Here is a 72,089-nt window from a genome sequence, read left to right on the forward strand (position 1 = left end):
GGAAATTTGAACCAATGAGGGCAAATTGAAGCTCAGTTATGAGTCTCAAGGACTCTAACCTCAACGATGTGTATGACCCTCCAAAAACCCCGACTCCCTTTTACATGAAGGTATATATAACATTGGGAACAGAACAAAGAGAAGTGAAGGAAGAGATCCAATGGGATCTGAGGGAGCTTAGACCCAGCTACTGCCCTGTGCCAATAAAAGGAGTCAGAATCTTGTGCTCCACACCAACCTTCAGACCATTATGGTTAAGGCTTCACTTTACCTTCCAAATATAACACATTTTTTGGTAGCAAATCATAATCTTGGTGCATAGAGTGAAATATACTTTCAGTTTACTTAAATTGATACAGTTGAAAAAAAAAACAATATTTACATGGATGTGCACACACAGACAAACATGTTGTGCAGCATAAATTTTGTTGACTACTATAATTTGTAAAAATCCAAAGCATATGTTAATTATCACAAACATTTACAATATAACTAGCTAATAATCTTACAAGTTGACAGTCTTTTTTCTGATCAGCTGTAGATGATTCACTTTCATTGACTGAAGTATAATATGTATAGGAAACACTAGAAACAATATATAGACATAATTTAATGAGACTGTTGACAGCTTTTTAAAATTAATTATACTTTGTTTTACTTCAAAATAAAAGCTGATTAAAAAACATAAATGTGGATCAATGTATTCTAAAATAGGTAATGCCTATCATAGAATATATGTGGGACTTGTAGAGTAAAATGTATTCTTTGTAATATGTCAATTCATCCGCAATTAATCTGCTAGAGAGATATAATTATTCCTATTACTTACAGATTTATATATTAAATTTTAAAGAGATTAAATAGTTCACAAAGTAAGTGGAAGAGACAGGATCTAAGCCCCAGTTATCCTTACTTCAAAAGCATGTTTTTTCTATTATGCTAACCTGATTCAGTACAAAACAGATGAAGGCAGAGGAGAGTTAGTTCATAGTCACCATTTGGGTTTGAAGATTGAAAGAATACATTTTGAGAAATAAATTTATCAATAAATTATAAAAGAACAGATAAATAAAGTAATATTTGAGACAGTTAAAAATGATAAAATTATAACCAACTTTTATAGAAGTTTTGAGATTCTTATTTCAGGTACTGAGAATGTATTTTTATATTTTGGAGCCATTCAGTTTTGTCTCAGATGATGAGATTTTATTCATAAGAAATTTAAAACTCCACAGCCACAGAATATTAGTGAGTCAATAAGATATGTGGAAAATTCTAGCATAACTTTTAGAAAGATATGAAATATAAAGAAAATAAGAAAAAAACACATTATAGAGCAATGTATTAAACTAAAATTTTCAATAAAGAAAGTAATTCTTATTATTGAAACAAAAAATTGCTCACTCATCTAATATGTGGAAATTGTGTATTTTTACAATTTATATCATTAAGAGCTTGAACTTATAAGTGAACATAAAATTATTTCTAAATCATTATTTGATCACTCCCTCTTTGATTAGAAACCCAAAATTCATAATTCTTCTACATGAACTTTATGGACAAAATCTGTGTCCTTTGAAATCTTATAAACCAAGTTGTTGATACATTATGGTTGAAGAAGAAGAACATTGGTTTATTGGAAACTTAGTGTCAAATGTACTTTAGTCTTTCAATCATTCCTATGGAGATATGTCAAATCTGCTTTCAAATACAAAATGTAATTGGGAGAATGGTGTCAAGATACATGATGCCAGAATAATATCCTCTATCTATTCCTGGAAATAAGAACTTGTCTCAGAAGAAGAGGAACAGTGTTGGCAAGAGTTTGGAACCAGACACAATTTTCTGAGTGGTAGTTCGACTCTTCACAATTACATGACCATGGGGAAGTTAGAAGATCAAACTAAAATTCTGTCTTTATCTGTGAATAAGAATGGTATCAAGTATCTGACAATGATTAATTGTTCCAAGATAGATTAACAAACTTAAATATCCTGTGTCATGTCCCAACTAAGTAAAAAGATTTGTGTGTCTGTAGCCAGCTTGAATCAGAGAAGCCTAACCTGATCACCTTAGGTAAAGTGGTCCCAGACATATTTTTCTGTTTTACTTTTATCACTAGAACTAACTCTACCTGAAAGTATCTTATTGAGTGGTTAATATGTTTATATGCTCATAGTGACCACTTCTGTATCCTGAACACCTTGAACTCTTTCCAGAATATACTAAGCCCTTGATTTTCTTGTCAAAGGAATACATGAGATAAATGTGGGAAAATGTTCTGAAAGGTACAAAGCATCAAGCAATTACTTTGACATGCTTTAAAATAGTATTAGTATGTTAAATATCATAATACATATAATTATTTCCTGAGAATATAGGTTTAATAGTGTATTAAACCCAACACTATAGGAAGGAAATATTAAAAGGATGGTTAATATTTTTTCTGATTATTGTTCTTAATCCAGTACTTTATCAGACAGTGTTTCCCTCCACCACTATTTTCCAGTTGAGTTTTAGAACCTTTTGGATTATAAGTGGGTACACAGATGTTAACTAAAAACTACATTTCTCAGCATATTGTGGAGTTACTTGTTACTATATGACCAAATGTTTGTCAGTGTAATATGAGTAGAAGTTACTGTGTTACTTTTATTTCTCAACTTTAAAAGAAGTGGAGATAGCCTTATTTTCTTTTGCCTTTAAATCTGGATTTCAATGCAGGTATGTTAATAAGAAATGGAGAAGCCATTAGCCATCTTGTATCTAGATAAATGATGAAGCCCTGTGCTAGGTCAGAGAAATGACATAAAAAGATATTAAGCTTCTAACATTGTGAAGGTGTTTTTTTTTTTAAATATTTTATTTATTTGACAGAGAGAAATCACAACTAGGTAGAGAGGCAGGCAGAGAGAGAGGGGGAAGCAGGCTCCCTGTGGAGCAGAGAGCCCGATGCGGGGCTCGATCCCAGGACCCTGAGATCATGACCCGAGCTGAAGTCAGAAGCCTTAACCCACTGGAGCCACCCAGGTGCCCCTTGTGAAGGTGTTTTATCAGAATTGTTTTATTGGAGTAGTAAGTTGAAAATTAAAAAAAAAAAAATTGTTACCTTTTTTTTAAATCATCTCATTACAGACTACAGCTTATGTCTTAACTAAATACACATGTGGGACACCTGGGTGGCTCAGTCACAAAGCATCTGTCTTGGGTTCAGATCATGGTCTCAGGGTCCTGAGGTCGAGACCCACATTAGGCTCCCTGCTCAGCGGAAAGCCTGCTTCTCCCTCTCCCACTCCACCTGTTTATATTCCCTCTCTCGCTGTGTCTCTCTCTGTCAAATAAATAAATAAAATATTAAAAAAAATACATGTGTACTTTTCAGGTCAGCTTCCCGTGTTATAGTCAATACCAGAGCTCTTTTGAAGAAATTTCTGTAGTAAAAGAAGTATTCAGTGTCAGCGTTGTCCAATACAGCATCTACTAGCTTCTATGGCTAATTGAGCATTTCAAATGTGGCTAGTGCAACCGAGGAGCTGAATTTTTATTTTATTTCAATTTGCATTTAAATTTAATAAGCCAATTGTGGCTAGTAGCCACCATATTAGATAGCTTAGTTCTAGACCTTGCAATTTCTGAAAAATGTACTTCTTTGATAACCTCAATTCCAGGCATGCTATCTTTAATCATGCTATTTTTCACTTCCTCAAGGACTTTTCTAAAACATTAATGTCATGAGAGTCAAAATATAAACAGAGGAATGATTCTAGAATTATAAGCTAACACTGATTGGATCCTTGATTGAATCCTCAATTGAAAACAAACATGTTATAAAGGTTATTATAACATGCATTATCTAGATAATTGTAGATACTTAAATATAGGCTCTATATTACATAACATTTTATCATTATTAAATGTCTTCAGTGTGATAATTTAATTGTGATTATGTAGAAGTATATACTAGTTCCTAGTATATAAAAAATTTAAAGCCAATATACAAAGGGGTAGCATCTTTAAGGTGCTAAAAGAAGAAAAGATCCTGATCCTAGAGTTCTATGTATAAAAAATTATCCTTCAAAAGTGAAGGCAGTTTTTACTTTTCACCCTGGGATGTAAAGAAATGGAAGGAGTGTCTCTTCCACCTTTCAACAAAATAATCCACAGTTCATTTGAAATTTCTGATTTTTTGCCCTCTAACTCATTATAGAGTTGAGGTAGGAGAGAACAAACAACAGACCCAAAAATCTAAGAAGAAACAGCATCTTCAGAAAGAGAGGAGATTCGAACACATGTCCATCTGAGATAGTAGCTACAACAGGATACCATAAGAATAGTTCAGCTAGAAAAACAGACAAACTAGAAAAGCCTGTGCTAGGGATACTGAGATAGTGTGAAATCCCTGGAGATGCAAAATTGGGGAGTTTATACCCCTTTGTAGGCTCTTCGCCATGAATCCACCAACTAGACAGAAAAAAGATCACAAAGAGCCCCCATAAGTGTCCATTTTGGTGCAGACTTGGGCCTGGTAATAGTCGTAGACAAGAAACTCTATATTCCTGCTCTTTAACAGGAATTTTTGCAGTAGAAGGAAATACAGGACTAAGTAGGGAGAACAATACTCAAGGCAGGGAAGGAACAGGAGAAGAAGAAAGCCTACCTTGTCTAAACTGTGGGTTCAGTGCTAGCCCAAGGCTGAGACGTCATCAGAACCCCAGCAGCCTGAATCCCAGTCCCACCCCTGGTTCCAACCAAACCCTTCACCCAAGCTAATACTCTTCAAATACCAAAAGTGTTGGGAGAGGGACAGGAGGAGATCTAGAGCTTGCAAAGAAGCATTCTGTGAGGAACACACAAAGAAAAATTACATATCTTTAAAAAGAAGCATGCTCGGGCGCCTGGGTGGCTCAGTGGGTTAAGCCTCTGCCTTCGGCTCAGGTCATGATCTCAGGGTCCTGGGATCGAGTCCCGCATCGGGCTCTCTGCTCCGCAGGGAGCCTGCTTCCTCCTCTCTCTCTCTCTGCCTGCCTCTCTGCCTACTTGTGATCTCTGTCTGTCGAATAAATAAATAAAATCTTTAAAAAAAAAAAAAAAGAAGCATGCTCTGGTAAATTATGTTCCACTCTAGACACAGGCTATCTCTATAGGAATGTGAAAGCTGAGGTGCCCTAAGAATAAACATAGATCCAACAATAAATCAAAAACTCAGTGCAACTGCTCACCTGACTAATAAAAATCACTGCATGAAAATCCTAGCAGAAGGAAAGGTGTGCCTATTTTCAGGCATTAAAAAAAATTGCCTAAATCTCTGTTGTCCTACATAAAACTTAGACATTTCAGTAAGTGATTTCCTGATGATCAGTGGGGTAAAGGGACTATTGATAGTAAAGAAAAAAAAATAGAACATGTATAATAAATATCACAAATTAAGAGTATTTACAAGAGTTTATTTTGTGCAAGGTTTTCATTTTTGTTATCTAGAAAATATTAACACATCTGGGGAAAAATTGATCTGGTCAATGATACAGATTTGGAGGAGGGAATTATTTTATTTTATATATGTTGAAATTGAAGACATCCACATGAGTGACTTTTAAAGAGATGAGAATGAAAGACAAGTGGAGATGACAAGCTTTTGATATATGAAATCATGAATTCCGATGGTCTAGGTATTTGATTTGGTTTCAACCTAATTTCCACCCCCACGAAAACTGCAGACATTTTATTTTACACAAGCACATCCCCCCAAAATTGCCTTGAGATTGGAAAAAAAATCTGACATTCCTTGTATGTTTTTTACTTTGAATTGTTTTTCCTTCTGCAAGTGGATAATAGAGTACACCATCCAAATTTCTGCCCAGCGAGAGGCGTTTTCCTTTATAGTTCTCTGCCTGGGCTAGCTCCAAATGGGTGCAATCCATTTTTCGTTCTCCCTCCCTTCCTTTCCTTTCATTTTCCTCCCTCCCTCCCTCCTTCCTTCCTTCCTTCCTTTCTTCCTTCCTTCCTTCCCTCCTTCTTCCTTCCTTCCTTCCTTCTTTCCTTCCTTCCACCCCTTCTCTCTTTCTTTTTCACATTCTTAGTGAAACTATCTGTTAAAAAAGCTTACATTTTTCTTCTCTATATGCTGGTCATGGAGACAAAATATATATCCTTAACTGGGGAACATGCTGCCTCCAGAACCCCCCAAAAGACTGACAGGGTTTGTAATTACACCTAAGTGGTGAAAAGAATCAGATGCAATAATTCATCTTTTACATTTTTAGTAATGTCTCTGTAGCCCTCAGAGCACTGGACCCCTAAAACCACTGATGTGGCAGGACCCCAAAACTTTATAGTACTTTTTTTTCCTCTTTCTCAAAGACATTTGCATTACCAAGGCCTTCACTGTGTTGTAGCTTTTTGATAGTCTGATTAATCTGACAACACTGATATAATGCAACAAGGTGATATTGCACAGATCGGCCCAGATGCCAATTCCCTTTGAACTATACTATAGCAGAAGCCAGTGGCCAGTTAACACACCACAGATTACTAAATGTATCTTACATATCTGAGGCTATAGTAATGTGAGTTAACAAAGACAGGACAATTGGACTGCAGCTGCAATAGGAAACAATATGATTGTTTTGTGATAGTTTGCTGATGCCCTTCAGAATCTATCAGGTTTTTTCCAGTAACAGGTTGGTGAATTAAATAGAGGATATAGGTCCCACCATCCTGCATCTTTTAGATTTATTCTCTTATGATTCAATCCTTTATCTTCTCCTAATCTTTTTCTGCCTTCTGATATGGGACGTTGGAGTCTTTCTATATTTTACCAAGGACATGTTATGGCTTTGAAACTTAAATTTTAATAGATGATAAGTTATTCTTAGTCTTTTTTCTTTTCCCAAAAACATTGGTTTCCTAAATATCTAGTGCCATAATTGTCATATCTTACTTATTTCTCAAATGCTTGATATCATTTACCCTCAGGGGAATTCCTTTCCACTGGTACATTTTCCCGATCATCACTAGTGAAAATCTAACAAACACACCACAATTTCATGTTCTACCTATCATCCCTGATGAGGACCTTATTGCCAGCTAGACACTGGATAAATAGTTACAAAATCTCATTCTAGAGTCTGTTTTCTAACTGCTTTCTTCTAACCTGGAACTAATAGTCACAAATCTGGTTTCTCTTGAAACAGCCTTTGAAGACATTTGAGGTCAAAACCATTAAAAGAGTAAAATAATGGGCAGAGTAAGGTGAACTACAATGCAGTTGAAAAAAGATCTTAGCTTCTTGGATGGGGAGTTCTGGAGGTGGGATAGGCCTTCAGCCTCGTCTCTAATTTGGGTGAGGGGCCATGCCATATATACCCACGACCACAAATCACTGGAAGTTTCTAGAAGGGGACATGAACTTAGGGAAGGTGGCCTCTTCATCCTCAATACTGGAAGAGGGGACCCGGGTGCCTCACCTATTAGACATTAGACAACGTGTAGTCCTTCTCACTTTGTAATGTTGCAGGACTTCTAGGTAATTATCATGATCCAAAAAATACATCATTCATATATTTGAGAAAAAATGATGAAGTTTGATGGTGAATACACAAGCAGTGGAAGGATGATTGGTCTTAAAAGGTTTAGATTAAAATGTAAGATAGAACATAGAGGTCTGTGTTTTATTATATTATTTCCCTATAGTGTTTTTATATTTTTATGTTAGTTTTTCCATAACATGGTTTCAGTGAAGAGAATACATATAAATAATGTATATTATATATGTATATATAATGTTTTAATAATTTACCTAATCATTAGCATCAGTCACATTTTACAGTTCACTGCTTACCCTTCTTAAATTACAATATCCACGATTCTGTTGAATATATTTACAATTCTCTATTTTAATTTTCATCCATGTTTTCTCCTATTCATCTGCATAAATTCAACTATTTACCTTTACTTTTTGTGCACTTGAGCAATTGAACATTATCAATGAAAAATAAATAACAGAAAGGACTTTCTGCATTTAAATTTTGTGATCTTCAAAGTAAATAGCCACTATTATTACTGTGAAATTCTCTATTTAGGTATTATCCCCCTAGGAAGAAATATTCTCTCCCTTATCTACTAAGAAACTAGAAGCCAGGAGATGTGAAATCTCTCCTATTTCTACTACTAACTCTATAACTTCCTGCGTATATCTGCTTCTTCACTTTTCTTTAAAGTATCGAGTGTGTTCCTATATATATTAGGCCCGCTCTCAGGTATTTGCTTTCAATTTCACCACCTCTCACCGGCTCAAAGACATTTTCTCTTGTATTATGGTCTTTCTGCTTTATATCTTTAACTTCACCTTTTCTACTAGATCTTTACTCTCTGAATAAAAATGTTTTATAAAATTTTATGGTTTTTAATGAGGAATGAAGAGAACAAGAATAAAAAGAAAGGAAGCAAAGAAGAAGTGGAATGTCATTTTAATTTCACGAAACTATATTAAAAAAAAAAAAAAAGCTCCACACTTGTTTTCATTTCTTCACCTATGCTTTATAGTCCAACCAGTCTGATCTGGTTTCTGCCTCTATGCCTTTATTGAAATTGATCCTGCTAAATCAACAACCACTTCAGCATTAGCAAGAATGACACTTTTTTCTTCTTCGAAGTCTTAGCAGCATTTGTCAGAGTTGACTACACATTATTTCTTGAAACAATCTCCTGCCTTACCTAATAACTAATAAAAATTTCATGTTTTACACTATTTTTGTTGAAACATAGTTGGAAACCTTATGTGCCTGTTCGTACTAGTATAGAGAATATTTTTTATCATTTAGAAGAAATCTGAGGAACCATGAGATAAAGCAATGCAAACCCATTTTTAGATTTAATTCAATCAAGCATTTACAGAGAAAATGCTTTGTGTTGGTCACTGTCTTTTGTTGCTAGATACAGAGAGATGACCTGCCTCCTGTCCCGGTACTTACAGGGTTTGCAGACTAAAAGTATCATTTATGGTTCAGTCAGGAGATAGACACCACACAGTAATTTGGACAGAGGATATTTGTTATGAGGACTTTTTAACCAGAACTGGAGAGTGATAATAAATATGGAAAGAAAACAAACAAAAAAATGTGCCTAGGGCTATGGAAGAGTACTTTAGGAAGGATGAACATAAAAAGTGCACCCCCTTCCCAAGTTTCCAGTTCACTGTAGAAGGTGGAGTTAAAGTCCTTTAGATGTCACATAAGTTTCCTAGGCTACATGGCTGGAACTGATCCACAGTTGCCTACCAAGCACAATCATCTGGGGTACACAGATGCCAGTGCTATTGGACAGGAATGCACAGAAAGCCAGGACGTTGAGCATCTGCTCACCAGGTCTGTAGGGCAAGAGGAGACAACCTTCCAGGTTGTGGTTGGGCTGAGTCTAGAGGACAGATACTCATTGGGATTTGGAGCTTTAGGAGTTTACTGTGCAATAGGGCTGTGAAAGGTCTAGGACATGTGGCAGATGCCTTGGGAAGATCATTACTAAATGATCACTGGGCCAGGACAAGGAAGAGAATACAAAGGGGTTCACTATATTGGATCCAACAGATGTATCATTCATACATTTTAAATGACTGCACAATTATGCCTGGTACAGTGAATCACTGAAATACATTTACGCATATGTTACTGAAAGCTGTGTAGCAGAAGCAAGAACAAATAAAACAGCAGCACACAGGAGCCAAAAGCAATTCCCCTTCCTGCTTTGAACCAGTAAAATGTAATATATTCTTTACAGCAATGCAGAAATGTCCATCATTGCAGAGCAGGAAATGAGGAAAAGATTTGTAACATTCTGGCAAAGTTGATAACTGACACAAGAAATACTTAATTATGTTGAATAGAAGATATTATGAGTAGTTAATAAGACAGTCTTTGCAGCTATATTTATCTCAAATTTTATTCCATTCTCACTTTCTTCATTTTTCCATTTCAAGTTATGGTTGAACCATCAACCATAACTTTTTTTAAAAATTAATTTATTTATTAGAGAGAGAGAGAGAAAGCATGAGTGGCAAAAAAGCAGAGGGAGAGAATCTTCAAGACTCCCTGCCGAGCATGGAGTCTGATGCAGGCTTGACCTCATGGCCCATGAGATCATGACCTGAGCCAAAATCCACAGTTGGAGGCTTAATCGACTGAGCCACCCAGGTGCTCTAACTTAGTAGTTTTATAAATTTTAATATTTTTACACTCAATGGATTTCTATTACTTGATTGTAAGATCAACTGCTAATTTAAAATAATACAATTTACCATCATATCTTACATTTTTTTTTAAAGATTTTATTTATTTATTTGACAGAGAGAGATCACAAGTAGAGAGGCAGGCAGAGAGAGAGGGGGAAACAGGTTCCCTGCTGAGCAGAGAGAACCCGATGCGGGGCTCGATCCCAGGACCCTGAGACCATGACCTGAGCCAAAGGCAGAGGCTTTAACCCACTGAGCCACCCAGGTGCCCCCATATCTTACATTTTTAAGTGCTTTGTGGAGAGACTATAAATTATATCATCTGATGTATTTCCATAATTGCATGTTTATAATGCTTTCTGTCATGGAATTTTGAATTTTGATCTGTATGCATTTTTGTTGATATTCTTCCTCTACATGATTATTCATTTTATTATTATAAAAGATGCTATATTACCTACTTTTTGGAATTCTTAAAGAGACGTGACAGTTACCTTAGGGCATGAAAAACAAATTGGCTTGTAAAATATTGCATTATAAGATTTTTTTAAAAAATATTTTATTTATTTATTTGAGAGAGAGACAGTGAGAAAGAGCATGAGCAAGGAGAAGGTCAGAGGGAGAAGCAGACTCCCGGTGGAGCTGGGAGCCCAATGCGGGGCTCGATCCCAGAACTCCGGGATCATGACCTGAGCCGAAGGCAGTCGTCCAACCAAATGAGCCACCCAGGCATCCCTAAGATTTTTTTCTTCTCTCAGAACTTTGAAGATGTTTTCTATTGCTATCTGATAGTAACTATTGTTGTAGATAACAAGTCCTAATTTGTAAACTATGTTTCTCTCTTAGGATTCTTTTTTTTTTTTAAGTTTAGAACTGTATATTCATATTTAATTAGGCAATTCATTTATTGACTATTTCAGTACTAGGGTATGGTTGGCTTTATGCTTTGTCGATTAAGATTTGTGAGCAGCTAATCATGGAAAAAAATGGATAAAGAGTAGTGGAAACAAAATGAGGCATTCCTAATACCACAATATTCTAGAGAAAAGAAGGTGTGTTTGAAAAATTAATGGAAATGCTATGGCCCATGGTTTATCTTTGTGCTTTTTGAGACCCCTTAAAGAAAATGACCATATAGAAGGCTGCCACAATAACTTAGAGGAGAATTATGGCTCAAATGGAACATTATAAGATGTGTGGAGCTTTTCTAAGTAGCCCTTGAATCTCACATGGTAAGGACAAAATCAAGGATTTCCTTCATGGTCCAAAAATACTGCCAGAAAACACTTGACTTGAAAAACAATAGATATTACATGGGGGTTGGACTTGATGAACGTTAAGATGCGTATTCTAGATTAGGAGACAGATAAAGGACAATAGACAATAATCATTGCCTTAACGAAAGTAATAGTCAAGGTGAGGGCTTGATCCAGAAATTATTACAATGACCTGAATACTTCTAAACTTCCAGGGAAGTTAAGATATCCAGCAAATATTAGTGATTTTTATTTATTTTTAATTTTAATTTAAACTTAATTTTATTTAATTTTTATTTTTACTGACCTTGACAAGTTTTGGTATGAAGGTCACACTAGTCTTAGAAAGTAAGTTAATTAGATAATTCACCATCACTTCTTTGTCATTTTACTATAACTTTTGTTTTTAAAAAAAATTATCTGTTCTTTCTTTGAAAATTTAATGCTTTTTTGAAAGTTTTTATTCTAAATTTTGACTTCTCAGTTTTGTTGGCAGTAATATTTTAACACTGTTTATGGTGGTTTTTTTTTTTTGGTAAGGCTATTTTTTAAGATTTTAATATTTTCAAATGAAACCATCCATTAACTTTACATTTTATTGGCCTTTTAATTTTTTTTATTAAGACCTTTGCCCGCAGGTAATAAGCACATAGTTCTATATCTTTATCTTACAATATTAGAATTTCTATATGTTTTAAACAATGTAAATGTATTTATTGCATGTGTATGGGGGTTCTGGATTAATAAGAGTAAACCATCAGAATCTTTTGAAGAGTTCACCATTTGTGATCCATAAATCACTCTGCAATTACAATGTTTTTACCAGATAAGACTATATATACAGTATTCATTAGCCAATTATAGCCACTTTTACTACTGTAAATTTAATTAATAATTAAATTATATTGACTCTTCTTATGGTCTACCTTGGAAGAACACTTCTATTCTGAACTTTAGTTGACAAATTAATACAAAAATATAATTACAATAACATTTTATAAATTGCATCTACATTCAATAGTGTTCCATTGACAAGACCCAAGTAAGATGATTGTTAAATTTTTTGTAATGTTGCTTCTATGTATTTGTATCTTATGTAAAGAGAAATAAAAATATATTGACTGAAGACTTATGTCATATACCATATCAGTTAGTGTTTGATCAAAGAAAAGTAAAAAGCCTGAATGATAGAAAAAGTAACTTATTGATATAGATATTGACATGACATAAGTGATTTATTGTAAGGATTAGAACTTAGAGCAATTTTAGGAACCGATAGAAAGGTCTATGTAAGACTGTCATCTGCAACTAGTATGAGACCAATGTCTCCATAGATCAGAGTAGCTGGCAATTAGGAAGAAAAGCTAGACATTGGTCTAGCAAACTAGGCCTACAAACATAGGTCTAGCAAAAGCTAGGGCAAACTAATCCACATAATTGAAATTAAAATAACTAAACTGTCTAAACTAAACTAAACTAAATAAACTAAACTGTCTAACTGACTAGGAGATGAGATAGTCAATTATTTGCTTGTATGTTTTACCATTGACCTAGCATTCTTTCTACTCTGCATTATTTTTAAATTATGTAATCTTAAATTCTTGTTATCCAATAATGGGCATAAAGCATAATATATTCAACTACTGGTAAATCATATCTAGATTTGGTTTTTAGATGCCATTGAGTGATAGTAAATATAAAAATAACACAAATTAAAATTGATATGCCTATCATCTTAAATTATGTAATATTGGTTAATTTTTAAATGGAATATACCAAAGTGAAATAGATTGATAAATCACTCAAAATAAGCAATAATGAAGATTATATTTTAATTTGCCTAATTTGATAGTACTTTTAGAACAAAGGGAAGTATGATTGTGATTATTTTACAAATAGCTAAAGGGGAATATATGTCCCATTTCAGAAAACAAATTAGTGAAAGCAAAGCAAAAACACAGCATGAGACTTCCTTCTTAGCTCCAATAATTTTTTTCATCTGTAATGAAATCTTTTACCTCACTTTCCAATGGCTTGTGTTTTCCTCTTTGGTGAGGAAGTAAAATAAGAACTTTATTTATACAACTTTATTTATACTTTATACAACACACTTGCAAACTTGAAAATAATAATGTATACTGTCTAGATTATAATTAAGATAAATTGTGTTACAGAGTATCATACGCATTTGATTTTTATTGATTTTTTTGAATCAAGACACAGAGAATTAGATACTATATTTGAGCTAATTTTTCTTGTTTCCTTTTTACCTACAAATGAAATACTTGGGATTTGAAGAGGTTGCAGAATTTTGCTACCATTATATTATTTGAGAGGCATGAGATATCAGAACATATTCTGTGATATGGTATTACTACTGGAAGATAATAACTGATATGAAGTTTTTTGCGATGACGTGGATGGAACTAGAGGGTATCATGCTTAGCGAAATAAGTCAATCGGAGAAAGACAACTATCATATGATCTCCCTGAGATGAGGGAGAGGAGATGCAACATGGGGGGTTAAGGGGTTAGGAGAAGAGTAAATGAAACAAGATGGGATTGGGAGGGAGACAAACCATAAGTGACTCTTAATCTCACAAAACAAACTGAGGGTTAATGGGGGGAGGGGAGTTGGGGGGGTGGGATTATGGACATTAGGGAGGGTGTGTGCTATGGTGAGTGCTGTGAAGTGTGTAAACCTGGCGATTCACAGACCTGTACCCCTGGGGATAAAAATATATTATATGTTTATAAAAAATAAAATAAAAAAAAATAAATTCCCTTTAAAGTAAAAAAAAAAAACTGATATGAAGTTATTATCTTCATATAAGAGTAACACCACAGAATATTTGACTATAACAAATATTATACTTAATGTTTAAGCAGCTAATTTACAGGAATGTATTGGGTTCCTACTATAGAACATGTATGTGAAAGACAGCCTTCCTATAAATGTTCGGCTCTAGTGGGATAGTTTTCTAGACTCTGCTCTGCATTCCTGGAGTTAGGACCATTAACAGCACTTCCTGGTACCCATATTTACCTTACTTTCCCTTAGAGAATTAATAAGAAGTACCACATTCTATCAGTGTATCTCCCTGGGATTCAGTGTGCGGTTTGGTGCCACTATCAAATACTTGATATATGCATTTGTTGTGATTCTTATCATATCCTCATTTATTTAAAAAAAATTATCCACATCAGGAAAGAGATGAAATTTGAGGGATGATAGCAAATTTTAAACCATTTAATCAAGTCGTATTGCAAACTGCAGCTGTTGTTGTAGATGTGGTTCTCGGAATAAATCAGTATGGATGCCACATCGAGGGTGACTGCTTGAAGAGAAAATATTTTCAAATGGTGCTTTTTACGTAGAAAACATAATATTGCATTGATATGAAAATATCAACATTAATATCATATCAACACTAATCCTCTTGCTCAGTGCTCCAATTTAATTACACCAACTTTGAGAAGTTCGCAGTCTCACAGGAAGCCATGCTGTTTCACTGTACTGAGAAAGTTCTGATAAAATCTGCTGTTGCTTTAGATGCCTTGTATAGAAACAAACTTAATGAAGAATGGGAGATTATTATGGTCAATATGCATCTTATTTAAATTTCTGAAGATCCACTGGGATATGTGTTGATAGAGCGCCAAAGGTGTAGGAAAAGTCCTGTTATCGGTGGCTTCTGCAAAAGCAAAAATTGAACTAGATAAAATTAAGAAAGACTTTACTTACTCAAGGTGATTTCAGTAAGAGAGAGGCCAGACCTCAGTCAGATATTAGCTCTTCTGAAACAAAATTCAGGAGGACTTTTAAGAGATGAGATGAGCTAGTGGGAATGGACAGAGGACATTGATTTCGGGTAGGATGGTCAATGAGAGGTGTCGAGTACATTGAGTTATTCCTTAGTTGGCAAATATTTATCTCTATGATCTGTGTTTGTGAATTGGCCACCACTAAACATAGACTTCTGTTCTACCACAGAATGGTATATGTTTACAGTTCAAAGGGATAGGCTCCCAGGTCCTTGAGAAAGACATTCCTGGGTCATGATACTGATGAGATTTAAAAAAAAAAAAAAAAAAAAAATTAAATCTAAAAAAAAAAAAATCTCCAAGGAGCAGAGAAATAATTCATTTTTACAAGTTTTCTAAGATAAATGAGCTCAGAACCTAGAGTCAGTAAAGAGTCTATCTAAAGTTTAGTCAAGCTTAGAGAAATGCTAAAGCGATCGTGGTCACTTACTTTTGATTTTGAAGGTAATACAGTTAGTTAATTGAACTATTTCCTGGAAAGCCTAAATGACTGAATGTCATAATGGGAACCAAAAAAAGATGGCTACTCTAACTTCTCTGACTGCATTGGTAACAGCTCTTCCTCTTTATGGTATAAAAGATGCAACAGCACAGGAAAGATTTATAATAAATGAGGATATTGTATATGTACCATGGCAATTCATGCGCTGGGAATCATAAGGTCCACAAATGTTATTGAAACAAATTATCCTTAGTTTGGAAAATAATTTCTTCTTTCTCCCCTCATCCCCCTGCCCCCAGAAAGTTTCCTGACTTGTTGGTTGGCTCTGACACTACAGAAAGACTTACTATGAGACATAAAGACATTCCCGGATACAAGCTTCTCATTATGAACTGGATTCCCAATGAGCTATATAAAGTTTAAAACAGCATCTTGTAATTAAAATAAAGTGGTGTATTTGAAATAAGGTCAAAGTTGGTTCCAAAAGCATAATTAAATTGCATGTGTGGTGTGTATGCGTATATATTATGCAAATTCCTTTCTTGGATAGCCATTGCCTCCCCCCATCATGTTCATATAAGGATTTCCCTTTCCAGTTTTTTTTTTTTTAATGAAGATCAGATACTACTGTTTGCTTTATAGTGTTAAATAAAAGTGGCCTCAAGGACAGCAGAAAAGCGGAAACTTCTCATGGCTAATTCAAAAGAGGCCAGTTTGTTTAAGTTTAGTATCTATTCAGACTTATAGGCACTGGGCAGGGAATGGAAAGAGGCATAGGGGTGACAAGTTTTTGAGAAGTAGCAAGTAAAATGACATTGAAAGAAGGGCCCTGCTATAAACTGAATGCTTGAATTCCCCTAAAATTCATATGTTAAAACATAATCTGTACTGTGATGGTATTTGGATGTGGGGATTTTGAGAAGTAATTAGAGGACAAGGGCAGCGCCCTTATGAATGGGGTTAGTGCCTTTATGATGAGACCTTGGAGAACTCCCTTGCCCCTACTGCCATGTGAGGACACAACTAGAAGGGGGCCTTCTGTGAACCAAGAGTGGGTTCTCACCACACCAAATCTACTAGGGTGTGGATCATGGACTTCCTAGCCTCTACAACTATGAACGATACATTTCTGTGGGTTACAATCTGCTCAGTCTATGTTATACCATTATACCAGCCTGAATGTTCTAAGACAGACCTAGAATGAGAGAGGGTTCTGCCCAATGTAAATATTAGAGAGGTCTTCCTAGTCTGGAGGTCAGAACGGTGCACTTACAACCCTTTCCTTAGCCACACTAGAATCTGTCGGATTGGATCATAAATAGTGTCCACAGAGCCAAAAAATGCCACATACGATGGAATCAGCAAAATGAACTTTTCCCTGATCAAGGCTGCTGAATAGTTAATTTATCAGTATTACAATTACATTTCAGTTCCTAACAACATATCTCAGGGAAGTCAGCCAGCTGCCTGGGGACAAGTTATCCATATTAGAATCAATGCATAATGGAAGAATTTATTCATTTTAGAGGCAGAATCCCAGGAGGCTGTTGAGAAATTTCTATTTTTCAACTCCCTGGAGATGACTTAATACCTTCCTATTTCCAAGCTTGATTCCAGATTCCCTGGCCGGTCTGAGATAAATGCATTATTGTTCAAGCAAGTTTCCTTTCCAGATAGGCAAGAATTAATTACTGTTGTTTGCAACTGAATATCACTAATATTATACAATTTAGATGAAAAGAAGACACTAAATCCCAGATGTATTAAGACAAAAATAACAATATTTGACAGATTGATTACCTGTCACAGTGTATAAGAATAATAAAGATTAATGTTCAGGTTACTTGGCCACCAGAGGGATCATCACTTCCTTCACTGAGATCAGAAATAATGATTTTTTTTTTTCCTAAATAATCTGGGTGGTGTGACTATTAGAGAGGTCCTGAGACCTAGCTGGACAGAAGGTTCTATATGGGTTCTGGCTGTAAGCACCTCTTTAGGTTTTGAATCAGGAGTGCAGTATGGGGACCTAGAGCCCCAGGAAGATGGCCTGCCTAGTGGACTTAGCCATGTCCACTTAGACCTATTTGGCCTGGATGACTGAGGACAGTTGTGTTGGAGGAACTGTGCATGTCCCTGCCTGAGCAGGGTATCCAGATATCCAGGTTTCCTGGAATAGGCCCCTGGGGTCTGGGCTATATAGGAATAGGCAGAGCCACCATCAGGACATTTGGGGGACATATACCCAATCATCAAGGGCCAACCCAGGACCTGAAACAGAAGTTTCTCTTTCAGAGACACCTGAAGCCAGATCTCTTGGGATCTCTAAAGCTAGTCCAGGTTTGACCAGGGGTACAGTGCATGAAAACCAGCTGGGAATCATGATTGCAAGACAGGCCCACATTCTTTAAAGAAAACAGGATTACATGGATTCTGACTGTAACCATCTTTGCAGCCTCATCAGCGATGCCTTATGGAACTGCTGGCCCCAGGCTGAAGACCCGGATGGCAAGAGCAGGCCGTTTCCTCACAGGCCTAAAGGGCCTGGTGTTGGCTGGTAGGTGGGAGCACTAGAGTGAAGTTCCCATGTGGGTGGCTAGGGACTTGGCATCCACAGATCAAGTACAGAGGAAGGGTGAAGGTTTAATAATGATATAACTACTTCTTCTACTCCTCCTTCTAATAATAATAATGACCTTAATAACAAATGATAATAATTCACATTGATTGACCATTTTGTGTCAGGCACTGGTCTTCATACTTACCAGTATTAATTAATTCAGTTCCTACAAAAGTCCAGCATGATAGCAATAAATGTGTCCTTTTAAAGATAAGGAAATTGAGATGCAAAAAAGATTGCTTAATATATATACAAAGTTATACAATAGCCAGCGGTGGAGCAAGGGTATAAACTTAAACTGACTTCAGAGACCATACTCTCTTATTTTAATAAATCCAGTTTCAATATCCCCAGATGTTGGTAGCTAGTTTACATTCATTACACAGCTGTTTCTACGTGTCTGAAACTCAACAAACGGCTCTATAGTAGATGTATATTTTGGAAGTTTGTCCAAATGTGAATGATTGAGTGAAGGAATGCACACTATATTTAAGAGTTTGAGATTTAGAGAAAGACTTTCGGAGGTCAAATAGGGACAAATACTAATCCTCTACTAAATCTGAATGCATGGATTAAATGTGGTATTTTATATTTGACAGCTATTAAACAAATAAGTTACTCTTCTGAGGAGATACTCTCCTTCAAGCTTACTGCAAAAACTCAAAATAGATGATATTTCTATTGAAGAATGAAAAGAGGGAGAAAACAATGCTTTCTACATATTCTGAATTAAATGAAAATCGGATATCTAAGTTAAGAATGATCCATGTGCTTTTTTTTAAATTAAACCTTTCATTTTGAGATAATTATAGATTCACCTTAGTTGTGAGAATTTACAGAGAAATCTTATGATTGTTTACACAGGTTCTCCATTGGTGACTTCTTGTCAGAAGATAGTGCATTACCGCAAGCCACAATTTTGACATTGATATGGTTACATATAGAACATTTCCATCACTACAAAGATACCTCTTTAAGCCCTGTAAGCCACACCCACTTCTCTTCCACCCACACTACTCTCTTAACCCCTCTTAATCACTAATTTGATCTCTATGTGTATACTTTTGTCATTTCAACAATGTTGTATAAATTTGAAACGAAGTATTTACCTTTCAATGTTGATTTTTTTTTTCCCACTCAGCATGACTCTCTGGAGATTTAGCCTGTTTATTATGTGCATCAATAGTTTGATTATTATTATTATAATTATTATTATTATTTTTTGGCTGAGTAGTATTCAGTGACATGGGTATACCATAGTTGACTAACAATTTACATGTTGAAGGACAGTTGGGTTGTTTCCAACTTTTGACTGTTTCAAAGAATGCTGCTATAAACATTGACGTACAAGTTTTGTACAAACTTAAGTCTTAATTTTTCTGAAACAAATGTCCAGAAGTGCAATTGCTGGTTTCTATGGTAGTTGCATGTTTAGTTTTCCTTCTTTTCCTTTTTTTTTTTTTTTAAAATAAACTGTCAAGCTCTTTTTCCAGAGTGCCTGCATTGTTTCACAATCCGATCATCAGTATGTGGGACTGAGTTTCTCTACTTCTTTGCTAGCATTTCATGTCATCACTATTTTTTAATTTAAGCAATAAATAATTTTCTACTAAAATCTTAACATTTTTATATTATGTTATGAGATTTGATTTTATTTGAAATTCTTTTTTTTTTCTTTCTTTCTTTCCTTTCTTTTTTTTTTTTTAATTGGCTTTTTCTGATACTGCTCTGGAAGAGAAAGGTGAACTCTAGCCTGTTACTACCAAATAGTGTAGGTAAAAGTCCAGGTCCCTACTAGGCCTTTACTATCAAGCCAGTGAGAGTGTAGTATTACACTACAGGGTAGGAGTAGGACTTTCCATTCACCGTGTGGTCTCCACTGACATTGCAGAGAGCATGACCTCATTACTGCTGGGCAGTGGTGAATATTCTGACTGTCCATTTCCTATTGGAAGGCTTCTTCTGCCACCCAGAGAGGAAGAGAGGTACTACTGCCAATGGAGGTGAAATTCCAAGACCCCCATGTAATCCACTGATTTCAGGGATGAAAGTCCTGGCTCCTTTCTTGCATTTTCTGACACTATCTGCAGAGTATCAGTCCTCTTCATCACTGTATCAAAAGGGTAAAAATTTAGGACCTTGATTCAGTCCTTGCTTGTGTGGTTAGTGACAAGGCCTGTGGTTTTTTTGTTTCGTTTTGTTTTCTGTAGCATTGGACAAGAGTAGAGCAACAATTGTTCAGAAGTGTTCTGTATTTCCCTATTCCTTTGTCTAGAGAGAGCCAATGTTTGTTGCTACTCTTTGCCCATGTCCATTAGCTCTTCTGGGTTGTCAGGTGCTCCAACTACAAGTCTTAAAAAAATGAAGCTAAAAGAAAGCCCATGGAGCTTAATCACCATCAGATTCCTCAGGGCCCAATTTCCCTAGCTGGTCTGCCTTCTCTCTACTCTTCAGTATCTTTTTTATTTTTTATTTTTTTAAGATTTTATTTGTTTATTTATTTGAAGGAGGGGAAGAGAGAGAGATCCAGAACAAGAGCAGGGAAAGACGCAGAGGGAGAGGGAGAAGAAGAAGGAAACTCTCCACTGAGCACTGAGCACAGAGCCCCACCAGGAGGGTCTCCATCCCAGGATCCTGGGATCATGACCTGAGCAGAAGATGCCCGCTTAACTAACTGAGCCACCCAGGTGCCCCTCTACTCTTCAGAGTCTCCTTATGACTCTTCTGTATGGAACGTCTGGGATTTCCAGTCGTACTTAGTGGGAGGAATAGGGAAAAGTGTGTCTGCTCCACCTTCTCAGAAGCAGAGGTTATAGTTTTTTAACACGTGACAAAGGAGATAGCGTACTTTTTCAAAAACTAACAAACTCGAGAAAGGAGAACCATGATGAGCGATGTGAAGAAGGCCCAAAGTGGGAAGTTCTGGAACAGAATTGAGATAACCTTTGTTGAGTGTCTCATTTAAACATTACATTATTTAAAAAGAAGCCTTGGGCTCTTTAGAAAACCTTGTTTCTCTTGGTTATATAATTTTATGACTGGTAATTTCAGCCTAAAAAAAAACAGATGGTATTTTCTTATCTAAGTCTTGAGAAATTGCTTTCTTTTTTAAAATTTCATTACATCTTAGCCTCTCTTATTAGATAATGAAATGATTATGCACTTGTCCTTATTCTTAAGAATGACTTTTAATAGATAAATGTATTCATTTTTTTCAGATTAATAACAGGTGAACTTTATGGGAGGTCACATATAGGTATAGGTATGAACTTGTCTTCAAAATATTGTGAATACTCAAATATTTCTAGAATTCCTATAATATTGACATATTTTCTTAGACATTGGGGGCAAATACCTCAAGAAAAAATTATGAAAACAAATATAATCCTTTGGCGAAAATACAAATTATCTTTCTTTCACCTTCTGATAATATCACTAAATGTTGGTATTGGTTACATTTTGTCATATGTATAGAGCAGAGTTTAACTGAGAAGTAACTGAAAAAATAATACATTATCTATGACATATTTATGAAGTTTTTTCTTTGACTTTTACTTGTGATATCATATAATATATCGATGCTGTCAACTGTTTTCAGGAAGATAGTAAGATTTCCTAAGAAACTGAGACTGAGATTAATATTTTCCCTCACCTTATTCCTGCTAGAGATAAGGGTGGTCAGAGCTATATAAAGTTGTTCAGTATCTGTAATAGATGGTACAATAGGTGTACCACTGATGGAAGAAGGAACTTCTCTAAGAAGAGCTCCTCTCAGGAAAAGCTGAGAGGTTTACTAACAAGCCAAAATTGGGAGAAACCATTTTATAATTCATTAACAGAGATTCAGGCGCTTTACCTCTTAAGAACAAATCTGGTATAGATATGCAGTAATAACTAACATTTACATAATATTTATTAAAATTATATGATATTTATTTCTAAATTCCAACAAAGTAGAATATACGGAATATTACATTATGGCCTTTGAGCAAATTACATTTATAAGATTATAAACATATATATATATGCATTTAGATTTTTATTTATAAAATATAATATGCAAAATTATAAATAAATACACACACAGAGTTATAAACAAGAATTCAGAGTTTTCCACCAGAAAAGTAACTTCAGACAGGGCAAAGTATAATCACTTTTCTCAAACCACATAAAGTAACCAAGTATTTTATTGGGAACCAAGTGCTCTAATACTTGTTCTTTAAGTGTTATCATGTTTTTATAATGAAGTCAAATAGAATAAAATAGGCTTTCAAGATAAGTGGTTTATGGATATAATAACTTTATTCATTTTTAATGTCAAATTTACTCAAAAAACTACTTTGAAAATCCTAAAGAAATTAAAAAAGCTATAAATTCTGAAAGAATTTTAGATACCTAATGAGGTATAGTACTAAAGTTTCTGAATTGATCACACAAACAATTTTTATAATAAACTTTACAAACTGGAACTAAATTCTGTCAGATTCAAATATTATGTTAATAACCAACAGATGTTTCCATGCTCTATGCAACAAGAACATCAATTTATATCCTGCATTTTGGGACTATGAATTACTATCTAGCAGAGCAAGCTTTATAAAAATGAAAAGTGTAATATCCAGCAAAGACAAAATTACCTACTTTCTTGAAACACCATTCATGAGAATTTCCTCCAAATTATGGCTTTATTACTTATAAGATGTTCTCTAAATTTTGTAGACTACTACTACCCAACTGGTTTTTACTCAATAAAATCAAAATACTGTTAATACAGCACAAAGTAAATGTAGATAATTAGTGTAGCATAGAAATATTGTAGAATGAATATTAAAAACAATTTAACACTTTGAGATGTCTGGGTGGCCCAGTCTGTTAAGCATCTGCCTTCTGCTCAGGTCATGATCTCAGGCTCCTGGATCCAACCCTGCATTCTGGCTCTCTGCTCAGCAGGGAGCCTGCTTGGCCCTCTCTCTCTGCCTGCCTCTCTGCCTACTGGTGATCTCTGTCTGTCAATACATAAATGAAAAAAAAATCTTAAAAAAAAAAACAAAACGATTTAACATTTTAAACTTTTGTTTATGTTCCTGTTATGAAACTTAAAACCTTAACTGAACCATTTAAGAATAATCTCATTCTCAAAGTAGGACACCTATCTAGAACATGATCATTTCTGTAAGAAACCAATATTTTGTTTAGTCCACATTAAAAAGCATTGGTTATTATAAAGATAACTTGTGGATTTTTAACATATATAAATCTATAAAATTCCAGAATAATAGTTTTAGTTGACATAAAGAAATGTAATACTGAATCTTCTAAATTGATTATATAGACTGTTTTATGGTAAAGTTTACAAACCAGAACTAAATTCATCTGACCAAAATGGAGTGATGGGAAATGGATTTATCTTCCTATTTCAAAGAGCTAAATAGTAAAAACAGATAAAAATGTATGTCAGCCATTTTTAGGACACTGAATGTCAGATAATGAGAACAGTGATCCCTGAGACATGAGAAACAAAAGAGCCAAACCCTACGATTATTCCACCTTACCTCCTGGAGAAAACTCTTCCTTTGTAACTTAGGAAGAAGAACACAGGTGGAGCTCAGATTTGTCTTTGAAGGGAATAAAGAGAACTTGAAGACCGAAGACAGGAGGAGGCTATAATTCATGTGGATGGAATATCAAACATGAGGGAGGTAAAAGGAGTGAAGGAGAGAGACAGAAGGAGAGAGAACATGAGAACTTGAGAGAGAATGCACACACTCTGGAGGTCTGAGAATGGACCCCTGTGATTTTTAGCTGCCTATGATATGAAAGAGAGGAAATTACATGAGAAAGAGGAAGGAGCCTTCCAAAAAGACTGCAAGGAGCAAGGCACCAGCATTATACAGTAAAGGAAATAATTCCTTTTCTACCAGTCAAAGTGAAAAACCTCATAATTCAAAGGATATTGGATAGTGTTTAGAATGCTTTTGTATCTATGCTGGATGAAATTAACCTGACATTAAATGCTGTTCTGGCCCCGCCTAATAAAGCTTATCCACCACACTTCAACACAATCAAACTATCTGTGTCCTAGATTAAAGCTCAAAAATGTTGATAGGAATGCAAAAAATTCAGGGCACAAAAGGTAAAATTTGAAAGGTAAAAATTTACCAAAGAAACAAAAGAGAGGGAAAACGAGGTATATACTGAGGAGGAAGTTTCATCAATTGAGTCAGACCCAGAAGGGTAACATGGAGTTACCAGAATTAGAAGACAGTAACTGTCATGAACCTAAGGAAAGATTATGTCAAATAAGGATAACGAATATTTTAAAAAGACCCAAATTGAAATTTTATATATGAAAACAATAATATCTATGATGAAAATTCAGTGATAGCGTCAACAGCTTCATAGACATCATAGGAGAACAGAGATGTGATCTGGAAGACAAAAATTATCTGAAATGACACAAGAGAAAAGACAAATAGACAATTTTTTAAAAAAATTAAATAACATCAAAGATCTAAGGAGCAATTTCTAATGGCCTAATATATGTGTAATGGATATTCACCAAAGAAAGGGAGCCATGAGAAATATTTGAAGAAAAAAAAATGATGAAAACATGTGTCTTCAGATAATGAAACTCCATAAATCTCAAACACGAGAAACCTGAGGAAAACTATACCAGGACACATTACTGTTAAATTACTCAACATTAGTGATCAAGGAAAAATCTTAAAGCAGCCAGAGAAAAAAGATTCATTATTCACACACAAAAAAACCAAAGATTAAAATGACAGATTTCTTGCAAAACACACACACACAACAGGAGGCAGTAGAGCACCAAATATTTAAAGTAATACAAAGGTAAGTAAGTGAGTAGAAACTATCAAACTAAAATTCAATACCCAGCACAGATACCTTAAAAAAAGTGTTGAAATAAATATATTTTTTCAGTTATGCAAAGATGAAAAAATAAACTGCCAAAAGACTTGTACTATAACAAATGTTAAAGAAAACTTTTTTTTTAATTTTTATTTATTTAGTTGACAGAGAGAGATCACAAGTAGGCAGAGAGGCAGGCAGAGAGAGCGAGAGGGGGAAGCAGTCTCCCCACTGAGCAGAGAGCCCGATGTGGGGCTCGATCTCAGGACCCTGAGATCATGACCTCGGCTGAAGGCTTAAGGAAAAAGGCTACTTTATACAAACCTGTATATATATAAAAAAAGGAAAGAACAGTGGGAATGGTCACCGCGTGGGTAAAAATACAACATGTTTATCTTACTATCTAAATCTTTGTGTAATTGCATGATGGCAATAAAGAAAGCCAGGAAGAATGAGAAGGAAGTATATATCATTGTAAGTTTACTTTTTTGTAACACTTATGATAAATACTGTAATATCATTGAATTTAAATTGAAAAGTAAGAGAATAAAAAAAATTAAAAATGATAGTACAAGTGAATTTTATCTTGTTAAAAGCTGAATGTATTTCTACTTCTATAAATTTAAAATATTTGTACTAGCAACAGCTCAGAATATTTTGGAAAGAAAACCCTGGATTTAAATTAGAGGTCAGAAAAAATACAATGCTGTGATTTACATACATACAAAAGTCACTGGACTTTTAAAAGTTATACCATTTCCTAGATATTTGTGGTAGCTAAAGTGATATAAATAGATCACAAGGACAGTACTTTGAAGAACTTTGTATGGAACAATTTTAGACAGATGATTTTGCAGGAAATTATTATAAATGATAGAGCACATAAAATAATATCAAATGAAAATGAAAGCTTTAGGATTTTGTTTATTTGTTTTGGTCAGTCTTTCTCCATCTGGCACTGATATTCTTTTTTTGTACTCTTGAGTATACCAGACACAACAAACTACTTACAAAAATATTCTAAACACATCATATTTTTTTTCTTTCTCTTGTCCATTTTCGATATTTAGAAGTCTTTTTTTCTGTTCCACCAAAACTATGATTACATCTCATCCTTGATTTCTCAAAAAACAGTAATCTAATGTGTTCCTATCATCATCATGTTGTATAAATAACGTGTTTACCACTTGTGTAGCACATATAATGTTTCAGTCAAGTACTAAACAATTTTACATAAATTAACTGCTCAAACCCTACTACAATCCTAAGTTTTGTATAAGGGAACTGACACAGGTCTTTAGAGTAAGTTGTTAAATGCCATATACTTTTTACATGCAGAACTAGGATCTGGACCGGTTTGGCCCCAAAGTGTGTGCTATTAATAACAAAATTCTGCTGGGTCTATAGTTAAATATAAAATTAACAATGCCAGAACTATTGCCTGGTGTTTAATAACTGTTAAATAAATATTCTTAGAGGGGAGGGGGAAATATATAGGTGGAAAGAAAGGAGAACTGTATTAAAGCTGAGAAAAGGACATTTTTTCTTTAGTCACATATTGTTTCTCTAATTTCCTTGTACTAAGAGATTTAATATTAGTTTAAAAATTGTCTTATAGACTGATTTATTTTTTCTGAAAACTACACCCGTTAATGGTGTACTTCAATGTATAATATATGTTAGTTTTGACTGTGAGCAGCACAGACTCAAAGTAACATTGACTTAAAGAAGAATTTTATCTCTCTCTGATTTAAAATTTAGAGGTAGCCCATCAATAACCTACTCAGAGATGCCAAGTTCTTCTGTTTTTTTGGCTTGACTTTCAAGGATTTTATTCATAGTACAAAGCTTTTCTACCTCCAGAAATGTCAGCATTTAGGCTAGCAGAAAGAAGAGAGAGAAAGGGAAAACAGAAGGGAGGGAGGGAGAAAAGGAGGGAGAGGAGTGAGTGAGTGAAAGAGGGAGGTAGGGAGGAAGGAAGGAAGGAGGGAGGATAACAAGGAGGCTAGTTTTTGAGGGTATAGATTATAGATAACTGTGAAATTTTCATAGGACACTTTTGCTTATATTGTACTGGCAAAAATTAGTTACATGATCACATCTAGCCATAAGTACAAGGAAGCTTTGAAAATACAGTGTTGATCTTGAAAAACCTGATGTCAAGCTAAGAATCAGGATTCTGTTACTCAGGAAGAAAGTGAAAATGTATATTGGGAGGAAATTACCAGTCTGTCACAACCCTACTATAATTCATAACAGCTAACTTAAGGTAATTTCAGTTATTAATAATGATGAAATTTTGTTTTCTTTATAAAGCACTGATTTAAAGCATTTCTTTAAGATGGCTAAATTAATATCTTATGTAAGAAGGCAAACTGACAATTGGGATATTAAGAAAGAGTAAGTTATGCAGTCCATTAAAAATACTACCTTAGGGGCGCCTGGGTGGCTCGGTGGGTTAGGCCGCTGCCTTCGGCTCAGGTCATGATCTCAGAGTCCTGGGATCGAGCCCCGCATTGGGCTCTCTGCTCTCTAGGGGAGCCTGCTTCCTCCTCTCTCTCTCTGCCTGCCTCTCTGCCTGCTTGTGATCTCTCTGTCAAATAAATAAATAAAAATCTAAAAAAAAAAAAAAAAATACTACCTTAAAAAATAAAAAAATACTACCTTAAAAGAATTATGTTTTTTAATAATTTGTCATATCTAGCTGAGCCACCTAAAACTCAGCAAATTCTCATGTAATTTTAGAATGGTATTAAATTTTTTTTTTCAGATTCTAATGCTTATTTTATTTTTAATTAAATGGATCAATAACTCTATCAATAACTCATTTACTCAGTACTTACGAAGGGATACAGGTCTGTGAATCTGCAATGATTACTTTTATGTGTCATCTTGGCTCAGGCTATAGTCCCCTGGTTGTTCAGTTAAACACTAATTTAGGAATTGCTTTGAAGATATTTTTTATAATACACAAAGTTGATGTTTTAACATATGTTTTAATATATAACATCTATAATTAGTTGTTTTTAAACATTAATCTAGGAAGTGCTTTGAAGATTTTTTTTATAATACACAGAGTTGATGTTCTAACCTATAACATTTATAATTAGTTGATTTTAAAAAGATACTACTTAACTATGTGGGCAAACCTCATGCAATCAATTGAAAGTCCTTAGGGGCAAAACTGAGGCTTCCAGCAGAAGAGATTCTGCCTCAAGATGGCAGCAGGTGAGAGGTAAAGCATGGAGTAGTCTGGCAACTCCACTGAGAGAGGGCTCTGGGTGAATTCTGAGGTGGAATCCTGGCATGGAATCCAGCCCATAAGATGGTGAAGGAAATTAAGGAGAATGAATAGGAAAGAGAAAAAGAGGATGGAGGAGAGGGGGCCTCCCAATTCTGGAACTCTGGGAAGGACAAAGGTTTAGAGATGCCGTTAATTAATGGTTAGGATGTCACTTTTGTGAGCAGAAATCTCAACAAAGGTTTGCCGAGTGGTATTGCTGTGTACAGAAATGGCAGCTTTGCCAGTAAAGCAGGGTCTGAGGGTTCTGCTAGGTGACTGAGGATCTGAGAGAAGAGGCTCTATGAGGAGCTAAGGTTGGAGAGAGTGGGCTAGGACTCCACTAACACATGATAAGAGGCTTGGTGGAAGAGTAAGATGTTAGAAAGATAGGGTTGCACTTCTTTGGGGATGGAAGTAAACATTCTCCCACAAAGAATCTCAGAAAAACCATCAAAAATACAAAGTAGAATATGCAGCTTCGGTTGCCATATGTACTGTGGTTAAGAGCCTGAGCTTGGATTCAGCCAAACTTGAGTCCTAATAGGATTGTGTCATGATATTGGAGAAAATTCTTCATTGCTTTGAACTTCTATAAATTGGAGGTGATTTTACTACTTACAATCCTAGATAATTCACAGTAAGTTGACTAGCACAATGCCCTAGCACACTGTAAGCAGTTTAAAGATGTTAGTTGTTATAACTGAACAAAGGAGTCTGTACAATTTACATTCAATTCAGCTATAATTTATATAGTCTGCAGTTAATCACTTTGAACCGAAATTTTCAGCATACATTTAAAATTTACATAGTATCTGGGTGCCTGGGTGGCTCAGTGGGTTAAAGCCTCTGCCTTTGGCTTCCCATCGGGCTCTCTGCTCGGCAGGGAGCCTGCTTCCCTTCCTTTCTCTGCCTGCCTCTCTGCCTACTTGTGGTCTCTGTCCATCAAATAAATAAATAAAATCTTAAAAAAAAATTTTACATAGTATCTACTTCTGAAAGAGAGTTAGAACCAAGAAGTACAATAATATAAAACGTGTCAAAAAAAAAGGACAATTTAAAAGTAAAGAAACATAAGGAAATATGGGCAAATAATTACATTGGGAACAGGGAAAATAGTTACCACGATTAGATGTTGAAATTTTTTTCGCATTTCCAGGTAAAGGAAAGAAAAGAAGGCAAAACGGTAATGATCTATATTATTCTCCTTATCTAAAGAAAGAAATAATACTCACTAATCAAGGAAGAAAAATTCTATATTATAAGAATATAGAATAGTGATATTTATCTTGGCTAATATACAAACCCTTATTAAAGAAAAAAGAATTCTCTTGAAACCTGCAAAATACCTTTGAAAATTCCATTTTAAGAAACACTGATATAAGAAATTTAATTCTACACAACAGTGTGAATGTATGTCATGTCACTGAACTATACACAGAAAAATTTTTAAGGTGAGGGATCCCTGGGTGGCTCAGTTAAGTGTTGGACTCTTGACTTCGGCTCAGGTCATGATCTCAGAGTTTTGAGATCAAGCCCCATGCCAGGCTCCATGCTCAGCGGAGTGTCTGTTTGTCCCTTGCTTTCTGCTCCTCCCCCTGTTTTCTCTCTCTTCCTCTCTCTCTTTTACTGTCTCCCTCCCTCTCTCTCTCAAGTATACAAACAATTAATTTTTAAAAAAATGGTTAGGCTGATAAATCGTTATGTATAAAGATGCATGTGGTATATTTTGCCACAAACAAAGGTGGTATATTTTTCCCAAACAAAGGGAAAAAATAAACAGAAAAAAAAAAAAAGAAAGAAAGCAAAGATGGAAGGAAAAAGGAAGGAAGGAAGGAAAGAAAGAAAGAAGGAAGGGAAAAACAATAGCAGCATTAGCTCCTACCAGAGAGTTTTTAAAACATATTTCTTTCTTTCTTTTGTTCATTCATTCATTCATTCATTCATTTTAGTGAGAGAGTGAGATAAAGAGTATGAGGCAGGTGTCAGGCAAAAGGAGAAAGAGATAATCTCAAGCAGACTCCATCCTGAACACACAGCCCAAAGTGGAAATTGATCTCATGACCCTGAGATCGTGACCTGATTGGAAATTAGGATCAACCGACTTAGCCATCTGAGTGTCCACCTACTGGAGGGTTTCTAGCTTGCTGGCCTTTCCTATTGGTTTGATACTTGCTAACTAGCCCTTAACATTGTGTGTCAATCCCTTCAAATAAATCTCATTGTAAATATTCTACGACCTTTATGTTTTGGAGAAATTTGATAAATATATAAAGTTTTAGATTTATACTATTATATATTATATATTTATACATATAGTTAGATAAAAATAATGTGGAAAAAACTCCATTACTTTATTTTTTTCTATGCCTTAATGTACCAGATTGTGAAAATTGGTCTGTACGTTTAATCAGAAGTATAGCAATGAATTAAGTGTAATGTGTTTAGATTTCAAATGACAAACAGTATTATTTAAGCATTGTGTTGTTATGAGATCCAGAATGTGTATTTTATCCTTGAATGTCATCAAAAAGAGTATGCTTTTCTTTATGATATATTAGAGGTAGTATAAAGTAATGTTGATTCAATAGATTACATGTCTTGTTCATTGGAGATATGGCTATTTCACTATGTGGTGCATTGAGTTTAATAAATGATACAGATCAGATAGAGTCAATGTATCTGAATCAGAAAGTACTATATCTTATTCATAGAGTGCATAACTAGTTCAAGTGTGGTCATCCATAATTCATCTTTAGATATCAATATACTTTAGTTTATGGGTAATTATTAATATTCTAGTTTGTAAAATATTCTCCTCACCTTTTTCTTTTTAAATTTCATGTTTGTATTCTTTTCATGACATCTCAGGCTGATATCTTGTCTCATTTATTTACATAGAAAACAAACAAACACTTTTTTTCTATTTTATCTGCTAGCATTCTATTTACCTCACTAACAACATGTCGAAAACCAAAGAGGCAAATCAAGGAAATCATTAATTCAAGACTTTATTGAAAATATTTTAATTTGAGAACAAGTCATAGAATATTTTAAATAAACTGTGTAAAATAGAAAGCTTCATTAGAACCTAACCATATATTAGTCAATATAAAATCCAAGGCAAGTACAGCTAGATCCTCTGAGAAACATAAAAGTACATAAATACCAAAATAATCTTGCCACTCATTGGATTCACTGAAATTGATGTGCTTTATCAAGCATTCTGAAAAAAAATTGTTAGCAGGGGTTGGTATTTCTTATCCTTCCTGGAGATCAACAATACCTTGGGTGGATGAAGGTATTAAAAGAGTACGTATGTTAAAAAAAAGAAATCTATCAAAGGGTCTCTGCTAGATAAGTTATTAAAAAAGAACTTACTATGGCAAAGGAGAGTGGGAATGTGATGTTTAAGCAACAGTAGGACAATTCACTTGTATAGTATAAGCAATAATGCAAAATGATTCAAATATGATTTAAAAATCATTAGAACCTAATGGCATTGGTGTCTATTACTCATAAACCTAGACATTAGATAAAATGGCAATAAATAGAAAATTTATGGTATGTATTTACAGTATTATTGATTTTTCTGTTCTAATTAACATAGAAAACTATCACATAGGGGCATTGTCCTACTTTAAATGTATGGGATTTCTATGAATAAAAACAAAAATGAAGTCGACAGATGTAGCATTCAGGTCACACTATTTCTTGGAATAACAATTACCAGCATTCATATATCAATTTTTTTGTCTGAATATAATCTCTCCATACGTGATCACATTCAAGTCTCACCCCCGAGAAGCGATTTTAGTATAGTTTTATAGATGAGGCATTTTGGGTGGCTGTGGAATTAACCGCTTCATGGATTCCCTGGCAATTCAAAACCTGCTAGACACTTTACATACATAATCTTATTTGATGCTTTCAATATTCATGCAATTAGGTATTTTAATGTACATTTTACAGATGAGAAAATACAAAGTCTAAAATTTTTCCAGCAGTTCCTTATCTATACAATCATGGAGTTAATATGCAAACCCAGTTCTAATGGTTTTGTAACTCCATGCTTGTTTCCAGTCACATGGAGGAAATGAAGGAAGACAGAACCGCATTCACTCCAGGACTACGTATATGCAGTGGATCAGTGCTAATCAAACAGCCCTTGGTCTAATAAAATGTTCATAGAGTCTTACAAATTTTAAGGCTGATGCAAAATAGTAGAAGTATCTCATTGAAGTGATATTCTAATTTAACACAGAGGAGCTGAAATTAGAACTGGAAAATCAGGTCTCTGTTCACTCAAACTGGGCAGTTCCCAACAAGATTGAGACTAGCATGAGACAGGTTGCTAAGTGGGGGAATTGGGGGAAAAAATTCCCCAATTATTTTACTGCCATTCATTACATGTCAGATTTTAAATCTTGTTCCCAAAATAATTATTTGATGTTAGATGTCTTTTATCTTGTGAACGGATAGATGGGTGGATGGATGGTTGGATGGATGGATGAGGGAATGAATGAACAATAAATAAGTGATGAAAATAAATAGAATAGGAATCAGGAAATGACATTCTATGATCTGTTTCTCAAAGTAGACCATTGAGACACCTGGGTGGCTCAGTCAGTTAAGCGTCTGCCTTCAGCTTAGATCATGATCCCAGGGTCCTGGGATCAGGATATGTTGGGCTCCCTGATTAGTGGGAAGCCTGCTTCTCCCTCTCCCCCTGGTGCTCCCCCTGCTTATGCTTGCTCTCCCTCTCTTTCTATCCCTAAAGAAATAAAATCTTAAAAAAAAAAAAAAAGTAGACTATTGTTTCAAACAACTTGAATATGACCCATAATGAAATACGCATTTTATTTATTTATTTTTAAGATTTTAGTTATTTATTTGACACAGAGAGAGAGATCACATGTAGGCAGATAAGGCAGGCAGAGAAGGAGAGGGAAGCAGGCTCTCCGCTGAGCAGAGAGCCCAATGTGGGGCTCAATGCCAGGACCCCAAGATCATGACCTGAGCCAAAGACAGTGACTTAACCCACTGAGCCACCCAGGCGCCCCTGGATTATGCATTTTAAATAGAAATTATCTTTATATTATGTTCTCTGTATATGATCACTTTAGGGGGAAAAAAAAGTGTAGTATCACTTTAAAAATATTCCTGGATTAAATTTTGTAAAAGTTCACAAAAGGAGCATTGGGTGATATGGAAATTATATCTGCTCAAGGACTTAGAGCTCAAAGGTAACTTGGCTAATGCTGAAAGGAATGATGCTCTAGGGAAAAAAAAAGAATTCTAATAAAAATGGAAATGATGACCTACTACATTCCTGTGATTCTTCAGGCTACTGATCATTCTGCCATTGTATGCACCATCACTTTGCCATTTATCATTGTAGGGTAGGCTGGAGAGCATTTTCAAAAGACTAACAACTCTTGATACAGAGAAAGCCTTATTTGCAAAACGTCTCTCCCATCTGCAAAGCATACTGGCATTTTTCCATGAGGTGGGCATACAAGCGACATTGTGTGTGATAGTTTTATTTCTCTGATAAAAATATGTGCAACTTACCCAATCTCAAACAGCCTGTAAAATTTAACTTCTGTAACTTTTTTTTAAATAAAGAGGAAATTAATGTGATTAGAACACTGATAATTAATGATGATAGGTTTTGTTCTGTTTACAATCCTTGAAAATTAATATGAGCAATGAGCTATACCAGTTTTCTGAACACTAAAAGATTTTTAGAAATTACATGGCAACACTTCAGGGTTCCCGATTTTCTGAAATGCAAATTATAAGTGAGATTTTAAATTCTGTTCCTTTTCTTTTTTTTTAAATATTTTATTTATTTATTTGACAGAGAGAGAGATCACAAGTAGGCTGAGAGGCAGGCAGAAAGAGATAGGGAAGCAGGCTCCCTGCTGAGCAGAGAGCCAGATGCGGGGCTCGATCCCAGGACCCTGAGATCATGACCTGAGCCAAAGGCAGAGGCTTTAACCCACTGAACCACCCAGGCGCCCTGTGTTCCTTATTTTCTCAATATGAGGAAATTGTGAAGTTAGTTAAAAATTCTGTTTTGGAATGAATTTGTGTTAGTAACAATATCTTGGTTAATAGATATTTTGTGCTTTTCATATAAGCTTTAATTGGATAAGAGTAGTGTGATATAAGCACCAGTTTTATAACGGGAATTATATTTAAAAAAATTGTTAGTTTGAAAACCTCCCAATATTTTTCCCAGCTTGGTCTGGCTCATGCCTGATCTGATATAAGCAGAGTTACTAGTGGCATATGCTGAGGGATTTAAAGGACTCTATTGGGGATCTTCTCTAATGCCTACATTTATATCACTTGTAATTCATATGGAATTTCAAAGACTATTCAGCATGCAAATTTGTAACGATTTTGTTTAAATAGTGATAAAAAATTATTTTTCTCTATATCAGAAAGTTGTTGGGAAGTGTACTTGAAAGCTCCTCCTGTAGCAAAAGAGATAGAAAGCTTACCAGACAAGGGAAAGGGGAAGAAGTTCCATGAGAAAAGCAAAAAGTGAAAGAGAAAAACTCCACAGAAAACCCCACATATTATATAATATGCTCACACACATATATGCATGTGTATAGTTTAAATTTGTTATATATTTGGATCTCCTTATTGCATTAATTAGCCAGATCTATTACTGAACAAGAGATAAGTAATGCCAGAAATTTTAATTTGAACTGCACATATTGTTGCTAAAAGTGAAATGGTCCCTTCCATTTTTTATTATGAACATCAAGAGTCTCTACTGAAATTTTCAGGCAGATAATAAAAAAAGGAAAATATAAGTGAGTATAATTTATTTTTATTGGACATTTTATTATAAGTGTTATTTGAAATACAAGTCTCAGATATGTTTGTGTTTAAATTCCACATTTTGGGGGTACCTGGATGGCTCTTTGGGTAAAGCCTCTGCTTTTAGCTCAGGTCATGATCTCAGGGTCCTGGGATTGAGCCCCACAGTAGGCTCTCTGCTCAGCAGCGAGCCTGCTTACCCTTCTCTCTCTGCCTGCCTCTCTGCCTACTTGTGATCTCTCTCTCTCTGTCAAATAAATAAATAAAATCTTAAAAAAAATAAATTCCTCATTTTTTTTTTTTTTTTTTTGTCTCTCATTATGTCCTCAACAATTTTATCTTGAAAGGGTGGGGGGCAAGGCAGATCTTAAAAACAACAAATGTATTCCATTTACAGAGTCATGAATTCACTAGACTGAAGGGATGATATGTTTTCTAAAGTCTCTGTGTGTGTGTATGTAGTGTGCTTGTGTGAACATGTGTGTGAGTGAAGAGAAAAGAGAGAAACACTGGTGATGGAGAAAACACTGATGTCCCGAAGCAAACAAAGATGAGGAGCTACTTGTGACAGCAGGTTTCTTTTCCAAATCAAGATGTGTTAAATTGTTAATGAGATGAGACTGCCAGAGTAAAACCTGGCAGGAATCTGGGAATGAAAATTTCTAAGACACGGCTATATGCTCTAAGTGAAACATATGTAGTATGAACATATCTTCTTTGGAGAACCCAGAAGAACACTTGCAACAACAAATACATTAACACAGAGAAGTCAGCTTTCAAATATTTGTTGATGTGGAAAGTAATAGGAGACTTGGCCAACAGTCATTTCAACTTGCTTTGTAGCTCATTCTTTCTTTCATTTGTTTTTATTGTTGTTGTTGGACTACGACTTTCTCATCAGCCAGAAGGCAGCAAGTGTTATTAACCTATTATAGATATGTCTATAGCTTTCTCCATATTCTTATAATAAAATAAAAATATATTGATGTGAACATTGATTTTGTCTATTATGAAAACAAATCACACTCTACACCAATATCAGCATCTTCATATTTCTCATTTAAAAGAGAGAAAAAAAAAACTAGCTCTTTCATGGAAAGGTTATATAACATACAATGCTTTGAATGAACCAGAGTTAACTAAAATATTTCCTTACTGATGGCCCCTCAAGTAGTTTTATTTATTTTATTTATCTATCATCTATTACTGTTCTTTCTTTTTGCCATTAGTAACAATGACTTAATGAACGTTCTTGTACTTAAAGCACAGATGACTGACTTATTTTTTTCACCTTTGAGAAGGCATAGTTACATACAATAAACTATATTATTTACAACACACAATTTGATTATCTTGACATAGCATTTATCACCACAATTATGGGACTGAATGTTCATCATCTCCAAAGCTTTCCTCTTGTCTCCTTGTAATCCTTATTGCCTGTCTTTCTCACTGTCCAAAGGCAGCCAATAACCTGCATTCTGTCTCTGGTTTCTTTCTCTCAATATAATTATTTTGAGATATATCCATATTGTTGAGGATATCAGTAACCCATTTTATTTCTGAGTAGTATTTCTTTGTATGAAAATACCACAATTTATTTGTTTATTCACCTGTTGATGAACATTTGGTTGTTTCTAGTTTGAAACTATTACAAACAAAGCTACTACAAATATGAATTTCCAGTCTTTGTGTGAACATATCTGTTTGTTGTTGTGGTAGTGTTGGGAGCGATGAATACCCAGTAAGGGAATGGCTGGATGAGTATTAAGTATATATTTAAGTTCTTAAGATACTACCAAATCATGTTCCAAAGTGCTTGTACCACTTTATGTTCCCACTAACAGTACACGGGAGTTCAAGCTGCTTTACATCCTCGCAAACATTGTATGTCAGTGTTTTTAATTTTTCCTTCCATCCATCCTTCCTTCCTTCCTTCCTTCCTCTCTCTCTCTTCTTTTCATTCTTTTCCTTTCTCTTTTCTTTTCTTTTCCTTTCTTTTCTTTCCTAGAGAGAGAGAATACCTATGAAAGTGGGGTGGAGGGAGGGGCTGAGGGAGAGGGAGAGAGAAAGTCTTACTCCCATTATGCACCCAGAGCACAGCCCAACACAGGACTCCATCTCCAGACTCTGAGATCATGACTGAGCCAAAATCAAGAGTCAGGTGCTTAACCAGCTGAACCATTGGGGCCCCCGATTTTAGCTTTCTAAAAGGGTTTTGATTTTAATTTAAATTTCTCTAATAACTACTGATGTTGAACATATTCCCATATGCCTATTTGTCCTTTATGTTTATATATATTTGCCTCTATATGGTAATATAGAGGCACAAATATAGAGGCAAATAAGTGCCTTTTCATTCACTTAATAGAGTTTCATGAATATGAGAAGACTTATGATGAAATACAATTTACCAGCTTGCACAGACTGCAGATTTAAATTCAAGATTCTAAGATCCTTTTTGTTTCCTTTTTGATCCATAGATCAAAATGTGTTTATTGAGTTTAATTAGAAGTGTTTTATCTAGCTTCCATATACTTGGCAATTTTTCAGTGCTATTTCTGTGATTTATTTCTGATTTCTAATGCTATGCCTAATTTAATCACATTATGACCAGAGAACACACATTTATAATTTGAATCCTTTCAAATTTATAAAGGCTTACTTGATGTTTCAGAATATAGTAAAGTTCTGCATGTACTTGGAAATAATTTGTTTTTTTGCTGTTGTTTGTTTGTATCTTCTGTAAACTCAATTAAGCCAAGTTGTTTAATAGTATTCAAGTCTTAAAGAACCCTGTTGATTTTTTGCTTGTTCTATGTATTATTGAGAGAGGGCTATTAAAATCTCCAACTGTAATTTTGAATTTACTGATTTCTCCTTGTAGTTTTACCAGATTTTGCCTCATGTATTTTGAAGTTTAGGTGTTATGACATAAATGTTGAATTATTATATCTTTTTGATGAATTGAGTCCTTCATTATTATTCAATGAACTGCTTTATCCTTGGTAATATTTCATTTTCTCTCTGAAATCTACTATACTGATATTAATCTAGCCATTTTATCTTTCTTAGTTTTAGCATGTTAAGATTTTACTTCAATCTATTTGTATTTTCATACTTAAAGTGTGTTTTTGTAAGTATGTAAACCTAGAATATTGCTTCTTATCTAATCTGACAACATCTGACTTCTAAATAAGGTTTTTTGATCATTTACATTTAATATAACTATTGGTATGGTTATGCTTAAATCTAGTTTCTATTTTTATCATTTTTTCATTTTTCATTTTTTCTTCCTTTAACAATAAATTGAACATTTGGTATTCCTTTTTAACTGATTCATAGGCTTACTCATTACACTCTTTGTTGTATTAGCTGTTGATTTACAGTTGGAAGTATACATCTTTGACTATTCTCAGCCTACCAATAAGTTATATTTTACTATGTCACATATAGTGTGGTTTCATCCCTCACCCCATCCCACAACCTCTGAGCTATTATCATACACTTTATTCACACATGTACATTTTTGTAATATTTGTGTTTGATTTCTGTTGTAGAGATTCACCCATTTCCTGCATATCATTTATCATGTTCATTTGTATTACATTCATTTTCATTAATGTATATTGTTCCAATATATCACTATGGCAAAATCGATTTATCCATAAACCAGATGGATATCTAGGTGCTTTACAGTTTTTGTTATTTACAAGAGTGCTTTTGTGAACTTTTTTAGTCATGTCTTTTGGTTAACATATAAACAAATTTTGGTTTAGAATATACCAAAAAGGGAAATTCCTGAGCTACGTATATTAGTATAGTTGAACTTTGTAGATATAGCTACATAGTTATCCAAACTAATTGATCCAATTTACTCCCTCAAAAGTGCTGTAGGAAATTTCCAATTTATGCAAATCCTCAGTAACATCTACCATTGATTTTTTTTTTTTTCTGTCAGAGAGAGAGAGAGAGAGAGAGAGAGAGAGCGCACAGGCAGACAGAGTGGCAGGCAGAGACAGAGAGAGAAGCAGGCTCCCTGCGGAGCAAGGAGCCTGATGTGGGTCTTGATCCCAGCATGCTGGGATCATGACCTGAGCCGAAGGCAGCCGCCCAACAACTGAGCCACCAGGCGTCTCCATTGATTGTTTTCTTTTAGCCATTCTGATAACTACATGGTAATATCTCAGTATGGTTTCACTTTTATGAAGTAAGTGACTAAATATCCTTTTGAAGTGAGTATTCGTATATATTGTTCACTTATTGTTTTTCTCATAAATTTATAGAAATTGTTTAGTAGTTAATTTTTCATTTATTTATTTTCTTAATAAATAGAAATTTTTTTAATTTCTTTTCAGTGTTCCAGAATTCATAATAAATAGAAATTCTTAATGCTAATTTTCTCTCAGTTATTATTTGTCTCTTTAGCTAGCACTTCTTGGACCCTTGTAAAAGAATATATAGCTACCCCAAAGTTATGTAAAATTTTCTGTTTACATCTAGAAACTTAATTTTTATGACTCATTTTGATATTCAATCAGAAATTGTTTTTTATGCATCAAGAAAGCATATTCATTGTTTTACATATGAATATACAATTGGCAAATGAAAATAAAATCCAACAAATAATTGAATAATAATTGAAAAATAAGCAATCACTCTCTACACTGAAATTTCACATTTGTCATAACTCAGGGATTAATAGTGGATCAGGGATTGTTACTGGATGGATCCATTGTTCTAATTTGATATCTTCCAGTGGATAATTTCTCAACTCATTGGCAAATAGCATATTATAATTATAATAGTTTACAACATGATTTTATATACGTAGCCCAAATTTCACATGTATTTGAAGGTGGGATTATTGTCTTTCTACTTGACACGCATACCATTCTTCTAAGCATTGTGATATGACAGAAATTTGCATAACACCTTTTCGATGTAATCTATAGTCATTTTTAACAGTGTTTTTTTTTTTTTCTGTTTTGCTTTTCAATCCTTTTTGCATGTCTAATTATTTTTGTTTGAATGATGGATGTGTATATACATTGTATAGAGACTCTAAGTGACATTCATTCAGAGAGGACTCACCCTGCTATTTATTAAGTAGATATTGCCTTAAAATAATTAGGGATAAAGCTGCACTATATGGATTATAGTTTGGGTAATGTTCTAATTTATATGCCATTGTCTTGTGTCTAGGATTACACGTGTCAACTGAATCTTATTTTCAGTGGCTCTTTTTGCAATCAAGTTCCAACCTCCATTTTCTGTTTTTTCACTCCCACAAGCTGCTTGTTAACATTTAGTCTGTTTTCAGAGGTGTTTACCTTAGCTGTTTGCTTCTAACTTTATTATTTTCATGATTTGGTAGATTTCCTTACGGGAAATAGTTAGGGGTTTAGCACCTATCCAGTCATCAACTTCTCTACTCTGACACCACAAAACCACCAAAAGTTCTGTCATTTTCTCCATCCTTTAGCAGCAGTCCTGTACCAGGCATAGTACACATTTTTTAACCCCTTGAGTTTTCCAGATTTCACAAATTTTTATGAAAGAAAAGGCTGCAGAAATGTAGCCTACTTTTCTTTCATTCTTCACTATGCAAACTTTTTGCTCATCTAGTTCTTACTGTTTTCATAGTTCTCTTAGATCTTTAACAAGAGGATTTTAATATTTTATCCAACTATATTATTATTTCCAGCAGTAGTACTAGAATGTCACGAGCTATTATGTCCCATAGTAATTTACATTGCTGACAGATGTACTGACAGATTGCATATGAAGAATGGATATATAATTTACTTTTACTCCAACATTATTTAATAGTGTCTTTTTTACCTGCATCAATATTAACAGAGGTTTGTTTTTGTTTTTGAAGATAGATTTTATATAGCTACAATTTATTTATGCCATACTGTACTCATTGGTGCATAATTTTATGGTTAAACTGGTTACTATTCAGCCAAGATTCACATGAGAGAATCCTAAAATATTTCTGTAATTATAATATACATATATTAGTCTATAAGAGAAATCTTCAGTTTCAATAATGTTGTGTTTTGGGGATTCATTAGGAGATAATGCTAAGATCAATATTTTCACCAGAAAAGAGGTAAAAATAATAATTCAGGAAACCTTTAGAATCTTTGGAAAACTTGCTGCAATTATAACTAATAACAATCTGACTTCACAATATTTATAAATCAGATGTTATTTCCACAAATATTAGAATAATAAAACATAGCTGGCCTTTCAAAAATTTTTATTATCCCCACAACAGTTTTCTGTAAAACATAGTATAAAACATATGTAAGCAAGGCTTTTCTATCTAAATTTTTATTTGTAGTTTTATTGGTAGTATAATAGAAAATATTTTTTTGGACTTAGAATGTAATCCAGTGCATAGCGTTGCTGAATTGTTGGAGTGGGATTTTATTTGTTTGCACCAAGATATGCCTGGGAGCAATTACCCAACTCATAGTTTATGGAGACTTTCAGTTGACCAAAATAATAAGTGCTCTGAAAAATATAATATCCTCTAGCCTTAAAAAAATTTTTTGCTAGTTTCTTAGCATTTGAACACTATGTTACAGGCAAGTTTTTCATTAAATCTGCAGAGTCAATATGACCAAAGCTTCTGATCTTTCCTTGAGCTCTTTTTAAAACTGTTTTCTGCTCAATGTGACTTTACTTCAGGTTTAGGAGTGATGTTTCTGTGTCATACAGAGAGATTTTTACACTTTCTTATTAAGACTGACAAGTTATGAGGAAAGTTATGGCAACCAAACAAAATTATCACCCTGTTTACTTTAGAGAGTTCTTTTTCTTTGATCTTTTTGGATGATGCACCTGAATTTATTTCTGTTCCACACCTGAGAATTTTCTCATTTGATCTTATTTTTTGAAGTTTTCTTTTTTTTTTTAAGATTCTTCATCTGTTCATTTCATTGCTGTTCCCACAAATATACCATGACTTTCAGAGTTTTCCCATTTACTTTCAACTTTTGCAAAGAAATTTTTGTCCTAAGAAAAACATTTGTGAAATCCTAAATATTGAGTTATGTTGTATCCCATCTTAATAATTTCAAGAAATCTGAATCTTTTCATTTTTGCACCTCATGTTACACAATTGGGATTTTATTATCTACTGAATCATAATTCTACTGAGACTGAGTTACTTAAATTATTAACTATTATTCAAAATGTTTTATAGTACCCCACAAGTTACTCACTATATGTTATAAATAACATGGTTAATTTTGTGAGTGATCTTTAAAAAAACTTGAGGAATCTTATTTTAGTGTGGTTTCAACTAAAGCATGGTTCAGTCTTATAAATAGGACAGTTTATATTAAAGTAGTATATATTTTCTTAAAATACTGATTTTTTAAAATGTTTTTTCAAACCTGCATATTCTTTTATAGAGAAACATTCCACTAATTCAGAATATAGATATAGTTTGCCCAAGCTTGTGCTGAATTAACATACTTAAGCTTGTGCTAAATTAATATACTTAAGTCTCTCTATTTATCAATTACATATTCCAGAAAGGCATTTTTTCCACAAAAATGTACTTTTTCGTGAGTAAGATAATACATTATTATTTGCATTATTATTAGAAATTCTGTGTACATGTGAGTTCATTTTACAAACATTAATTGAACACTCATACTTCTGGAACTCTGCTATGAACTTTCCATTAGAAGTTTGTTAAATAATAGCAGTCACTTTAAGTAGGTAATACACTAGGTGAGGAGAAAAATAAGTTAGTCCATGAATATATCATACTTTCAGCTGGATAAAAACAACTTAGAAATGTGCACTAACACTATGGAGAGCAAAGAAGAACCAAAGGAAATAATAATAATAATAATAATAGCAACAACAACACAACAGCAACAGCAACAACAACAATATTAAAGGTTAGTTTTCTAAATCATATATTTGTATTTAAAAGCTTGTCATTCTTTTTTTTAATATTTTATTTAACTATTTATTTGACAGACAGATCGCAAGTAGGCAGAGAGGCAGGCAGAGAGAGGAGGAAGCAGGCTCCCTGCTGAGCAGAGAGCCCGATGCAGGGCTCAATCCCAGGACCCTGAGATCATGACCTGAGCCGAAGGCAGAGGCTTTAACCCACTGAGCCACCCAGGTGCCCGAAGCTTATGATTCTTTTGGGAACTGCATTTAAGGGTAGAGATGTTGGCCTATACTATATACAGTAAAAAGGTAGATCTAAAAAAAGTATATTTGAGAAAATAGGTCTAACATAATTGCTAATTTTAATTTAATGACTAACATACTTAATACTGACAAAATAATTTTTCTGCCACTGGTGTGTCTATAAACTTAAATATATACTTGATATATAAAATATTGTTCAATATTGTCTGTTATTTACTTTAATTTGGGAAACAAATTTGCAAGTGGATATTCTCATTTTGCAAATTGCAAAATGCAATGATAAAGTTAATTTTCCAGTTATAATCAAAAGAAAAGCACAACCAAAACTCTCATCAGTATGATGTTCTCTGCTCTCTTGACAGTTCATCTTGTTGCGTTATCAAAAAATAAAACAAACTGATTTACTACTCCGGTCAAAAGATGTGCTTTCCTAATCAATGATAAAATTTGGCAACAGCCTTATATTTAGGCGGAGAAATTGGACATTGCACAAAGCCACAACCTGCAAGCACCTAACTTCCACTGCAGGAAGTAACAATTAGCATTCACTCTCTGACATTAGGTTCACTATGTAAAAATTGAAATGCTCCTGGGATAGCTAATGCTATTTATTCTAGGGAGCATATGGTTCCTAGTGTTCGTAGTAGTGTTGGATAAATCTGCTTTTATTTGTCTGCTTTTTTACTGGTACTCTGTGCAACAACATTTGTGGCAATAGACAGATGGACTTATGCTGAAATTCTGGACACCTGTCACAAGCACAAATGTTAGATTGTCAAAAACTTAGATGAACTTCAAGTCTAAAGATTCTCTAGTCTGGTAACTCTTGTTTGACTTCTCATTAAAACATCCTTGAAAACTTGCCAAAGCAAAAACAATTTTTTTTTTTTCACAGCAATAGAAAAAAAAGCCTGACATGCTGAAATATGGGAATAATTGTCACATAATACAGTGTTACTGGAATAGGCAAAGCAATAAAGGATATAAGCACATATTTTGCATCTAGTATCAGAAAGGAGAAAATGCATAATGAGAAAGTTAAGGAAAAACAACTCTCCACATCTCTTTCCTATCGCCCTAGGTTTGGAAATGCAAAGCTTACATTTACTTGAATCCAGTTTACTTATTTTATATGAATAGATTTCTGACTCACTAGGATAATTTCTCATTGCCCAAACTCTGCTTCCTGAGTGTCTTATTTAGAAAATACAAATGCCAATCTCTACCATGTCAGCAACTAAAACAAAATCTATGATTGTACATAATAGCAAGAAATGGAAACCAAAAGATTCCTGGAAGCTGCATACTTTTTGGACAGTTGTTCTGCTGTCCTATATCTAAGCTATGAAGAATAATTGCAAGTGATTCTCACAATCTGGGAAAAATGTAATGGAGCAGGAGATGTTCCCATGACATCCAAGTTTAAAACCATGGTAAGTTAACTCTGACTAGATTTCTGTTAGGGACTGCACACAAAAACAGGAGTTCCAGTTTTAGATAAGAAGAATTCTCTTAGAGAAAGGGCATGATCAGAAGGGGATTAAGGGCCATCCATGATGCTAGAAAAAATTCTCTCCTTTCATGGGTAAATAAGCATAAAGAGAAAAAAAAAAGTAAGACAAAGATCATTTCTGTATCAATAAAATGTTAAAAAATTGGGAGTGCCTGGGTGGCTCAGTGGATTAAAGCCTCTGCCTTGGTTCAGTCATGGTCAGGGTCCTGGGATGACCTCCACATTGAGCTCTCTGTTCAGCGGGGAGCCTGCTTCCCTTCTTCTCTCTCTGCCTACTTGTGATCTCTGTCAAATAAATAAATAAAATCTTTAACAAAATAAAAAAAAATTAAATAAAATTTTAAAAAATCGAAAGAAGACACTAATTTTAAGACTTCTAAAGAAGGTCTTTATCTAAATGTTATTGCAATCAGAAACCAAATAAGACAACAGAAACTTTTCTGCTTTTCCCTCTCTGAAAAAAAAAAAAAAAAATATATATATATATATATATCCCTTATAAATAAGAATTCATGGGGTGCCTTGGTGGCTCAGTCAGTTAAGCGTCTGCCTCCATCTCAGGTCATAATCCAGGGGTCCTGGGATGGAGCCCTGCATCAAGCCCCACATGGGGCCCTGCAGAGACCCCCTGCTTCTCCCTCTCCTTCTGCTTGCAGTTTTCTCTGCTTGTGTGCTCTCTGTCAAATAAATAAATAAAAGCTTTAAAAACAGAAAAGAATTCATTATAGTGTAGACAGGTTGAAAAGGCAAAAGAAAAGCCTGAGAAGAAATGAGAACAAATAATAATAAGAAAAGTCAGCAGTCTAAAGTTTTAGTAGCATGACTGAATTCTGTATTACAAATCAACAGAAAGGAAACTTAAAGCCAGAAAAAGTGAAATCTGTATTTCATAGGTTAAATAAAAGATATTCTGTGGCACTTAATAGAGAATGAAAATGTGGTCAAAATTATGAGTGTTGATAATTGATATGTACACACAAAATAGAAATCTAACTTTCAAGTAAGAGGCATTAACAAATAATTACGTCAAACAAAAGGTGGGGAAGTAATAATTACATTTTTTATTGGAGAAAAATAAAATAATGAGCTAAAAAAGCAAACAACAAGGCAAGGAAAATTAATTGAATTGTAAATGACAAAAACATACTAATATCCCTAATCTATATCATTCTTATCTACATGTCTTAAACCAGTCACTTAAATTCCCCCCGAAACAAAAAAACAAACAAACAAACAAAAAAATCAAAGCAAGGAATTTTTGGGTGGCTCAATTGGTTAAGCATCTGTCTTTGGCTCAGGTCGTGATCCCAGGGTCTTGGATTGAGTCTCCCATGGGGCTCCTTGGTCAGCGGGGAGTCTGCTACTCCCTCTGCCTGCTGCTTCCCTGCTTGTGTTAGCTTGCTCTCTCTCCCATTCTGACAAATAAATAAATAAAATCTTTAAAAAATATATCAAAGCAATAATTCACTTGATCTTAGCCAAAAAGCCAAGAAGAGATCAAAGCAATCATTCAGAAAGTAAGATGATAGCATCAAGAAAGTAGGAAACAAATCTAGTAAAGGAAATGTAGATAAAATTAAAATACTATTTTTATTAGTAATATTGCAAACTATTGGAATGCAATAAAATATTCAACTGAATTCTTCAGGTTCCTGTTAAGAAAGAGAGAGCACACTAAATTTGATTGCTCTCAAAATGTTTACACGGTGAGAAGAATATTTAGAAGCAGCACAGGAATGAGTAAAGAATCCTAGAAAGACTATAGGCAGAAAACTGTTACTAGACAGTTTTGAAGAGGTAAGAGAAAAGATGAGAGAGAGATTATCTGGCTCTGAGTGTGTTGGAGTTTTTAACATGAAATGGACCACCAGAAAGAATCTGTGCCTTTTGACTAAAGTACACAGGATTGAGCAAGTAGGACAAACCTGCAAGAAAGAATGAGATGGAAGAAATACCTAACCCACTCAATTCCCTTTCTCTAGTATCTATCCTAGCTTTGAGCAGCAGCTTTCACTCCTTTTCAGCCCATTTCTATAAGCCCATTTACAATGTAACCCATATGTTTATGTGTTTTGAGTTCAGCAGGAAAGAAAGTTTTGCAACGGATTCCGACTGTCTGGCAAAGTGGGGTGACACTGAGGCCCAGGATATAGCAGATGGTGGATGAAGTGCCTCTGACAAAGAGGAATGCTACAGGCAAATTATCATGCATACCCCCAAGGATTTTGGAGCAAATATAGGCCATCTGATGCAGATTTTTTTAATAGCTCTGCATTAATATTGTGCCTGGTAAACACTGAGTGTTTTAACATGGGCCTCCAGAATACCAGGACCTAGCTGTCCATCTTGGACTCAAAATGTCTGAGCCATCAAGCCATGAATCTAAGTGCTTTAGCAGCACTCCATTGTCAGGTTAAAATCATGAATAATAGGTTCTAGAAGAGAACACATATTGGAGGCATAACTAAATTGCATATGGAAGTGTCTCATATCTCAGATGCTCATGGAACATCCCCTGTGATTGCTTGATTAAGGGACAAAATGAAATCAGATCTAGTTTACAGATAATGCTAATAAGCATGCTGGTATAACATGAAAGTAAGTGACTGCAAGAAAATCCTCCAAATAGGATATACACTAGGGTGCCTGGGTGGCTCAGTGGGTTAAGCCTCTGCCTTCAGCTCAGGTCATGATCTCAGGGTCCTGGGATCGAGTCCTGCATTGGGCTCTCTGCTTGGAAGGGAGCCTGCTTCCTCCTCTCTCTCTCTACCTACTTGTCATCTCTCTCTCTGTCAAATAAACAAACAAAATCTTTAAAACAAAAAAAAAAAAAAAACTCTAAACTATATGCTTGATTGCTGATTTATCTAGAGGGAGAGATGAGAAATATAAATCTATATTGACTCATGAAATATGGCTAATACTTTAACAAATGGTCAAGGACTTGGAAAAAGCAAGATTGGAAATTCAATGAGATGGAGGCCTGGGGAAGAACTATGTTCACCGAAATTTAGCAAATAGATTTTTTTTTTCTTTCCCCCAAAAATTGCACTCCAAGATAAATTATAGACCAAAGTCTCTCTAATACCAGATGATCAAGATAACCTATTTTACAGGTGTCAGTAATCTTCCCCAGCTACCCTTTTCTTTATAAATGAACTCATTACTGTACCTTAATGACATTAAGGAGGAGATTATTTATGAGTTCAACAAAAATTTCCATTCAACAAGCCTGAGCTGGTCATAGCTAACAGTAAAATTCTCAGTGAGTCCCTAATTTGGCAACATTTCTCAAGGAAAACCGCAAGTCACATGAAAGCAAGTTGATGGAATTGAACCATTTCCATCATGACAAATTTTACTTTTATCAGAAGATGCTTGTCTTTTTAAATTCTTTTTTTTTTAAGATTTTATTTATTTATTTGACAGAGATCACAAGTAGTCAGAGAGGCAGGAGAGAGAGAGAGAGGAAGAAGCAGGCTTCCTGCTGAGCAGAGAGCCCGATGCGGGGCTTGATCCCAGGACCATGGGATCATGACCTGAGCCGAAGGCAGAGTCTTTAACCCACTGAGCCACCCAGGTGCCCCTAAATTCTTTTTTATGACTAATAGTTAACATGTCAGTTTCTCATATGCTTCAGCTCTGATCTTTTCAGACCTTCATTCCCTGAGTCCAATCCACATGTGTGTAAACCCTTATTCTTACATTTGTCCCCTTTATTCCCATACATGTAGTAGTTAGTTTTTCTAATGAAACTGAGACTGAAATACCACACATGTCCCATGTAGTAGAAACGTGGAATTAAAATTCTCATATATATTTGCAATATAAATGGAGCTAGAGTATTATGCTAAGTGAAATAAGTCCGTCAGAGAAAGACAATACCATATGATTTCACTCAAATGGAATTTAAAAAGTAAAACAAATGAATAAAGGAAAAAAAGAGACAAATCAAGAAACAGACTCTTAACTAGAGGGAACAAACCGATGGTTATGAGAGGGAAGATGGGTGGGGGATGGGTGAAATAAGTGATGGGGATTAAAGAGTGCTCTTATTCAGATGAGCACTGAGTAATGCATAGAATTGTTGAATCACTATATTGTACACTTGAGACTAATATGACAATACTGCATGTTCACTATACTGGAATTAAAATAAAAAAACAATTAAATTTAAAAAATTCTCATGAATATCTAAATTTATTACTACTAAATATGCTTGTTTAACACATTGATAAAATAGCAAATTGGTTCATGTAAGTTACATATTTTTTCACAGAATATAATGTAAATTACCATTTAATTTAAATTAATGTAAAGTATTTACCCAACCAATCAGACTAGGCTCTCTTTCATATCTGATTGGGTGCTCTTGGATACCTCCAGTTCCACATGTGCACTTCCTTCTCTAGCCCTGTCCAGTGAAAAGGAAGGAGGAGTTGGGAATGATTGAATATATAGAAGTTATGTTGTAATACACACATTGTTCATTTCAGAGCAAAATTGAATGATTAAAGTTGCTTTTTTATGTGTTAAGATTCAGACTTTGTAGATTATGGAATAATCGGCAAGGATAGGGAAATGTGTAAGGCTTTAAGTTTTGACATTTTTCCCCCCTAGAATTCTCATGTCAGGTAATTGTCCATTTAAGGAGATCCTGATCCTTCAGAGTGGAGACAAAACAGTGGAATCAATGCCAACTCACACTGCTGAGGAAGGACTCCAAGATGAGTTGTATAACCTCGCATGCCCAGGATGGGTGGAGAATGGATCTTGACCAAAAGCTCAAGGAGGCCATTATTAGTATCATGTCAGTAACATGATCCTTCCTACATGCAGGTCCCTTAATTCTTTTGTATTTGCCACTACAACACTGATACAAATTAATAAACTTTATTTACTTGAAGTACATTATTTTGGTTCTCTTTTAAATAATCCAGGGTAAATCCTTTGCCAAACTTCTAGCAAGCATCTTGAGAAAAGTAAGAATGTAAATTCTTGCACACTCCTGTGGACAGTCTCTTGTCTGACACCTAAGTTTGCTTACAAAGTCTGGGAGTAAATCAGTGATAATTAAGGAGTCTAAGAGACAAATCTAGCCAGGATGATTTCTAAGCATACTAAATATATAAACAGCCTTTCAGATCCGTACTCTTGACTTTTACAGGGTGTGCTTTGAGATCAATTGTTTTTCAGTGAGAAACAGTAAATCTGTTATATACAAGTCTTGGCTGACCTTACCCTATTTATTACCAGGCCAACATAAGTCACTCACCAGACTGTGCCAGTTGTATAAAAATACAGTAAAGTGAAAACTTGTGTAGATTACAGATGACTTAAGAAATTTCCAAAAATGGTGTATTGTTTGGTATTATTTATGGGTGAAAAAACTACAAAATGTGATTTTATCTGGGATAATCAGCAGTCAAGAGCAGTTCTATTCCAAGATCCAAGAGCAGAACTGAAGCATTTCCACAGTACAATCTGATACTGATTTTCAGGCAATCCTCTTAAAAAAATCACTAGGGAATTGAAATGGCTAAAACATTCCTCCTTAGGCAAACCTGGAAGCTTTATAATTTCTAGCACAATTCTGAGCAAACTTCGAAATTATCATCTGTGCACTGGTGAGACATTGTTAGGAGTGCTAAACAGGATTATGAATAATACAAGTAATAGTTGGGCTTGGTGCTTTTGAGTTGTTTTTTGTTTCCTGAAGAAATGACTTTAGAAAAATTTCTCAACTCAAAAGGTCTTTTGCTCAAGACTAATTTCTTTATTGGTTATTTTTACAGATCCTAACAGTAACCAATATATTTCTCCCCCTTGCCCTTCATTTGGAGCATGGATGATGTGTTCATGTATGATATTTATGTTGCTAACAAGAATTTTCTCATTTCCAATTTCATTAGCCGAGACTGCTCCAAGTCTTTTTATCCACCTCCTCCCATTCATGTGATATATCTTACTTTCACAGTTTTAGCTATCGTTATTATTAGAAATTAATATGCAACAATAGTTCAGTCCAAAATCTTCAAGTATTCCTTTTTACCTTTTCTTTCTTACACATCTATTATTTAATTTGTCAGGAAATTTGGTGGGCTTTATCTTCAGAATATACTTATAATTGGCCACCATCATTGGCACAGCATAGATCTGTTCCAAGTCACCATCATCTCTCACCTGTATTGGTAATGGCCTCCTCACTGGTCTTACATCAGCATTACCTGCCTTCATTCTAGCATCAACACAACTTTAGTGATCTTGTAAAAGTGTATGGAACTTTTTTTGTACTAAAGCCAGCAATGCTTCAATTTTCCCTTAGAGAAAAGTCAAATTCTATATAAATTCCAGTGTCATCTTACACATCCTTTCCCACCATCTTCTTTCTTATTTGACCTCATTCCCTGTTGCTTGCCAGCAACCACCACTCTCCTTGTGCCATCTTGGCTTCATTGTTGGCTCCTTAGACATATCAGATGCTCTATTTCCATAGAGCTTTTGCTCTTAGAATACATTATCTAAAACTTTGCTCCCTCATCTCCATTCAGTTTTATTCAGAATTTACATTTTTCAGTGAAAACTTTTCTATCCTTCATATTTAATACTAAATAATTCCCACACCCAATATTTCTTTTGAAATGTATTAAACCTTCCATATCTGTTTTTTACAGAACACTTATCACTACATAACATCATTTATATTTTACTTTTTTTTTGCATTACCTTTTCCACTCATATATAAGCTCCATAAGAAGACATCAGTTGTTTCTTGTGTTCAATGTTATATCCTTAAGGATTGGAAGAGTGTCTGGCACAAAATTATGGTAAATGAGATCTATCAATGAATAATTTAATGAAATACATGTTTTTAAAAAATCCAGACTCAATGAAATGAAAATGTATTTTCTATTTGATGATGATGTGCAAAATTAAGAGCTATTAGTAAGGATACCAAAAATACACAATTAGACAATGTATGGCTACCTACAAAGCATTTTAATAGCATAGACCATATGAAACAGCTTAGGCTTCAGTTTAGTTTGCAGATTTCTTCACTCAAAATTATCCATTTGAGGTTTTAAAATTATTTTAAAAAATATTCTTGTTTTTCTTCTTGGCAAAACTGCAGCAATTACATTATTTTTAGCAATAAAATTAACAGTATAATTCAAATTAGTTTATACATCATTTGTATAAAAGAGATTTTCTTATGCATACCATGATCAACCATTGAAGTGTTGATATTTAATTTAAACCTTCATCATTAGGTATAGTTAAAGGCTATTCATTATAAGGGCACACAGTTTAAGAGAGAAAATTATGCCTACATTTAGCCACATGATAGAATATTTTTCTAAGTTTTATGGGAAGATAGAATATTTGCACTTGTATGCAACAGAAAATCTTTCTGTAGAGCAGAAATACAAGTAGTAGCCTTTGGAGATTATCATAATGGTTTTACTATTTAAAAGCAAGAATAGGAGTTTAGTGTATCTTCATACAAGTGGTTCTGAGTTACTTAAAGCTCTTGTTAGCTGATAGAGCTACTTGAGGAGAATCACACTGTCAATGTAAAGACAGTTTAAAACAGAAGGAAGAAAACCCATTTGGTTGGATTCACTGATTCTTTTTACTTTGAAAATGATATATTGAAGCAGGCGTTGCTCAAATGTTGTTTCTGTCAGACACCTACTGTCTACCGCTGTTGAAAAATGTCCTCAATCAGCTTTGTAGAGTTTGTGTTCTGTTTTTTGACCTGGAATAAATCATGCATTCTTACTGCTTTCCATGTGTCTGTCTTTCATCTTATAATAAGAGAAATCAGCAGATTTGAACTTCATATCAAAGAAAATTACATTCAAACCTTGATTTTACTGTATAATATTATATAATTTGCATTAAAATAAGTATGATCAACAGTGTACTGTAAAGCATAACATTGTATACTTTTTGATATGATAAAACAAAACTTCAAAGAATATTTTAGGATTCATTTTTAATGTAAATTATCAAGAACAATCATGACATTTTTGAAACAACAAAACAAATTCCAATAGGAAATATTTTCCTCATCGCCAAAAACTAGCTGTGCTGGATTTCTCTCAAGATATGTCACTATTTTGGCCTGTTTAAAATGTTTAGTCTTGGACTCAAAAGCCCTTGGTGTATAAAAATACATAGTTAGTAATTTCCTTTTCCATAGGGAGAGTCAGTTTTTATTACCAACTATTATAAGGAATTTCTGTAAGATTTCAAGAAAAATATCTGGGAATATAGCATAAGGTTTTGCTTATTGGTTTGTTTTAACTTAGTGCAACAAAGAACTAGTGAATTCACATAATATGATTTATCTTCGCACAAAATATTCTTTTATGCCATTAATATTTAATATTTATCATCTTAGGTACTGTAATTAATTTACCACTTAAAATTTCTTTAAGTAATGAAATAGTATTCACATTTGAAATAAAATGTTATTTAAATTATTTTTGTGTATCCTTTCTGTAAAAAAAGATAAGCCTTTCTTAATGATGCATAGCGGTTAACGAAAAATTAGCTAAATCTTGGATGGAACCAGGAACTAGAATGCTACAATAGGTGAGAAAATACAGATGCATTTTCTGTTTTCCTCTCTTCTCTGTGAAAATACGCCTCATTCTTCATAAATACTGTATAAATTGTTTTTTCTGCCTTTTTTTTCATTCATATGATAAGATATGATTGCTCTACTTTTCCCAAATTTATGTAATATATGGCTAATCACATCAAAAAGTGAGTGAAAAGCGTTGATCAAAATTCTGAATTTCAGAGAAAGAGAATATGATTGTTCTACTTGAATAATGTTTCTAAAAATGGCAAAATTGGCTTGAGGCAGAGAAGAAAATGTATAAACTTTATACATGACTATCAAGGGTTTATCTCCATAGATCTAAAGGAATCAAATTTGATAAATGAGATCTGAGTGTTATATAACTATTATTAAATCACAAAGCAATTTTAACATTTTGAAATTAAAATATTATTGTTCAAAAAAGTATACTTTAGAAACAATGATGAAATCAACATGTTAAATTTCATATGTTATGCTCTGTAGATAACAGAAGGACTTAAAGAAGGAATGTTTTTATGCTTCTAGGCCTGTGAATCTTGGAATTTTGAAATACCAACATCAATACTTACGATTTCAATAGAAAACAACCATTCAAAAATACAAACACATCTTCATAGATTACAGTGAGGATTATACCCTCCAATGGTCTCTATTGGAACTCTGGCTCTTATTTTACCAGTTGTATTCCCATGGACATGTTACAAAACTTTGTTATTTTCAGTAGATATTTTCTCCTTAAAATAACAATAAAAACTACTTAAGTGCATAAACTTTTTGGGAAAATTAGCTCATGAAATCAGCACCTTAATGGGTTTCTGTAATGTTGAATAACTTCTATGCAATTCGTAAATAAGGAATGATGTAAATGTAAGAGGGAATTTGTCAATACTACATTTTCCCTAACATTTTTTTTAATTTTTATTTTTTTAAGCTTTTCTTTCTTTCTTTGAGAGACAGAGCGTGTGCAGGGGAGGAGAGGCAGAGGGAGAAGAAGAAGCAGACTTCCCACTGAGTGGGGAGCCCAGCATGGAGCTCTATCCCAGGACCCTGAGATCATGACCTGAGCCAAAGGCAGACACTTAACTGTCTGAGCCACCCAGGCACCCATTCCCTAACATTTTAAAATATATGTTTTCCCCTCCAGGTAAAAGTAGTCACACTCAAGGTCAAATACACAACTGGAAACAGCAAACTATAACACAATGCAATACTTTACATGATACCCAATCATCTCATGCTCCTTTTGTTCCTCAGTTTAGCCCATATTCTCTCCTGAATATGCTTATTTGATAGTTCCACCAGCTTTGAGCACTCTCCTTTTCTCTCCATAACTTAACAAACACAGCACTTCCTTTCACCCTTTGTATCAAGACTCTCCCCTCTTTTATTCATTTTAATGTAAAGTATTATATCTACTGTAGCATTTTGTTACTTCTTAGGAATGTAAACTGTCTTATATATGCCTTAGTATAATTAGTAGAGTTTTTTATAATTGTTGGTTCTCTGATTACAAAAATGCCTATGATTTGAATTTACTGTTCTTTACCTTATATTTTTAATGCATGATTGTGCAGAATCTGAGGTTTTGCTAAACTCATATATCACATTACAGCAGAAATAATACGTCAAATAATGCTCAAGATATAGAGAACATTCAAGAAATATTAGTTATTGTTACTATTGTGTTCTTTATTTCAAAGGCTAGTCCTAAATCAAAAGGAGAAGCAAAAAAAATATATTAATCTAGTCAACAAAGATTAACTGATTGTTTTTTAACATAAAGACATTTTGTGTATGATGTGGGTGTAAAGATGAATAGGACATTAACTGTGCATATAGTAAGCTCACAAATATATAAGATATCATGATATTGACTGCCATTATAAAAGCATGAAAAACTTCTATGGGTAAAACAATGTGAATTCATACATTCTAGTCAGGTGGAAAAGCCATGTGACAATTTATTGTAGAGCAGGTAATATCTGACAGAGCAGCAGAAGGTCTAGATTTGAAAGCTGAGATAAAACACTTTGTAAAATTTGAATTCCTGATAAGATAAATAGACTTTTTAATATGAATCTCATATACAATATCTGGGACATATTTACATTAAAATGTATCTGATGTTTATAACAAATTTAAAGTGGTCTAGAGTCCTGGATTTTTATTTGCTAAATATGGCAACATTAGAAGACATTCCAGAAAAGGAAATATGTTTGCAAAGGAAGCTGGTATTGAAATAAAATAGGAGGTACAGAAGATCTAAAGTGTGATTGGAAGGAGAAGTATTTTATATACAGTGATTAAATAAATCATGAAATTAAGATTTGGATTTGTCAGCCCTGGGTCTAGTAGAGATTCAGGCATGAAGGTGGACTCAGGGTCTTATAAAGTTTCCCTCCATAAATATGAACAAAAAGTAAGATTTTTTGGCATTGTTATACTCCAAAGAGAAGCAAGGGAGGGGACCAAGTCCTGCTCACCACAGTTCCCCACAAAAAATCAATAAACAGATACTAACAAGTTCACAAGGATCCAGATGCAAATGACATAAACCTAGAAATTTAGATATTAATATCCACAGGAAAAAAATTATAACTAGACATGGCCCTATACAAAGTTGAATTGTTAACCATGAGAACCACATTAAGATGAGACTATTATTACTACTACTATTTACAATTAAAAATTTCAACCCACATTGACACTAGTTTTCTTTTTCTCTTGTCTGGGAAAACGTTACTTGTTTCCATTTCTGAACCAACAGCAAACTTCCCTAAGTAACTGAAATACCTTTTTTTTTGTAATCTATTCTTTGCTTCTCAATTCTGGAGTTAATTATCATATGGCAACATTAGCAGAGAATACTCTGAGAATTAAAATGAAATTCAGTAAAATGATCTGGCAAAACATGGCATTCTAAGGAAAAATAAATTAATGCTATTAACCTTATTTAAAATAAGCATCTCTATACAGGTAACTATTATACACACATATGCATTCCTTAGAGATGAAAGAATGATATGTAAGATTAATGTAAACATGAAAACCACCTCATTGGTTATGGACCTTGACCATTTCATTATTGTGCAAATTGACTTTAATGATTCTCACATACATAAAAGCCAGGAAAGTATTTTCAACATACTTTCAATTCATTTGGAAAATGAAGATAGCAAATTCCATGAGAAAACTGTAAAGTTGTGAAGTTTTTAAGTGCTATTTTCTGTGCTATTTTGATTTATATACTCTCCAGATGAACCTCAAGATCTGAAGGCTACAGAATATTCCTCAGTGAATGTCATTCAATTTATCCACAGGTTGTTCCTACTTGCTCTGTGTAACTTGATTTATGTGTCAACTTGCCTAGGCTTTTGTGCTCATTTCTTTGCTCAAACACCAGTCTAAATGTTGCTGTGAAGGTTTTTTTTTTTTTTTTTTTTTTTGTAGATGTGACTAACATTGATAAATTATTGATTTTAAACACAGAAGATTATCCTCCATAATGTGGGCAGACCTCTCCAGTCAAAGGAGTTAAGAGGAAAAACATATTTCCCAGAGTAGGAGTTTTGCCTTGGTTTCCAGGCTGCTAGCTTGACCTACATACTTCAAACTCAAGCCTAAGTATTTAAGTATAAACTGATGTTCTATGTTAAATTAAAGCAGAGAAAGTGCAGTCATTACAAGCCCAAGAATTAAATGAGATTAGTTGGAAATTTGAAATATTATACATTTTATACATTGATGAGGCACTTAGTTCTCTGGGACTGGTAAACATAGAGGTACTTTATTATTTATTCTTGATTATTTGCTTAGGCAATGAGCTTATGTTTAATTAGATTTAAATACTCAAATTCTTTTTAAATAAAAGTCCAAAATATTCATTCCCAAAAATAATGTTTGCTATTATTTAGTGTGTTGGTTTATCCGTCTAACTTAAGTATGACATCCTGTGCCAAACAATTCCAACACGTACTTAATGTCAGTCAAGTACAAATATGAATGTATTTTCATTTCTTTCTTTTTTCTAAATTTTGGAAGATTTTAATTATATTGAAAAATTAATATTTTTATTTTTAAAGGAAAAAAGAATAGACAAATATATTTCCCTTGAATCACTCTTTTTAGTCTTCTTGAATTTTCTTCTTAGCTAATATGGAAAGGAAAATCCTGGAATACTTCTGGTAATGGAGTTTGTTAATTGCTTGGTTAATTGATTGTCCAGTATGGGTAATGTTATTACCAGTATTGTTATTGCTTTTACTAGCTTTTGTCTTTCAATAGCTTCCCAAGAGAGTTATTCTTTATTTAAATTATAAATTAATCTGTATATGGGTACAGACATGCCTTGGAAATATTGCAGGTTTGGGCTCCAGACCACTATAATAAAGTGAATATCACAAAAAAAGTGAGTTATAAGAATTTTTTGTTTTTGTGGCATACATAAAAGTTCTGGTTATATTATACAGTAGTCCATTAAGTGTGCAATAATATGTGTACAAATGTACATACCTTCATTTTAAGATACTTTATTGCTAAAAAGTGCTAACCATCATCTGAACTTCTAGCAGGTTGTAATCACTGATCACAGATCCCCATAAAAAATATGGGAATAATGAAAAAGGGTAAAATATGAACTACCAAAATATGACACAGAAACAAAAAATGGTGCTGTTAGACTTGCTCAATGCAGGGTTGTCACAAACTTTCAATTTGGAAAAGATAGAAAAACACAATATCTGCAATGCACAACAATGCTAAGCAACAAAATGAGTTACACCTATACAGGAATACATTCAAAAAGGATGTTTAAGAACTTAACTTTATATATAAAAAATTACTTTATAAATTATAGATTCAATAATTTATTAAATACATTAACTAAGTAAATTGATTTAATAATTTATTAAAATTATGCATCAATAGAGGAGTTTTTTTCCTCTTAAAATTGGTGGGAAAAATAAGCATCTAGGGTATAATCTTTTGATAAATTATGATCCTAGATGAAATAATACATATTTAGAAACTGTGTATTGATGGGCATTAAGGAGGGCATGTGATGAGATGAGCACTGAGTTTTATACACAACTAATGAATTGTTGAACATTACATCAAAACAACTAGTGATGTACTTACTATATGTTGGCTAATTGAATTTAAATAAATAAATAAACCATGAATTAGGTATAAAATAGGTCAATCTGAGTATTTTTTTTTTAAAGATTTTATTTATTCATTTGACAGACAGAGATCACAAGTAGGCAGAGAGGCAGGCAGAGAGAGAGAGGGGGGAGGAAGCAGGCTCCCTGCTGAGCAGAGAGCCCAATGCGGGGCTCAATCCCAGGATGCTGAGATCATGACCTGAGCTGAAGGCAGAGGCTTTAAACCACTGAGCCACCCAGGTGCCCCGGTCAATCTGAGTATTTTATCAATAAAAAGAGCAACATTAAAAAATTCAAGCAAAGATTACTCTTCTCATTACTAGAAAGTGTGAGAAAAACAGTTAAATATATCACAAGATATAAAATAAGCACTTATGTTGTTTATGTTTCTGAGTTTAATGTATATTTGAGATAATCACATAAGCATGTGGCTTCCTTAACATATTTCCAAACTATTTGAAATTAAAGATATAGCAAACATAAATATACACATATGCTTTTCTATATATGTACATTATAGGGCATAGCTGTATTACTTTAAATCATAATAAAGAGATTTTAAACCTATGAAATTAAAACCTAAGCCAATTCACTTTTTATAATGCATGAAATTTGTCACTTAACCTTTCTATGACAATTTATATCTACTGAGAACTTCAGATGAACTGTAAACTGTGCTTGAATGAGGACATCAAGGACAATACAGACAAACTCTCTGATTTGGGACCAGTAATAATTACCAAAAGAGATATAACATAATGAAGTTGTTCAATAGTTCACAGAATTTGTTGTTGTTGTTGTTTTACTTAGCTTTTAGGATAAATAAGTTTCCATAAAATGGAAAGGGGAGTAAGAACATTTTTGCACTTCATTTTTATTTAATAAAAAAATCTTCTCCTTTTTGTTAGAATATCTGAAAAATATGTATGAATTTTTGTTCATGTGTGTTTATATACTGAAATATGGCCTTATATATGTAATAATACATAAAGTATTATTTCCACTTCCAAGTGAGCTTAATATCTAGTGAAAAGGAAATGCAATGCTATAATTTATAACAATATTATGGTCATTATTTTTATAATAATATTAAGACATCGATTTTATCATTTTACCTTCATTGGGAACTTATTATGTACCAAAGACTATGGAAAGGATCCTATAAATTCCAGTTAATTTAATTAATTATAAAGCAATATAAACATAGAAAGATGGAAGATGATGATAATTATTCTGGTGAGAAATGGGAATATTTTGCACAGTAGATAAAACCTAAAACTAGGTATTGAGGATAGGGAGGGTTCTACCCAAATGGGGTAAATCATTTCAGAAAGGCAATATTTTGAGCAATGTGGGGAATTTGAAAATGAATGGTATATTCCAAAACGTGGTCAACAAAGATGTGACTGGAGCCTGGACTTTAATGTTCTACAGATGGGTAAGAAGAGAGGATATAATAATAGTGAATATAATAAGTTTGAAGACCAATTAAGCTTAATTCTAAAGATCATCACTTGGCTATTACTTTCTTATGAATAGTAGGAAAAACCTAAAACTTTAGTTCAGAGGAGTATGAAATTTTATGTTGTATATTGGTATCTAATACACAATGCTTAAGGGAAATTTAAAAAGACAAAACAAAACAAAATGTAAGTATTTCGAGATATCCAGAGATGTGAATAAATGCTGACTAGTTGCTGTGCCTGGGTGGCTCTGTAGGTTAGGTGTATGCCTTTCACTCAGGTCATGATTTCAGATTCCTGGGATGGGAGCGCCACTGGGCTTCCTGCTCAGTGGGGCATCTGCTTCTCTTTCTCCCTCTGTTCCTCCTCCCCATCGCGTGTACTCTCACTCTTTCTTAAATAAATAAACAAGTAAATAAAAGATTTTAAAAGTAAATAAATAAACAAAAGTTGACTTGGTACTCTTTAAGATGTACTCCTAACATTTTATTCTCATGAAATAATTTATTATGAAAATATATACTTACAAAGAGAAGGATATTTATGCCAATATCTATAAAAGAAAAAAAATGATAGAAAAATGTATAAATAGGGAAGAAAGGATAAAAAAATGGGGAAGAGAAATGAAAAGAGAAAAAGAAGCAGTCAAAGGAACAGGCCAGAATAATAATGGGAAATGTTTGAGTATGCTTCAATACAAATAGTATCATATTAATTAAAATGCAATCTATTAAACTTTTAAAATTGTTTTTATATTACAATGAAATTCACGTTTTACCAAAAAAATTTAAAGTAAAAAGTCAAATTTCTCCTTATAAAATTGAAATACATCCTTATACTACATCCCAGGGCCAAGCAGAGTATTTGGATATATCCTTACAGATGCTTAAACATATAAGCTATGTATATATAAAAATGTATGTTGTGTATATGCTATATATTTAAAATCTGTGTTGTGTATGTCCTATGTTGTGTATATATGTGTGTGTGTGTGTGTGTGTGTGTGTGTATTATCGTATTAGTGATACTAGTATTTAGCTCTCCAAGAAGACTTTTTAAAGCTTTATATAAAACTAAACCTAAGCATATAGCTCAACGAAATTTCACAAACTGTTAAAACAGCTATGAAACCAGGAATCAGATTCAGAAAGAGTACTGTGAGTACACAAGTAGCCTTCTCTTAGCCTTCAAGTAACAAGCACCACTTTCTGCTAGACAACCAATATTTCAGTTTCATACAGAATATATTTGACTGTTTTGTACTTTACATAAATAAACTCATATAATGTAGTCTTTTTTATCTGGCTGCTTTAACTCACATTTATATCTGAGATACATACATATTGTTGTATGTAGTTGTGAATCATTCATTCTCATTACTTTATGGTATGCCAGCAAGTGATTATACTGTAATTTATGTACCATATTTGTCATTCTATTGTGCTGATATGAACACTCATATGTCTGTCATTAGAAAATCCATGTACCATGGGGCGCCTAGGCAGCTCTGTGGGTTAAGCCTCTGCCTTCAACTCAGGTCATGATCCCAGGGTCCTGGGATTGAGCCCCACATCAGGCTCTCTGCTCAGTGGGGAGACTGCTTCCCCCTCTCTCTCTGCCTGCCTCTCTGCCTACTTGTGATCTCTCTTTCCCTCAAATAAATTTTTAAAATCTTAAAAAAAAAAAAAGAAAGAAAGAAAGAAAAGAAAAGAAAATCCATGTACCTGTTCTGTAGGCTCTATATCTAGGAATGGAAATTCTGATTCATAGGGTTTGCATATGTTCGGCTTTAGTAGATCATGCCAAACATTCTCCCAAACTGGTTTTACCAATTTACTTTCTTCACTTATATATGAAAATTCTGGTAACAACACATCTTTCTTTTGTATATTTATATATGTCTTTTTTAAAAATTTGGCCTTTCTGATGGGTCATAGTGGTGTATAATATATGCATCATTAGACGCAAAGTCTAATATACATTGGACATGGTTTTTAGAGCAACTTTTTGTTCACAGGAAATTTCAGAGCCAGGTATAGAGATTTCCAAATAACCCTTGCCCTCACACATGCATAGTACCCCCTTAATCCATATTTCCCACCAAAGTATTATATTTAATGTATTTATCTGTACTGATAAATAATTATCACCCAGAGTTCATAGTTTACATTGTGGTACCCTCTTCATGTACATTCTGAGTTTGGTCAAATGCATGAAATATCTTTACCATTTTGGTATCATTTTTACCCTAAAAATCCTCTGTACTCTGCCTATTCATCCCTTTCTCCCCTAAACCCTTGACACCTCTGATCATTTCAATGACTCTACAGTCTTTTTCTTTTCCAGAATATCATATAGTTGGAATCATACATTAGGTAGCCTTTTCAGATTGGCTTGATGTACCACAAATTATTTATCAACTTAAGAACACCTTGGTTGTTACAAAGTTTCAGCAATTATAATAAAACTTCTATAAATATCTATGTGCAGGTTTTTGTGTATACATATTTTTTCAACTCACTTGGGTAAAAACCAAGGAGAATGACTGCTGCAGTCTATGGTAAGAGTATGTTTAGTTCAATGGGCAGAAGACATGAACAGACACTTCTCTAAAGAAAACATACAAATGGCTAACAGACCCATGAAAAAAATATTCATCATCATTAGCCATCAGAGAGATTCAAATCAAAACCACACTGAGATACCACCTTACACCACTTAGAATGGCCAAAATCAACAAGACAGTAAACAACAAGTGTTGGAGAGGATGTGGAGAAAGGGGAACTCTCTTACACTGTTGGTGGGAATGCAAATTGGTGCAGCCACTTTGGAAAAAAGTGTGGAGATTCCTTAAGAAATTACAAATAGAGAGATGTAGTGAAAAGAAGGGACAACTGTACCCCAATGTTCATAGCAGCAATGGCCACAGTTGCCAAACTGTGGAAAGAACAAAATATGCCCTTCAACAGACAAATGGATAAAGATATGGTCCATATATACAACGGAGTACTATGCTTCCATAAGAAAGGATGAATACCCAATTTTCCTATCAACATTGATAGGACTCGAAGAGATTATGCTGAGTGAAATAAGTCAAGCAGAGAGAGTCAATTATCATATGGTTTCACTTACTTTGGAACATAAGGAATAACACGGAGGACATTGGGAGATGGGGAGGAGAAGTGAGTTGGGAGAAATCTGAGGAGGAGATGAACCGTGAGAGACTGTGGACTCTAAGAAACAAACTGAGGGTATTGGAGGTGACAGAAGTGGGGATTGGGTGAGCCTGGGGTGGGTATTAGAGAGGGCACGTATTTATCACATGGAGCACTGGGTGTGGTGCATAAACAATGAATCTTGGAACACTGAAAAAAAGTAAAATAAAATTACAATGTTAAATAAATAAAAAATAAAATAAATAAAATAAAATAAAGAGTACATTTAGTTTTATAAGAAACCACCAAACTGTCTTTTAAAATAATTCCACCATTTTGTATTCCCACCAGCTATGTGTGGGAGTATTTTTTATTCCACATCCTTGCCAGCATTTGGTGGTGTCAGTGTTCTGGATTTTGGCCATTGTGATAGGTGTGTAATAATTTCTTGTTGTTTTAATTTGCATTTCTCTGATGACATATGATGTGGAGAACTCTTCATATGATTATATGCCATCTGTATATCTTCTTTGGTAAGGAGTCTGCTCATGTCTTTGGCCCATATTTTAATTGCGTTTTATGTTTTCTATTGTTGAGTTTTAAGTTCTAATAAGTTAGAAAAAGCTAAGACCAAAGGAAAGGCTCCAATGATTAAATAAAATAAGTTTAACACTAGTTTGCACAAGGCTTAAAAAGATAACTAATCTGGAGTTATACCACTAACGACATAGTGAGTCACTGATATTTTTTATGTGAAAGAAATGAAAAGGTATTGAATGGTTTTAAATTAAGGTTACATAATCACGCTTGCATTTTTGGAAAAATTACTCTGAAGCAAGACTGAATTAAAGTGGTTTTACAATTAGAGCAGTTAGAGTCAAGGAAACCATTATAAGTTTTTAACATAATTTTTCTGAGAGAGCACACTTTTACCTTCAAATTATTTTCACTCAGAATATTGAAACTATGGTTTATTGTTTTCCAGCATACAATCAGAAAGAGAAATATCCAATGACACTTTGAGTCCTGTTCCTTTTATTCAGTTACAGATTTTCATCCCCTTCATGTATGAATATAGTTCTGCTTTCTCTCTCTGTCCCTGTCTATTTGATAATCTTCTCTTTTTAGTTATTTCAGGAACTTAAATTTGATAAGAAGAACAGAAACAAAAAAAAAATGAGACATTTCAATATTCGACTTACTAATAATTTCATCATGGAAAATTTGTAACAGGAAAATATCTCTGAATTTTTTAAAAAATGCTCTTTTTTTAAAGCAACTATTTACCAGTGTTTTACACCTTTTGAATAAATTATAGGAATAATAATGATAGGGGTAGAGGAAAATAAGAAATCATCTACTACAATACTTACACTATAGGTTAGAACATTGGGGCCCATAAAGTTATAATGACCATTTGTCTCATATCCAACTTCTAAAATTATGGGTTTACGGATCTGCTAATATCATTACCCTATAGATAGTTGTTCAAGAATAAATATATATCCATTCTTAAACAAAAATGCTGACATTATTTAGTGCATATTTTTTCTCTAGTAAAAAAGAACTTTTTTCCTTCTTTCTTTCTTTCTTCTTTCTTTCTTTCTTTTCCTCTACTGTTATCTCTGACATAATGGGAAGAACAGAGACTGTGAAATGTGTCCTTAAATTTTGAGCATGTTTCAGTAACATGCCGGCTCTAAGACTATCCATTTAACTCAACTTGAAGACAATTTTGAAGGCCTATTCCATCACTGACTCCCAAAGGTTAGACCAAGTTTAAACGTTGAGCAATGAAGCTTTAGAGGGAGGGCATATTGAACTATCATTTGTCATTTTTCAGGGGAAAAAGTACCTATTATAAGAAATAAATGGGAACTTAATTGTTTCATCTCATTTATGCTTAAGAGGACAGATTTCTATACTTCTGGAAAGTCTAGCTTGACAAATGACAGGAATTTGTTATTACTGGGCTTGATAAAGTAAGAAACCATTAAATATTCTTGTTGGAATCTATTCAGCATGTATATCTTAACGGTTTTGTTTATTTTAAATAATAGAACATTTCAAGTATTAAAGCAGCTAATCTGGTAAGTTATATAAAGTAAACCTGTTTATGGAATTAAGCTAAATATTGACCCACACTTTTTAATCTGATATACATTGGTAACTGTACCAATTTATTTATATTAATTTCACCCAAAAATATCTCAGAGAAGCAGTAATGCTTCTATTTGTGATTGATCATTTGAGTTGACAAAGTATTCTTATATTCATTTTCTTTTTCTCAGAAATCCTGGCATTTATCTTCTCAAGAACATAATGTCCCTATCTCAACTGGCATAAACAGAAAGTGCATTTATAATTAGAGGAACTTTGCTTCTAATTACTGATCTGTTAGTTTTGGAAACAAAATTCAGTTCTTTCTGATACTGAAACACGTATTATATGCCAGTGTCTCATTGGAACTTTGTAATTAGTGTGAAGAGAAGGGGAATGACAAAAAGAGCACGAGCAGTAGGTGTTATATTACTGATCCAGACAAAGCATTGCAAAACACAACACATGCTTGTACACATGTACCTACTTCAGACAGGGTATGTGGAATCATTGCAAGGTAGAAGAGTCTATTGTGAAAAAGGAAGAGAAAGGAAGTTTTATTTGTAGATCATTCTTTCTCCTATTTTTTCTTTCTCCTTCTTCTTTTTTTTTTATTCTCAATTTTTCCCCCATAGGACATTAACTACACTGTTCTTCCTCGTTTTGGTATTCAGCCTGTCTAGTGAAACTGGGGAAATTGATAGTATTAAGACCATATTGCTCCAGTGTTTATCTCCTTTAAACAAGATCTTGAATCTCATGGCTAGTTAGGAAAGATCAAATCTGGGAAGGCACATACAGAGTTTTCTAATCTTTCCTGTTTTTGAATATTATATCTAAGCAATATGTACTAGGCAATATGTATATCTAGTACAATATGGACTCTTCTGATTGATATTTTGGTGCTCAAATGTCAACAGCTCTATGAAGGATACATTTTGGAGCAGAATTTTGAGTCATGAGCTTTATACTCAGAATAACAGGATATGAGAATTCTCCTTGCTCCACATCTTTCCAACATCTGGTATTACCATATTGTTTTTTGTGTTCTTGTTTAAGCATTTTTAGGCTTCTGTTATAACTTTGGTATATCAGTGTGGCTTTAGTTTGTATTTCCTTGATGACAAATTATTTTGAGAACATTCTTTATGGGCTTCTGGCCATTTATTTGCCTTCTCTTATGAAGTATGATTTCAAAGTTTTTACCTATCTAGGAGGTTTAGGGAATGCCTGGTTTTTGTTATGTAATTATACCACTTACATATTTCAACTGAGTTTATTGCCAAATAAATATGTTGAAATTATATATCTCAGAACATAACTTGCATTTCCTCTCTCTTAATGATTTATTTTGATAAACAAAATTTGTTAAATTTAATATAATCCAAATCATTGATCTCTATCTTTGCAGTGATGTTCTGTTTAAGAAAATGTTACCACAGCAAGGTCATGAAAATAGTTTTCCTTATATAATCTGGAAATGTTATTGTTTTGATCTATAATCTATCTGGAATTGATGTCTGTGTTTACTGTAATTTCTAGATCTAAATTATTTGGGTTCTTGGATATCCAATTAATACAGGGCTGTTTATTAAAAAGAATATGCAGGGCACCTGGGTGGCTCAGTGGGTTAAAGCCTTTGCCTTCAGTTCAGGTCATGATCCCGGGGTCCTGGGATCAGGCCCCACATCGGGCTCTCTGCTCAGCAGGGAGCCTGCCTCCCCCTCTGTCTCTGCCTGCCTCTCTGCCTACTTGTGATCTCGGTCTGTCAAATAAATAAATAAAATCTTAAAAAATAAAAAGAATATGCTAACTAGGAATAAGGGGAATATCCTCAACTTGATAAAGAACACATATAAAAACCAATAGCTAATATCATACTTAATGGTAAGAAACTAAATGCTTTCTTGCTAAGATCAGGAAAAAAGGAATGTTCCCTTCTCACCAGTCTTATTCAAAATCATACTACAAGTTCTTCCTAGAGCAATAAGACAAGGAAAGAGAAGAAAAGTATACAACTTCAGAAGAAGAAAATAAAAATGCCTTATTTATTTTACAAATCCCATGACTGTCTATGTAGAAAGCTGCAAAGAATCAACAAAAAAACTTTCTGGAGTTAATATGCAGTTGTATTAACTTCATTTTCTTCTTTGTTTGTTTTAAATTGCATTCTTGATGATCCAGGACCTTGCTGACTAGGGGTATGCTGTCTTCAGGGCTAGTCAAACCTTAGAGAAAATGGAGAGTTCTTTCATGTCCAAATTAACCAATCCAGGGCTCATACTTACAATTACCTCAATGTGGCTTTTATACTACCAGAGGCAATATTCCTATCTGCTTTAATCATCCTAGTTTCACTTACCAGGACAACTAGAAGCAGCCACTATACTCTAGGGCCCATTGGAATTCAAATTATCCAATCCGAAAACCTTCCTACCTTGTTTTCTCTTGTCTTTTCCATGGAAACCACCATAAACCCTTCTGCCGATGTTTTCAACTTACTCTTTCTGCTTGACAGAACATGGGGCTTCTTCATGTGGCCTTGTATGGTGTGGCATGCCTTTCATTCTTGAAACTGTGAATTACAAATTCTCTTCTGAGTGGCAGTCATTAAAAGACATAAAAATAAATTTTTAGATATAAATGTAATAAAATAGGCATAAGATCTATATAAGGAAAAATATAAAACCCTCATAAGGAAACTTAGAAGAGATCTAAATATTTTGAGAGTGATTTCACCTACATGGATAAAAAGACTCAATATTATCACAATGTAAGTTCTGCCTAACTTAATGAAGACCCAGAATAGCCAGCACAATATCGAAGGAGTAGAACACATTGGAGAATTTACATTACCTGACTTTCAGACTTACTATAAAACTACAGTAATCAAGACTATGTGGTATTGATGAAAATATATTACCAATAGATTAATGAAACAGAATTGAGACCCTGGTATGGATCCACACAAAGTCCACAGATCTTTGACAAAGCAGCAAAAGTATTATAATTAAGAAAGAATGATCATTTCAACAAATGGTGCTGAAAAAAACTGGATATCCATATGCAAGAAAAAGATGAATCTGGACACAAAGTTTATACTTATCACAAAAATTAACTCAAAATGGATTATAGACCTAACTATAAAATGGAAAACAATAAACTCCTAGAAGACAACATAGAAAAAAATCTAGATGTCCTTGGATTTAGTGATGACTTCATCGGTACAAAACAAAAGCATTATACAGGAAATAAAAATTGTTAATTTGAACTTTGTTAAAACTAAAAGCTTGTGCTTTGAGGAAGATATTGTGAAAATAATAAAAATTAACTGATTAATTAATTTTAAAAATCAAGCCACAGACCTGGATAAAATATCTTCAAAAGATATCTGATGAAAGACTGTTCCCAAATATGTAAAGAACTATTAAAACTCAATAATATGAAAACAAGCAACCCAATTTAAAAATGAGCAAAGTACTTCAACATCTTGCAAAGAAAGATACAAAGATGACAAATAAGCATGTAAAAAAATACTCTGCATCATAAGTTAGGAAGGAAAATTCAAAATAAGCAGTAAAATACTACTATACAGATATTAAAATAGTTAAAATCTCAAACATTGACCATACCAAATGCTGCTAAAGACATGGACCAACAGGAGTTCTCATTTGTGCCTGATAGGAATAAGAAATGATCCACTAAGTTTGACTCACTTTTTCTGTAAAGCCAACATTTCTCAAAAAAAAAAAAAAATTCTATTAAAAAAAATAATCTTTTCCTTACTGCACAGCTATAGTGTCCTCATCTTATGTCAAATGATCTTAAATATGGTGGTCTGTTCTTCCTTTCTTTCCCCCTTACTCCATTACATTATGTATTTATATAACCTGTTCTAATACCCTACTCTTAAAATTACTGTACTGTAAGTATATTTTGCTATCCACTAGGTTAAGCCTTTCAAATTTCAACCTTCCAGAATGTTTTGTTTTTCTTGTCCATTTGCATTTTCATATAAATTTTATCAGCAGCGCACTGTTTGCTCCAATATAAGTTGTTCTAAACTGGCTGTGTGTGCTATCCAGTTATTTACTCTTGTTTATAAAACACTCTAAATATCACCCCTTACCAAATCTTTACCATGGTATACAAGGCTATATATGATTTGCCACCATAGTTCTAGCCTTTATTTCATCTTGCTTTTCCTTTGCTCTCCTCAATCCAGTCACCTGACTCTTCTCTTTTCTGAAGACACATGTACCTTTTATGGTCTTTGCATTTACTGAAAACCCTGCTTATTCTGCTATTTTACCAGTTATGCACTTGCCTAGCTTCTTCCTCCTTCCACTTTTATGCAAATCTGATATTCTAAACAAAGACTTCCCTATCATTAAAATAATTTCAATGCCCCACAATACCTATGCCCTCTCTACTTCATTTTTCTGTTATTGTCAAATTATACCTATTTTCTTGAAAACATAATACTTCCAAAGTACCCCATTGTAAATCATCTAATATGATTCTTTTCTCCAGTGTTCTTATCTTGAATTCCAAAATTGCAAGTCTCATGTTGTGTTTGTTCAATGAAAATGATTTATCAATCATTAAAAATCCCATTAATTTGGCTGTTATATAACTCTTCAATATTATTGAAGCCAACTCTTGCCATCTTATTATTACTATCAAATTAACCTTATGTTATTTGTTAAGCTATTAGTTAATATAACAAAATGAATATAAATTTATATTTATTTAGTGATACATAAAGATATCCAAAATATATTGTTAAATCAGTAATCCATGTATCAAAGTAAAACATGTTTATAAACATGATTTTCTAAAAACAAAGGAATGAATGCACATGTACTTATATATAGTGTAAAAGAAAGTTTTCATAGTTTATCCTCTGGGATAAACTGGTGCTTTATGAGAAAAGGAATTTTAGTTGCAGTTTTCACATCTTTAATGAGTTTGTTTTATTTTATTATGCACAGAGAATAATTTTACATGATAAACTATTTATAAAAAGTAAGCAGTTATACAGAAAGCATTTCCATCACTTGGTTTATTGTGAGGGGAGAAATTGTTGTACTTCAGATTTTTTTTTTTTAAAGATTTTATTTATTTGTTAGAGAGAGAGAGAGAGAGCACATGGGAGCCAGGCAGACAGAGTGTCAGGCTGAGGCAGAGGGAGAAGCAGGCTCCCTGCCGAGCAAGGAGCCCGATGTGGGACTCGTTCCCAGGACCCTGGGATCATGACCTGAGCTGAAGGCAGCTGCTTAACCAACTGAGCCACCCAGGCGTCCCAAGTACTTCAGATTTTTTGAGCTACATGTCCACAAGGTAGCTTCCTCTTTACCACAACTTCCCCACCAGGAATGAAAGATATTAAATTGCTGCTATGTAACATAAGGTAATATTTCATTTCTCAAGCAGTGCATTTTCCTTCATTCTAAATGAATTTCTAATCTATAACATTTTATAAAAATGGAATAATCTTTAACATAAAAAAGTGTCTAACCTAACAAAATTTGTGAAATTACAAATGCTAAAGCTTCAGTATGTTATCCAGAAAATGAAATTATAAACACAATACTATTCATTGAACTCTCCCACAGAACAAGATTAATTTCAGTAATGCTTCTGCTTTAAACATCATCAGCACATGTAAGATTAATCATGTTTCAGTGAGTTGTATTCTTGGAATGTTTGATACATATTAATGTCCTCACAGTTGTAGTTATTTATCTTCATATTTAAAAGCTGTTGCAATCTTAGCATTAGTAACGTGCAAAGTCTTTTCTCTACAAAGTCTCCAATTATGCATAATGGAACCACTTTTTAATATGGGACATATATCTTAAAAGTATTGTTTGCTCTTATGTAACATCTTTAAATGCTTTCCAAAAAGTTAATATGGTTAAAAATCAAACTTTATGTCTTTCATAATATGACAATCTCTAGAAAAGCAGAAGCACAAATGAAATTTCAAATATCACTTTTCATTTTGTTAATGAAGGTGTTAATACAGTAATTTCCCCTTATCCATGATTGCTCTATCCATGGTTTCAGTTGTTTGCAATCAGCTGCTCTCCAGATGCCCCTCCTTCTGACAATATGTCAGAAGGGGTAGTAGACTAAGGTGCTGTGCCATTCTCCCCATTTCATCTCCTCAGTTAATCATCTCACATTATCACAAGAAGAAGGGTAGATGCATTACAATAAAATAGTTTGTTTAGATTATTTTATTGAATCCTTTCCAGGAACATTCCTTGGTTTTAATTATTACTTTAATTTTGTACGGGACACAAACAAGAGTCAAGTGATTACATGATTTTTAAATGTCTTCTAGCAGACGACATGTTGATGACAATAATGGATATGGATCTAGATTATTTTCCTGGCCAGGACAAACATACTTCCCCAACCCCAGTTAATCTCAACGCCCTTCTGTATCCTTTCTATATTTCCTTGATTCCAGGTAACTCTAAAAATATGGAGCTGTTAAGTTGCACTTGATTTATATTTCTAAAT

This window comes from Enhydra lutris, unplaced genomic scaffold, assembly GCF_002288905.1.
Source record: "Enhydra lutris kenyoni isolate GAN:26980312 unplaced genomic scaffold, ASM228890v2 scaffoldscaffold21, whole genome shotgun sequence".
In the NCBI taxonomy this organism is placed as follows: Eukaryota; Metazoa; Chordata; class Mammalia; order Carnivora; family Mustelidae; genus Enhydra; species Enhydra lutris.